The sequence below is a fragment of the Hordeum vulgare genome, chromosome 1H (genome assembly GCF_904849725.1).
Source record: "Hordeum vulgare subsp. vulgare chromosome 1H, MorexV3_pseudomolecules_assembly, whole genome shotgun sequence".
Lineage (NCBI taxonomy): Eukaryota > Viridiplantae > Streptophyta > Magnoliopsida > Poales > Poaceae > Hordeum > Hordeum vulgare.
In genome coordinates, this window is record NC_058518.1 from 189,387,987 (window position 1) to 189,460,075 (window position 72,089).

Consider the following 72,089-nt stretch of genomic DNA (forward strand, 5'->3'; position numbering starts at 1 on the left):
GGTGGTTTGAAAAGCCGCAGCCAGCTGGTGGCTGCGTGCCTTGAAGCGCTGGCAGCCATTGCACTTGTCGACTAGCTCCTTGGCGTCCTTTAACGCAGTCGACTAATAGAACCCATGGCGGAACGCCTTGGCCACCAGGGATCATGAGGCACCGTGTTGGCCACATTCTCCCTCGTGGTTGTCGCGGTGGACCTCGCAGCCTTCATCTGGTTCGATGCAACACTTGAAGACTCCGGACGCGTTGCGCTTGACAAGCTCGTTGTTGATGATGGTGTAGGAGGCGGAGCCCCTTTGGATCTGATGGGCCTCGACCTTGTTAGCAGGAAGGGTGCCACTTTCGAGGTACTCGAGGAACGATTTCCCCCAAGATGGGGTCGTGACCATGGCTAGCACGGCTGACCTGGGCTTGCTTGGGCGGGGCGGCAGGCGGCTGGCCGGCTGCCGCAGCCCCCGGGGTCGGGCGGGAGGGACCCCGGCGATGGATCGGCAGCCCCCGAGCCGGCTGGAACGGGTCACGAGTCTATTGGGGCAGACGACGGTCCGTCCGGCACAGGCGGCTGGCCGGCTGGAGCTTCCAGCTTCGGGTCGGCTGGGGTCCTAGTCGGCAGGGTGACAGCAGCCTCCGAGTCGGCACCAGCAGTCCCCGAGACTGGCGTTGAAGCCCCCGGGTTTGCTGGCACGAAGCTGGAATCTGACTCTGGGGAAGGCGTGATGGAGGGCTTGCGCAGGTGCTCTAGGGACACACCGGCTGGGATGGGCTGCCTGGTGGAACTGATCTTTTCCAGCGTGTCGGCGGCCTCATTGTCGGCTCGCAAGATCTGATGGAACTCACAACCTTCAAAACCGCGAGTCAGCTGGTGGACCAGGAAGCAGTAGCTAGCCATGTTTGCATCCCTGGCGTCCCATTCGCCAGTGACTTGTTGCACCACCAGGTCGGAGCCGCCAAAGCAGAGGATGTGTCAGACAGCAATCTCCTTGGCCAGCCGAAGGCTGTGCGTGAGTGCCTCGTACTCCACCACGTTGTTGGACGCGATGAAGTGTATGTGCAGGATGTACTGCAGCCGGTCTCCCTTTTTTTGGAGTATAAGACAGTAGGAAAGGCTCCTACTGCATGTATATATAAACAAGCTGACAATGTTACATGTACATGAGGGGGGGGGGGTGGGTGGGGGGTGGTGGAGGTTTTTACACCACTAGGGGGGATCAGCAAAGAAGCAACAATGTTGTCCACTAGATGTGCCTTGCTAGCTGACACCCTATGTCTATGGTTGGAGAAGTCCTTTACAAATCTATGTCTCCAAGAGTCTAGGGAAGGTGTCACATTCTCAAAGCATTTGTTGTGTCTTTCTTTCCACTGACTCCAAGCTGCTACCAGGAAGATCGCCATGAACATCTTCCGGGGGTGCGTCGTCTTCTGATGTTGCAACACCTCCATTCTATGATCAAAACCAGCCCATCTAACCCCTAACAGCTCCCAGCAACTTTTGATAAACACGCACCCAAAGAAGAGATGTTCAATCGTCTCCTCCACACGATGGCCACACAGCAGACAATCCAACGTGGAACCTATAGCATAGTGTCTTCTTTTGAGCATATTTCTTGTGTTAAGCCTATCCATCAGTAGGAACCAACCAAACACCTTGATCTTCGGCGTGTATTTTGATTTCCACAGCCAGTCATAGGTTGCATGGGCAACAACCCCTTTGAAGTAGAACCTACAATATTCCGATGTCTTGAAGTCATTGGCTCCCCACGTGCATGTCCATCCATCTGCATTAGGGTTGGGCACCCTCTCGCATATTTCTTCGTGCAACAGCTTGACTTCATCGTGAGCCTGCACCGAGAGCGGTAGCAGGAACATCTCTTGCAACGATTGCGAGCTCACGAAGTTTTGGACGGATACATCCTCAGAGCTAGCGAAAGAGAATGCCCTGGGGAATTTGTCTTCATATACAGCATTGTTCCAATCATCTTCCCAAAACAGGGCGGACCGGCCATTGTTAGCCTGGACTCTAGTCGCCCCCCTGAACAGAGGCATGAGTTTAATCAGCTCCCGCCACCAAAAGGATCCACACGGCCCCCACACATGCGGCACTTCATCCGCATAGTGTGTGTTCCAGATCAGTGAGACCCAGGGAACATCACGACGATTATAGAACTTGTGCAGCATCTTCAGAAGCATGGCATCATTTTGTAGTCTGAGGCTTAGAACCCCAAATCCACCATTATCTTTGGGTTTACACACTACCTCCTAGGCTGCAAGCGCATTGCTTTTAAAACCATCCTTCACCTTCTTCCTCCATAGACACCTCCTTTGTATCTTATCGATCTGTTCCACAATCGTCGGTGGGATCCGAAGCGTCCCCATGGGGTAATGAGTATCGATGTAATGACGGAGTTCATTAGGGCTAGCTTGCCCGCATATGACATCATCGACATGGTTGTCGTTATGTTCCTCTCTGCCTTACAAACTAGCGGAGTCATGTCCAAAACTGTGGGTTTGGATGTGCCCAGCGGTAGTCCCAGGTATGTGAATGTCATGGAGGCTCTCACGCATCCGAAATTCGTCACAATTTTGTTGCTTTCGTTGGGGGACAGGTTGATGGGGACCAGCGTTGACTTTTCATAGTTGATCTTCAGTTCGATGGTCGCAACATAGTCATCTAGAATGCCCTTCATCTTGGCGGCTTGGACAGGACAAGCTGGCATCACAATAATCGCGTCGTCAGCATATTGTATCACCGGGAAATCATCAGGTCCTCGAGAGTCGATGGGATGAGTAAGATACCCATCAACCATCGCTTTGTTGATCACAGTTTGGAGGAGATCTGCACCCAAAACGAATATTATAGGGGAGAGGGGATCTCCTTGTCTGACCCCACATCTGCATGGAAACTGTCGTCGAGGGACTCCATTCAACAGAACCGATGATTTCCCTGAGGAGAAAATGCACATCCATCTCGAGTTAAAACCCATATCTTTCATGATGTCAATCATCGCCGAGTGTTCAACTGTATCAAATGCTTTGGCGAAGTCAAGCTTAAGTAGCACTATCTTCTTCCGAGACACTTGGGATTGGTGAATATATTCGAAAGCCGCAAGATGATTACGGTGCACAATCCGCAAGATGATCTTCTGAAGCCGTTGGGTGAGGATCTTAGTAATCATCTTAAGGCAACAGTTAAGCAGTGTGACCAGCCTGTAATCATTTACTATTTCAGGCGAGGTCGACTTTGGGGTCAGTGTGATATATCCATAGTTGAGGGATTCTAGGTTAAGCGAGCCCTTGTGGAATTCTTCACAGAGTCCATAGAAATCGTTTTTGATGACTGACCAGCAAGCCTTCAGAAACGCTCCATTAAACCCATCTGGCCCTGGTGCTCGATCCGCTGGCATTTGTTTGACAACTTCATCAATCTCCGATCTCTCAAAAGGAACAGTGAGTGCATCAAAGTCGATCTCTGTTCTTAGAAGCGATGTGAGGTCAAAGCGTATGACGGGTGGTCTAGACGCACCCATTCTCTCTCTGTATGTTTCAAATAAGATAGTCTCTTTGTCCTTGTGATCTTAAACTACATTGCCATCCGTAGTTTTAAGGGTATTTACGCAATTGCGTCGATATCGTTCGGTCGCCATTGATTGGAAAAACTTGGTGTTCTCATCTCCGAATTTGATCCACCTAACCGTGCATCTTTTACTACAATATTCCTTCTGGTATTGTAGTAGCCTGATGATGTGTGATTTGAGTATAGACCTGAAGTTTTTCTCCGGGGTGGTGAGAGTTCTCTTGTCTTCGAGCGCATCAATCTATAGCAGGGCTTTGTTGGTGTTGTCAATGGCAATGGAGAGACGAGAGATGTTCTTGCTCCATCTTTTTAGAGCTACCCTTACTGCCTTCATTTTCTCACAGATGACCGAAGCTTCATTGCCATCTTTACCTTATCGGCTCGGTTTAGACCATGCGGAGGAGACCGTGTCCATGAACCCTGGGTGTGCTATCTACAAGGGTTCAAACCGAAAGCTTCTATTTTTAGGAATTTTCGTCTGTATCACAATGGAGCAAGGGATATGATCCGAGATAGGTCTTGCTAGAGGGCGCACCATAGTGTTGGGGAAAGATATGGACCAGTTCCGGGAGGTGAAAAACCAGTCTAGTTGTTCTAAAAGCGGATGTTGTTCCATATTAGACCAGGTATAGGTTCTACCTTTGATTGGAAGTTCCGTAAGCGCTTGCTCGCCGTTGAACTCATTGAACGTGAACATGTCATGTACATCTCCTCCCGGTCTATTACAGTTCACTGGGTCTCTGATATAGCTGAAGTCCCCAACCAACAACCAGTCTTCCGAGGTCACGATGTTTAGATCAAACAGCCATTCTGTAAATAAAGTTCTTCGTTCTCCCTAGCAGGGACCATAGATATTTAGAAGCCTCCATTGATGCGCTGAGTGATTTGATTTAAACTGCGTTCCAAGGTCAAAGTCTTTCTCGACAAACGTAGTGCCTGTGAAAACATTACTATTCCAGATCGTGACAATACCTCCAGAGGCTCCCCTAGATGGGATATAAGCAAATCGATCGAAACGTTTAGGGAACAGTGATTTTAGAGTAGCGGCATCAAACGTTTGCATCTTAGTTTCTTGCAAACAAATAACCGAGCATCCAGTGTCACGGATTGCATTCGAAAGAGCTAGATGTTTAACGGGCGAGTTAAGGCCACGGATGTTCCAACACAGCACATTCCGATGTTGCAAAAGAACCATAAGGAAATATTAAATGCTAAAGTTTATAACTAGTTCAGACATGGTCTGAATCAGCTTCCGATGCTTCCTTGAGAAGAATACTAGAAGTGAGCTCCTCTTCAGGTATGGCGCAGAGATGAGACCCGATGGCTTGCATGGTGGTGATGGCGGTAGGAGGGGACACATCCATCTCCGAGGCGCTGTTATCTTCCTGAATTGTGATGTGGGGCATCACTCTGGGCTTGACCTTCGACTTACTGATACGCCCATCAGCCATGGGAGGCACTTTGAAGCCATCATATTTGTTCGAGCGAGAGCTGCAACGCAGGTTGGAAGTGTCAACATGGACTGTCGTTTTTCCCTTCTCCCTTTGGGGAACCCTGGTATCTCTAAGTACCACCGAAGAGATCATATCTGATTGGACCTCCCCTTCGTCATTAGCAGAGTCTCCTGAAGTGATCAACCCAAAGTTGTTATGTGGAAGTGCTACTATTATCTGGTGCTGGGTGAGCTCTGTATCGACTGATAACATAGCATGTCTAGGGGAGGAATCCTCGAGCACAGCAGCAGAAGCAGGTCTAGATGCAGGAAGCATGAAGCCAGTGCTATTGAGGATCAGACCCTCTTTTCCAACAGTAATTGAGACTCCCATTTGCACACACTCATGTTTGAAACCATATCCATTGGACCAAGGCCCCATGGTAGCCATAAGAGGTTGCAGAGTTCTGAAGATAAAATCATAAAGCTGCTGCCTGGGAGCTGGGTCTGTCAACAACAATGTGAGAATGGATTCCCCCTGTTCAAAGAGTCCAAAGAAAATTCCACCATTATGTATGGCTATGGTGATCTGCAGAGAATCTACAATGGGTTGCTGCTGTGTTGTATGTGAGTGCATCACTGTCAGAGGTAGTGGTTCAATCGAAATAACAGTACCACCAGAGCTATCAGATGTTGTGAAAGTATCATTCCATGCTTGGGATGCACTGTCTATGATATTGTCCTTAGGCACAACACCATCTTGGACTTGAAGACCCTGTGCAGCAAGCCATGCCTAGAAGTTAAAGAGATATGGTGCTAGAGGAGGAGGTGCCTGAGGAGGTTGGATCGGCCAAACACCCCAACCTTCATTCTGAGCCTGTTGGTTGGGAACATCATGAGCAGGAGGAACTGCATTGGGAGGAGCAGCATTTTGAGCTAACCAGTTACGAACCTGCTGCTGGTACAACTACTCAGCAGTGACGTCAGGTCCAAATTGGGGGTGGGGGTTACCATCAGGAGGAGGTGGTTCTTCTCCAGCAGGTGGGACTTCTGGTAGCAAACTACCCCAGTCATTGCTTCGCAAAATGGTAACCTTCACAGTCCAACAATCCCTAGCCCCTCCCAGCTGCCAGACAACAAAACTCTTGGGTATGAGCCTCATATTAAGAACCCTAACTTTGAGCAGAATGAATCTTCTATCTTGACGTGGATTGTACCAAGAGATAAGAGAACCAAAGCCACCTAAAGACTTGTTGATATAATACTTTGTTTGCTAATCATAGGGAAAACCAAAATACATAATCCAAACTTCAGGTCCAAAGGTGGTACTGCGACGGTTCAGAGCTTCATTGTGTGGAACAAAAGTGATAAGGAGATCCTCATCTTCTAGTTCTAGTGGAGTAGCAATGGCAATATCCCCCATAAAAGCATCCGTAAAACCAAAAATCCCAATGCCCAGAGGATGATCAGAGGATTCAGTAGGAAAGATCCGGGCTTCATGTAACAGACCTTCAATCTGGGTGCGGATAGTCGGTCTCCCTTGCGAGAGGAGAGAACGATGTCAGCTGCGAGGCCTGTGTGTATCTTCGAGCCGTCGAAGTGCATGCGCCAATGAGTGGAGTCTGGGGGTGGCGGCAGGTACTCCGTCTCTGCCCAGTCGATGAGGAAATCTGGCAAGGCTTGTGACGTGACGGTAGTGCGTTACTCGTACTGTCATGGTCGGCCCTTTGGTGGGTCCACTTGGTGATGAGGCGAGCCGCATCCCGGTTGCCCATTATCTCCCCTAGGGGTGCGGTGCTCACCCCCGTGACTTGATGCTCTTGGAAGTAGGGCTTGAGCTTTCAGGCCACCAGGGATACGCCATAGCACATCTTCTGGTAGTGGGGGTTGTTCTGCTTTGACACGGACAATACCTCGCTCGGGTAGTAGACCGGCCGCTGGACCGGCTGGGCTTGGTCTGGCTCGAAGTGCTCGAGAGCCATGATGATGCTGATGACGTGGCTCTTCGCCACGATGTAGAGCAGCATCGGCTCTCTTTCTGTTGGCGCAGCCAGCATTGGCGCCGTTCTCACCGCAAGTTCGAGGCCGGCCAGGGCCTCATCGGCCTCATAGCCCCAGACGAAGTTGTCTACCTTCTTGAGAAGGCGGTAGAGCGGGAGGGCCTTCTCTCCCAGCCGGTTAATGAAGCGGCTGAGCGAAGCAAGGCATCCGGTGACCTTCTGGATGCCTGCCATGTCAGTCGGCTGGGACACCCACTCGATTGCCCAGATCTTCTCCGGATTGGCCTCGATCCCTCGTTCGTAAACGAGGAAGCCGAGGTGCTGTCCGACTGGCATGCTGAACAGGCACTTCTCCGGGTTCATTCGGATCTCGAACTCGCGCGGGCTCACAGACGTCTCTTTGAGATCGTCCAGGAGAGTGCGGCTTTCTTTGGTTTTGACCACAATGTTGTCCACATACACGTGTACATTGCGGTGGATCTGCTTGTAGAGGTATCACTATATGCAGCGCTCGAACGTGGCACCGGCATTTTTCAGCCCGAATGTCATCGTTATGTAGCAAAACACCCCGAAGGGTGTAATGAAAGCTATCTTTAGCTGATCAGCTGGATTCAGCTTGATCTCGTGGTAGCCTGAATAGGCGTCCAGGAAGGACAGCAGTTCACAGCTGGCCGTCGAGTCGATTACTTGATCGATACGGGGCAGAGCTAATAGATCCTTGGGGCATGCCTTGTTTAGGCTGGTGTAGTCGATACACATGCGCCAAGTCTTGTTCTTCTTCAGCACCAGGACAGGGTTCGACAACCAGTCCGGGTGGAAGACTTCCATGATGAAGCCGACTGCCAGCAGCTGGGCAAACTCTTCACCGATAGTTTTCCGCTTGGCCTTTGAGAAGCGGCACAAGGGTTGTCTGACCGGTTTAGCGTCTGGCCGGACGTGGAGAAAGTGCTTGCCAAACTTCCTCAAGACTCCCTGCATGTCCTTTGTGGACCACACAAAGATGTCCCGATTCTCAAGGAGGAAGTCGACGAGCTCGACTTCCTATTTGGCGCTGAGGTTGGTTCCTACCAGCACGTACTTGTCGCTGGGGTTGGCCGGGTCCAGAGGGACCCTCTTGCTGTCCTTGCCGGCAGCCGGCTAGAACTGGGCCTCCACAGTCGGCTGCTTTATCTTGGGCTCGGGCATGGCGGCTGGCTCGCGAGCAAGGGCCACGAGCCGGTTGATCTGTCGCCACTGCTCAGTGATGACGAGCGACTCGACCAGCTTGGAGCCGGCCAAAGCACCCTCGGATGACTTCTTGTAGTTGCTGGCTATAGTGATGATTCCGCGTGTGCCTGGCAGCTTAACTTTAGGTAGGCATAGTGAGGAACAACCATGAACTTGTCCAGAGCCGGACGACCTAAAATGGCCTTGTAGGAGGTGGTGAGCTTGATGACCTCGAACAAGATCGGCTCGTGGCGGAAGTTCGCCGGGGTGCCAAACAGCACGTCCTGCCAGACCCAGCCGATGGGAGAGTTGGAGTGGCCTGATACGATGCTGTGGAACACCGTCCGAGTCTACTGGAGCTAGGAATCGAGGATGCGGAGTTTCTCCATGAGGTCACGGTAGAGGATGTTGATGTTACTGCCGCCGTTGATGAGCACCCACGTGAAGCGGCACGTGCACCGACGGGAGACGAAGGTGGGATCCACCACCAGCGCATAGCCGCCTGGGGTTGGCATCAGAGCCGGGTGATCCTCGTGGCGCGAGGTGATGGTCTTGTCCGACCAGTACATGTACTTGGAGACCGGCGGAACGACGCCGTTGACCTCCATCACGCACCAATGCTGGTTGTGCTTGTCATCCGGCTCGCTGGTGAAGATGACGTAGATGGCATCCTGCTGGGGGAAGACGCCATCAGCCCTACCGGTTCCCGAAGCGGAAGGCGGTGGAGGCGGCAGGGGTGGCGCACGCGGTAGAACTTTGATACGTCCATTTTGCATCATGTTTTCATGTTGATATTTATCGCTTCTTGGGCTGTTATTTCACTTCACGGTTCAATTCTTATGCATTTTATCTCTTATTTTACAAGGTTCACATGAAGAGGGAGAATGTCGAAAGCTGGAATTCTGGCCTGAAAGTGGAGCAAAGTTGAGATACCTATTCTGCGCAACTCCAAACACCGTAAAGATCAACGAGGATTTTTTTTCCGGATTTATAAAAAATACTGGGCCGAAGAAGCGCCAGAGGGGCGCGTGCAGGTGGCCACAAGCCTGCTCGGCGCGGCCACCCCACCAGGCCGTGCCATCAGGGCTTGTGGGCAGCCTGCTGGCCCACTGGCCCCCCTCTTCTGCTATATGAAGGGTTTCATCTGGAAAAAAAACAGGGAGGAGCTTTTTCGTGGATTCGCCGCCTCCGCGAGGCGGAATTTGAGCAGAACCAATCTAGAGCTCCGGCAAGACGATCCTGCTGGGAAACTTCCCTCCCAGAGGGGGAAATCGTCGCCATCGTCATCACCAACACTCCTCTCATCGGAGGGGAGCCGTCACCATCAACATCTTCATCAGCACCATCTCATCTCCAAACCCTAGTTCATCACTTATAACCAATCTCCGTCTCGCGACTCCGATTGGTACTTGTAAGGTTGCTAGTAGTGTTGATTACTCTTTGTAGATTATGCTAGTTGGATTACTTGGTGGAAGAGTTTATGTTCAGATCCTTGATGCTACTCATTACCTCTCTGGTCATGACTATGACTATGCTTTGTGAGTAGTTACTTTTGTTCCTGAGGACATGGGATAAGTCATGCTAATAGTAGTCGTGCGAATTTGGTATTCGTTCGGTAATTTGATATGTTCTATGTTGTTTTCCTCTAGTGGTGTTATGTGAACGTCGACTACATAACACTTCACCATTATTTGGGCCTATAGGATGGCATTGGGAAGTAGTAAGTAGATGATGGGTTGCTAGAGTGACAGAAGCTTAAACCCTAGTTTATGTGTTGCTTCGTAAGGGGCTGATTTAGATCCACTAGTTTAATGCTATGGTTAGACTTTGTCTTAACTCTTCTTTCATAGTTGCGGATGCTTGCGAGAGGGGTTAATCATAAGTGGGATGCTTGTACAAGTAAGGGCAGTACCCAAACTATCAAAGTAATGAACGCGAATCATATGAACATGATGAAAACTAGCATGACAGAAATTCCCGTGTGTCCTCGGGAGCGCTTTTCCTCCTATAAGACTTTGTCCAGGCTTGTCCCTTGCTACAAAAGGGATTGGGCCACCTTGGTGCACCGTTGCTACTTTTTTTACTTGTTGCTTGCTACGAATCATCTCACCACACAATCACTTGTTACCGACAATTTCAGTGCCTGCAGATTTTACCTTGCTGAAAACCACTTGTCAGATCCTTCTGCTCCTCGTTGGGTTCGACACTCTTACTTATCGAAAGGACTACGATTGATCCCCTATACTTGTGGGCCATCAAGCTTCGCCACGCGCGATCTTGTTGAACCAGCTGCACTGCCGAGCGGTGTGCGTAGCCGGCTTGCCCCGCTGTGGAACTTGCAGGGCCTGTCGAGCATGGCCTCGAAGGTGTACTTGGCATGCCACGGCAGTTTGCCACCATTTGTGCGTTGGCGACGGCTAGAGCCTTGGTTGTGTGCCATGCGACCATCTTCGATGGTGGCGACCTACCGGCTTCCCTGGCGGGCGTCCGGCTTGTCGGCATTGCGTTTGCCTTGGTCCGGCTGGGGTCGGTTGGCTGCCGGGGGGCGGCTGGCTTGGGCATGGTTGGCTTGCGGCCGTGTCGACGAGCGCAGGGAGCTTCATAGAAGACTAGGCCATGACGTACTCGTCGACCACGTCCATGAGCGGTGCGAGTGTGAAAGTCTCGTGGCGCATGAGCTTGTGCTTGAGGAGGGTGCCGTCTCGGCAGTCGTCGATGAAGTACTGGATCGCTTGCACTTCATGGACGCCTTCGCAGGAGTGGGAGCTCAGTCCATCGCGTGAGGTAGTCGCGGAGCGGCTTGTCCAGGCCATATATGCATAGGGCGAGCTGCCGAGGACGATCAGGGCGCTTGTACGTGCCAGTGAAGTTTCGCACAAACACCTCGTGGAAGTCCAGCCAGCCGTTCACGCTGCCGACCAGCGGGCTGTTAAGCCAGGTCCGGGCCGAGCTGAACAACATGAGGGGTGCGTAGCGGACGGCCACGCGCTTCTTGCCGCCGGGGATGCCGACAGCGGTGGTGTAGTCGGTCAACCAATCCTCAGCTTGGTCAAGCTATTGTACTTGTGGGTGTCGCGGGCCACGGTGAAGCCCTTGGGGAATGCCTCCTTGAGGATGCGTGACCCGAAGCATGGCGGGCCGGCTGTGCAATCCTCCTCGACTGCACGGGACTAGGCGATACGGTCCAGGTGCATGCGCGCGTCATGATCCCCGAGCTGGTGCGCACCGATCCGTCTGCCTACCGGCCCGCGAGGCCTGGCCAACTACTCGCGCTCCTCGCGCTGGCTTCTTTGTCCCGACTAGCGATCGACCTGGCCAGTCGGTGCACGGGCTTGGCTATCGACTGCAGACGGGATACGGTCCCTCCGGCCGCTGCCATGGCGTTCATTGGTGTTGGCAGGCGAAGATGCCTCATGGTTCTCCCACCGGCCGGCTCCGAGCTTGCCGGCGTTGGTGCGGGTCCTCGAGCGGGAGTCCGTCGGCTCACGGGACGTTTGGTCTTACTGCACATTGGCGGCCTCGATGAGTACGCGGATGTGCTCCTGTTGCACCTCGCGAGCGGGACCGTCGAGGCCCTCGAGATCGTCGATGGCGGCATGTGCGGCCCATATGTTCTGTACGAGGGTGCCATAGACGGGGCGGTCGCCGACCAGGACCTAGCCGACTGCGCCTCTTCGGCGTTGCACGTGTTCCCGCTGGCTATGCCCGGTGGCCGCCAGCGTGAAACCATGGGCCGCGTTGAACTCGTGTCGGGCGTTTTCGAACTCATGCTGGGTAGCTTCCAGTGCTTCCGCCTCGCGGAGTAGATGAAATCGGTGGTCGTCAAGCTCTTGGGTGGCGACCGAGGGGTCGGCCACCGCAGGGACTGGAGTGCAGAGTGTGTCCATCGCCGTGCGGATTGGGGTTCGGTACCCAAATGCGCCGCAATGCGAGGTGATGGTGAACACCTCCACACGGTCGCACAGGTCGTCGATGTTGTGGGAGAGGTTGTTGTCGCCCGTCAGCGGTAGCTCGTCATATCCTAGCAATTCGGTGGGGTAGCCGCTGGTGACGACCGTGACGTAGACACGATGAGAGCCGAAGGCGATGATGGAGCAATCGGGCGCGCCGTAGCGCACAACCAGGACGTGTGCCACGCGCTTGCCAGAAGGGGTGAAGGGTCCCGCCCCGAACGTTACTCCTGTCGGCGTCGCTCCCGGCCACACGGTGGGCGCCAACTGTCAGGGTATTTCCGAGACAGATGCCATGGGGTGTCTTAACTCATAGGTTGGGGCCGATGGGCGCCGGCGGCATGTGGGAACGGGTATGGGTGCAACACGCATGACGCCGGTTTACCCAGGTTTAGGGCCCTCCGGTGAGGTAAAACCCCTAGTCCTGCTTAGGTGACTATATGGGAATCACAGTACAAAGGTTGCTCCTCGAGTTGTTCATGAGGAGGGAGACGATGCGATGGATGCTGGTCTCGCTGCCTCAGGTGGTGCTCTACGTGTGGTTGTGGGATCGCTATGTGTTTCAGCCTACCCTCTTATTGGGCAGAGACGTGGCTTTTATAGTCAAGCCAAGGGGTACCATTGTAACGTTAAGATTTGGGGTGGGGGCCGGCTGCCAGTATCTTAGGCCGGCTGCAGGCCCCAGCCGTGGTTGGATATTGTCGTGGGACCCGCCGGTCGTGTGCAGCAGCGCTTGGTGCGCCGAGCCGTCATGGTGGGTGAGACAAAGGGGGAACGTGGCTACAGGACCTCCCTGCCCGGTCAGGGCCAGGGTCTGTGTAGCCTCGCTGACCCTCTCATCATCACGCCACAGCATGAGGTACATGTCAGCACATAATGCTGCCCTCGTCTTGTCTTGTGTGCATACGGCGGTATGGGCGCCGGGACGGTAGTCGGCCGCCTGGCTGGCGGAGGTCTAGCCGGTCGATCGAGCCCCGCGAGGAGGCCAGGTACGCGTCGAAGAGGTGGCCTGGCACGGCCAGCCGGCCAGGTATGCCTGGGCCAGGAATGGGGCAGGCTACCTCCACCCGGCGGCATTCGTGGGCTGAGGGAGGGTCGGCTATCGCCAGCCGGCCGTACTCGTGGGTTGAGGGGGCCGGCTATCGCCAGCCAGCCGTACTTGGGTCGACCGAATCGGCCGGCTACCTCCAGCCGGCCTGGGGGGCCAGGCGGCCCGAAATGTCTTGGAGATGGTCAATCGCTGCTCTTCGTATACCCGGGGTGACATCCTCGTCACTATTTCAAAGTCAACGCAGATGTTTGGCAAGAAGGTCCATATCCCACTCCCAAGTTTGTTCCCCAAGAGGAGAAGTCCACTCCTTCCGAAGGAACAAGCTCACAAGATGACCTTCCACCACAAGACCACAAAGGCAAGGGCAAGCTTCAAGATTACATTGACCTATTGAAAGAAGGACCCCAAGCCAAGGTCAAGTGGGTTCCCAAGTATACTACTAGCTCTACCTCAACAAGTGCTACAACAACTCCAAGGATTCCCATCAATTTGATGTGGATTCCCAAGAGGAAAAATTAGAACTTCTAGAGGGGTGAATCTTCCAATTAAATTCACTCTTATTCATTTTGGCAAGAACTATATGCAATCAACCTCAACCTTATGCATTAGTTCAAGGAGTCACACATTCCCTCAAAGGTAAGTAATGAACTAGGTAATCAATGCATCTTTGGACATCATTCCATTTGTGCTTCACTCCATGTCCATAGATATACTTGCATATGTTCCTCTTTTGATTTGGGACTAACCCATGTAGGTGAGAAGAGTATTAAAACAACAAGGCTTGCTCCGAACTCAAGATGATCTTCATCAACTTTGAGCATCCACCACTACTTCAACTACTTGAAGTTTTCTATGACAAAACCCAAGGTTAGTTGATCCCTCTTTGTGGGGATATCGTATCAAGGGGGCGCTTTACTCTAATACTTGAGTATAAGCATCTCCTAAGGATATGAACACATTATTGCTTATGTAAAAGTGGTAAACCCACTTGTGGTTAACGATGAGTATGACCTATGATCAAGTATTCTTGCTTGGCTCCTATGTCAATATACTCATATATAGATGACCCTGTCATTGCCCAAGTGCTTGATAGCTGCTAGGATATTTGTGCATGGCCACCATGTTTGTATCATCATTCTTATTTTGTGAGCATGTTGGTCTGCATGAATTTAATCATTCGAGGACATCCAATTGTTGTTATATGTCTTTTGTTTTATCTTTTGCCAATTGGATGGATAAGAATGTCTAGGACCCTTCTCTAGATATCTATGCTATCTCATCTCATGTTCTATTCATGCTTCATCACAACACTAGAAAAAGCACTTGTCGATCCTTCTGTGTGAAGGTGCACTCGGAGTTCAGTATCATCAAAGGTTGCCTTCCAAAACCTCTTTGAAAAACTCGGTGTGACCAACTCCACAAACTCGGAGCCACTGATTTTCCAACGTTGATCGGGTTTTCTCATCTCGGTACCACCGGAATTGCCAACTCGGTTACACCGAGTTTCCCTGTCTGGTGACAGTTGAGGAACTCGGTGACACCAATTTTGCCATCTCGGTGACACCGAAAGTGCATGGGTATATATACATGTGGACGGACCTTTTGATTTCACTTCGTCAAAACAGTTCGTTCGCCAAACCCTCGATGTCCCAGAGACCCCAGGTCATCGCCTTGACTCCCCGAGTGCCACCGTTGATGGGATTTGCAGTCGTCGACGAAATCTGCTCCTTCATCGTCGCCGTAGCTGAACCACCACCGAGCTAGGGTACGGTTCCATCCCCTTTATGTTCCCCGTCTGCTTCTCACACATTGGATGTTTTAATTCTTCTTTCCACTTTGTCCAAACCTCATATCCACCATATAGGAAATTTCGGATCTGATCTGCCGCTGAATGCAACTCGGTGAGACTGAGTTTGTAAAATCGGTTCCACCAATTCCTGTTTTAGGGTTCACGAGAAGCAACTCGGTGAGACCGATCAGCTATTTTTGGTTCCACCGAAAATGACTGCCAAGTTTCTATTAAGCGAGTCTGTTTTCTCGGTGACTCCAAAAATGCCAACTCGTTGCCACCGATTTACATCCTGTAGAAGATCATACCCTAAGTTTCAGACATCAGATTTGAAAAAATATCTGAATTTTGTGATGCTCATCCATCCTGTCTTTCCTACATCCACTTTATAGGATCCGATGTTTGCTGCTGAGTGTGTTTGTTAGTATGTCAGGTTTAGATGACAGCCAGAATGATTTCAGAGAGCAGAGTGTCGAGATGGACTCAGGCACTAGTCCAGAGAGGACTACCTCAGGCCTAGTTCTCCCAGTTCCTATGGCTTGCCAAGAAGGGCAAAGCAATTGCCAAGGAAGCACCTGCAAAGAAGGCTAGTGTGAAGAGGCCCAGGAAGAGAACTATCCTTCTTGTTGGCAGAAAGACTTCTATGTCTGAAGACCCAGAAGAAGGTCAGGAAGAAGCACTTGAGGAGATCCCAGTTCCTCCCAAGAAGAAGAAACTGATGGGTGATGCAATGAAGTCTGCTCCAAAGCCTGCTGCTAAAGCAAATAAGGCTATAGCTTCCAGGAAGACCACTAAAGATATACGTGCAGCTGCTAAGAGCAAAGGCCCTACATCTAGTGCCCATGCTGTAGAAGAGGAAGAAGATGAGAATGCTCCAGTTCCCAGGAAGCTCAGACCATACGTACCACTCCACAATGATGCTCATCCTATAGAAGAAGACATGAAGAAGAGGAAGGATTCCAGATTAAGAAATGGAAGAGTTGCTGATCCATATGCTGTCAGAAGGAGAATTGATGTTGATCCAAGGTTTCACACCAAGGAACAACAAGATTTTTATGAGACTGTCTTGTATGACAAGAGTCCTGCTGTTAGTGATATGAGGTATGTTGACTGGGCATACATCAAGGAGAGTGAGAATTTCTTTCCACCTGTTCAAGAGAACTTTAGGCTAGTTTACATAGAAGATTTTGTTCGGAAAGAGATGACCCCATGGAATGACGAGATGATCATGCAATTCTATGCAACAGTTCATTTCTATGATGACTCTTCAGTTTGGATGATCGATGGACACACGTATGGCGCTACAATTGCTGAATCGGATGCTATCATTGGTGTTCCCAAGCAGGAAGAAGCATATGTAGAAGGGTATGCAGATGCTAAGCAGAATCACAACTCCATGGCCAACATGTAAAAGACCATTCCACATCAGTACTTGCCAAGTCACAAGTTTGGATCAGTATATTTTCTGCAAGTGTGGGGACCCTGACTTACAAGTCGAGATCGCCGAATGAACGTGTTTAGTGATCCTAGAGATCATTGCTAACCGAACACACATATACTGAATATTAATAGTCTTACATCCAAGTACCGAATTATTACATCACATGACCGAATGGTCAAGTTCACAAGGTAGGGCCTATAAGGCCAAATCACACTAATACAACTAGTAGCAGAAATCTTAGGGCTAAGCGGGTGCCCATGCCATCAGCCTACACCAACATGCATTCTCACTAGGAAGCGTCCTAGTTCGCACGGCCGTCTCTGAAGACGTACTCTTCTCCAAACTCAGGTCCTTCCATATCTGGTCAATAATATAACCAGTGGCAAGCCAATGAATACTTATGAATGTATTCGCAAACAGCCCATGATATGAACAATGCAATTCATAGGATAACATGTAATATGCATCTTTGGCGGATAACATCTGGGTTGTAAATAACCATGATCATGAATGTTGATTTGAAGAATAGGTTACAGATATCAACATATATGTCTAGGGTTGAACACTCCGGTTCACCCTATATGGCAAGTCACCAAACTTGGTCATATCAACTGTTTTATAATAACACCATTTACCACATACTCACACACACTTGGTTTATGCGGAAACGTTTAGACGTAGTTTAAGCAGGATTACCCAACTGTCCTTGAACGTGGACACGGCTATTCGAATAGTTTTACACTCTGCAGAGGTAGTACGCTGGACCCACGAGATCCGGGAAACTTCCGTGTCATCCACGACTCACGGTATATAACATAACCGAGGTAAGTACACGATCAATGCGTTTCCTCTGACGATACTAGACAAAGAGATCCACTCGATTGGTACCCAGCCCACATGTTGTATGTCTTACGAGCACCGACTCTGGACAGTAGCAACCATGCGGGGACCAACGGTGTGCCTGGATCACGTAAAAATGGCATAGTCGCCCTACCTGGCACGACCCATCACGAGAGTGACCACACATCACTCCCGCCACTAGTAATGTGGCTCTTCGCTAGCACCGACCACAGTAATCAATAAGGCCACGTCCCATAAAGGGGTAACGTGGTCGTACATGTAAGCTTGGGATGGTCGACACATCATAAATCTATTCCCATTTTCGAAACCATACACACTAAAAATACTCGGTGCACCACTTCACCAAAAGTGGTCACCTATCTCATCATCACCCTCAGGCATTAGTGGCACCCGACGGGGTTTTCATAAACCTTTGATTTATACCATCATCAAGCTCATGCTTCTACTATGCTTAGCTCTACTTGTCAACATGATATTAGCGTGACCCTCATATGTGGTAGGATCATGCTCAAAATTCAAGTGCTCCAGAGGAGCCATCGGTAACATCACTTCAATGATTTACCGATACTTATGATCATATGCAACAAAAATATTTGCTGCACTAGCATGCAATATAATATTTTCTCAGACATGGTCAAAGGGCTGCTTGCCTTGGTCAGCTAAGTATCTGGGGTCTTCTAGGTCTTCAAGTCCAAATCCTTTGTCACACGGGTTTTCTATCATCGTAATAAATAAAAGCAATAAGTAGCTCACTCCAAAACAGATCACAAAGTTACTTTAAAAATGTTGTTTAATTCAGATAAATCCATATTATTATTTTAAAAATATTCGTCTTTGGTTTTAGTGAAAGAATATTTTTAAAAACAATATAACCGAAGCAAAACTATTCCAAATTAACCCTTTTAATTATTATAAAACAGAATAGTTGTTACAAAAATTCATCCAAGGGTTTTGGTAAATACTACACATTTTTTGAAAAATAACAGTGAAAGAGTCATAATTTTTCACTGGTTAAATATTTTTATAAAAATCATTTAAAATGAAATTTTAAATAAAAAGAAAAGGGCAACAGCCCCGGCCTGGCTTGGCCTGGGACCGGGCCGGCCCAGTGGCCAACCAACCAGCCTGCTTAGGCGCGCGTGCCGTCAGGTTTGAACCTGACACGCGGGCCCCTGTAGTCAGTGGTTGTGGGCAGCGAGGGAGAGAGAGATGGGCCACCGACAGGTGAGGCACACCTGTTGGGGTCGTCTCCTACCTCTGGCCATAGAGGAGGAGGAGCACGCCCGCGTGGCTAGAGACGATGAGTCGGACCCATGGGGGTGCAAAGAGAGGCTGGGGTCAAAACCACGGTGTCAGGACGTGGTTTTGGACCTCCACGACTTAGTGCGAGAGAGAGGGAGAGAGGAGTGGCGCGCTATCGTGGTCGCGCTCCTCTGGCGCTTCTGGTGCGCGCGGGCATGCGTCGCACCGGTTATTAGCGCGGGAGAGGAGGGGCCTTAAGGGCTGCCTGATTCACAGAGGTTGTTGGGGGAGAGGAGAGACACCGCGGGGAGGCTGGAACTGGTCGAGGGAGTCGCCCCCACCTCGATTGCTCTCTGTAGCGCGCCCAGATCGTAGCTTTGGCATGCGAGGGCATGCTGGCGTGCTCTAGGGTGCCTTGGATGTGTCTAGCGTGTCGTGGGCACTGGCTTGGAGATTCCTAGCCATTGGAGTCCCGTGGGAGCCTCGGCTGGTCAAATGAAGAGAGGGAAACGGGTGTTGTGAGCCTTGGGCTGAAGCTCAAATTGAAGATTTTGGATTATCTACTTTGAACCAGAGAGGGGCCACTTGACAGGAGTTAGGCACTGATGTCAGCCACCTAATCTATGAGTTTGAGTGAAAGGGATTGGGTTTAGCTGTGGTTAGGAGCGGTTTTACCCAAGTGTTAGAAGGTGCTCGACAGTGGTTTGGGGTCGTTTCACCCCACCACTGGCTATGCAACATAACATGACTGGGTTTGGTGCAAAAACATGGGGCTACACCACGTTTGAGCTCCATTGGACAAGCTTAGCTTTGTCAACTTGAAAACATTCCTAAATTACCAGATCTGTTCCTTCCAAAGGGAGTGTGGGAAAATCAAGTCCCACAAATCCCATTTTTGGCATGGAGTTCTCATTTCAGGTATTAGGCACTCTTGCAAAGTTTCAGCTCCATTGGACAAACTTTGCAATGCAGAGTTGCTCTAACTTCATAGTGGACACAAGGGGTTTTGCAATTGTTTGGTGACCTTAACCACCTTGGATCAAGGTGAAACTTTATATGGGCACCAAATATGGCTTAGGGAGACCACTGGAATTTTGTAGGAATTTATGGAGAATATTTCCTTCGGAAATATTTCAAAAGGTCAAAACAGATAGAATAGGTTTTCTGAGTATTTATAATATAAATAGGGGTGGAAAACCTTATGTATGGAAAATATATGTCCTTCTGAGTATCTCCAAATTTCCTTAGATTTTTCTAAGGCAGAAAAGTATTTTTCCATATAGGAATATCATTTCTGGCCTCAGAAATGGACATGGTAATAAAATAGGAAAAAATTTCATAAAATAATTATTTTATGGTTTTGGTGAACTAAAATGGTGTTAGAACCAAATCACCAACTTTGGGTAAGAGCACTTCTTGCCATCAAGGACTTGTAGTGCAACCCAAAGCAGGGTTTTGAATTTAACCACAATTAAGAAAAAGGTTTTGAAAATAATTAGGTTTGGAGAAATATGGTTTTTGATATCACACAACCAAGCATACAAGCATACAATAACAACCACGACACTCACAACATTAGTTTTGAAAAAGTTTTAATAAACTCAGATTTTTGAATTACAAAAGAAGTGATAGTGAAATCAGGGTGTGACAGCAAGTTGGTGTTTCCACGACAAACACTATACTGCGATACACTCTCATGCCTAAGTCAGGAGTTGAGAAGATGATCAGAGGATATTAAATCAACCTACTGCACCTACTTGGTACCCATACCAGATTTATAGTGATGGACTTGATAGTTGAAACTATCCGAAGGACTGTTGTGGATCAGAAGAGATCATGTGGATATGCACCCTATATTCAGATGTTCATCAGTGCCAAGCTAGGCAAACATGCATATCAACTTGATCATCCCCATCTACCTCTTGACCCTGAATTTAAAGATAATGAGGTTGTGATGGATGACAATTATCCCAACTCAGCTACAGCAAGAATGGCAGCAGAGGTTGCAGAGGCTGAAGCTGCTATAAACAGGCCACCTCTAGTACCACAACTTAGAACTCAAGCCGAGCAAATGGGATTTCTAGTGAGCGGTGTCCAAGGCATGGAGATGAACATTCACGAGATTATGCAAAATCAGAAGAACCTTCAGAGAGTTGTGTAGACAAAATTACACAACATGGATATGAACGTAACTGAGTTGACCACCATTGTCACACTGCTTCAACATTGACTCTATGGAGATTACACGCTCAGAGGATTAAGATGAAGATGATGATGATGAGGATGAGTCTCCTCCTCCCACTACTACACAGTACAACACTAGGCCCCGTTCAGTTGTTGTTCCTACTACGGAGACAAGACAGACATCTTTAGCACAAGCTTCAGCACCTTCAACACAGCTCCAGCTCACGCTCCTTCAGTATCAACTCCTCCAGCTCCAGGGATATTGGCAGAAGTCTTCGTAGACGTCGTTCTATCGACTCCATCATCAGCTGCCCAGAGAGACGAGTAGGTCTGTACTTTTGAACTTTTGGTAACTTGTTGCCAAAGGGGGAGAAATGTATATATGATAGACTTCATGTGAGAGAGAGCTTTTGACTTTATTTGCTCCCGTTTGGTTTTAAAAACTTTGGTTGTTGCATGACTTTATCCTATTTTTGTGTGTGATCATACGCTTTATCCTGTGTGATGCTACTTTATCATCTTTTAGCTATCCATGTGATGATCATTCACTTATCTTGTTGGTGTCATGTGCATTGCTACTCTTTTTACACACCACCATGATGTATCTTACATGGAAGAGTAACCCGCCATCCTAATTGATTGTGCATTTACATTCAAACGCAAATTTTAAATTTACATTCTTGCTTTTCACATAATTCCAAAGTGTCGATGCTAATCATTGATTATATCTTTTGTCGAAGCTTTGATCTGTATGTTGTCAGCAATTACCAAAAAGGGGGAGATTGAAAGCACAATTTCTCCCGAGGGTGGTTTTGATAATTGATGACAACATATGCATCATTGGACTAATGTGTTTTCCAAGTATATTTCCGAAAAGTTCAAAATATGCTATGGCTTAAGGTTTATGTGGAGATGCCCGTGGTTGAAAGAAAGGAATAATATTGGCTCAAGCTTCAAGCTAGAAGACTCTTCGTTTTATATTTGTGAGAAATCACTTTCGAGTCCATAGGAAAGCCAATACTATTTAAAGGGGGTGAGGTAGTAAAATGAACTGATTTCTCAAATGCTCAAAGTTAGCCACGAAAACAATGAGTCATTTTTCCCTTATATCCTGTCTGTCAAGTTCCACATTCTCAAATTCGGTGTCACCAACATTTCCACATCGGACCCACTGAGTTTGAACCTAATACGAAACGCTAGCCATTCCCACCAAATCGGTGCAACTAAAACTGCATCGGTGCTACCGAGTTTAGTGTGACCAACATTCTGTTGCCAAGATACACAAAATCAGAATTTCCGAGTTTGAGTATCGGTGCCACCGAGCATGGCCATCTGACCGTTGGTCACCTTTTCGATGCCACCAAGTTCTATATATCGGTCTCACCAATATTCAGTAGTTCACCACTTTAGTGCTAATCGGTACCATCGAGTTTTCCACTTTGGTGTCACCGAGTTTGCTCTTTTGTGTGTAACGGTTGGATTTTGGTTGCTGCCTATATACACCGCTTCACCCACCTCTCATTCATGGGAGAAGCACTCAGACCACACACTTCATTTCCAGATCCATTTTCTGAGAGAGAACCACATATTCATGTGTTGAGACCAAGATATTCCAATCCAATCATTTGAACCTTGATCTCTAGCTTCCCCAAACTGCATTCGACCAAATCAAGCTCTCCTACCCATGCATATTCTGTGAGAGAGAGATTTGTGTTGAGGAGACTATCTTTAGAAGCACAAGAGCAAGGAGTTCATTTATCTACGCCATCTATTACCTTTTGGAGGGTGGTGCCTCTTAGATTGGTCAGGTTTCGCTTGGGAGCCTCCTACTTCATGTTGTGGGGTTGAACCAAGATGTTTGTAAGGGCAAGGAGATCGCCTACTTCGTGAAGATCTATCATGAGTAAGGATAGTCCTCCGTGGACGGAAGCCATGGTGGGATAGACAAGGCCGCTTCTTTGTGGACCCTCTGTGGACTCTCGCAGCCGTTACCCTCCATGTGTTTAAGTCTCCACTAACATGGACGTACGATAGCGTCACCTATCGGAACCATGCCAAAAATCGTCGTGTCAACCTCATGCGTTTTATATCCCTTCCTTGCTTCTCTATTTTCACTTGCATGTTTACTTTCTACTGCAATAATATTAGAACTGCATGTGTGGGGTGTATTAGACTTGTCATAACTGTCGTAGTTGCCTCTCAAGTAAAATTGGGTAAAGGCAAAAAAAAATATCCTGTCAAGTAGTCTAATCACCCCCCTCTAGACATACTTTCGATCCTACACATGACTATGGCTTAGTTTCTCCAAGCTCTTCGGGAGGAACGCCAAGCCAACACTACTGCTATCCAGTAGATGGCTTATGTTCTCATGAACAACTAGCAACAGGGCTGGAACGGCAAAAGTCGTTCCACTCTGTCGGAGTTCATGAGGTCTTCACCCCCGACCTTAAATGAGATAGCTGAACCTTTGGATGCTCATGACTCGATCCGCACCATCGAGGACCTCCTTGCATTGGTCAACTGCAATGAGGATCGTGAGCAGGTTCTCTATGCCTCTCACTGCCTCGAAGGTACCGCCAGAGCTTGGTGGTATGGATTCAAGGTCATGCAAGGCAAATGTGTAATCACGTGGGGTGATTTCAAGCAAGGATTTCATAATGCCTATATCCCTTCCGGGATTATGGCCATCAAGAAGCGGGAGTTTCGAGCGCCGAAGCAAGGAAGTGGCTCTGTCAAGGAGTACCTGCAGAAGTTTAATCTCTTGTGAAGGTATGCACGTGATGACGTCACCGCTTAGGCGGCCAAGAACGAATTCTTCATGAAAGGACTTCAGGAATTATTGCAGTATCAACTTGGTGTGTTTGACTTTCGAACCTTCTTCGAGCTGGTGAACAAGGCCCTCATGCTTGAAGATAAGCATCGTCTAACGGAAGACACACGCAAACGCAAGATGATCAACATCGGTAGTTCTAGCAACCAGAAGACTCGCCCCTGGCAATCATCCCCAGCTAAGCCAAACAATCAGCCTCGGCAATCCAGGACTCCTGCACCACGTTTGAGCTACGAGCCTCAGCAGTGTACCAACCCCAGGCCGGCATACAACACTTCCAACAACAACAATAGCGGCAAGACAAACAATTTCGGGCAGGTCACAAGCTTTGGGTGTGGTTTGCCTGGAAACATCTTGAGGTAGTGTCGCAATAAGAAGCCAGATGCATCGTGCCCCAATGTGCCAAACCAGGGACAAGGCCATGGAGCGCCACCCAGGAACCAAGCTCCACGCAACCTGCCCAACAATGGTGAAGGTCGTGTGAATCACGTCTCCGCTGAGGAAGCCCAGGAGGACCCGAATGTCATACTAGGTACATTCCTTGTCAACTCAACCCCAGCAACAGTTTTGTTTGATTGTTGTGCTTTGCATTCTTTTGTTACCAAAAATTTTGTGCTAGAGAGTGGCATGGAGCCTATGCCCTTGAGTAATCCCATGATGGTACGAACCCCGGTGCAGTAATGCGGACCAAGATAGGCTGTAGGGGATTTCGGATCGACAACGACATGGTAGACTTTTTAGCAGATCTCATCGTCCTAAAGTCGCAAGGCTTGGATGTGATCCTTGGCATGGGTTGGTTAACCAAGCACCAAGGCTTGTTGTACTGTGCCAAGAGGACTATTACGATGACCAATATCCTAGGAGTCAGAGTCTAGCACGTTCCCAACCCTGCCTCCAATTAAACCCCTCAGGTTATTGCCTTTCCGGAATTGAGATTGATCAAGTGCCAGTGGTATGTGAATATTCCCTCATGAGCTGCCCGGAATGCCACCTGATCGTGACATTGAGTTCATTATTGAGCTAATGCCTAGAGCAGGACCCATCTCTAAGAATCCCTAAAGAATGGGATATGAAGAGTTGGGTGAAGTGAAGAAGCAGCTAGTTGAGCAGCTCAGAAAAGGATTCATTCTTCCTAGGGCCTCTCCTTGGGGATCGCCTGTTCTATTTGTGTCAAAGAAGGACAAAACTATTAGGCCCTGTATTGACTATCGTTCTCTCAATGAATCACGATAAATAACAAGTATCCACTCCCTAAGATTGATGACCTGTTTGATTAGCTAAATGGTGCCAAGGTGTTTTCCAATATCGATCTCAGGTCTGGGTATTACCAGTTGAGGATCAAACCTGAGGTCTCCCGAAGATGGCGTTTGTGACCACATATGGCATGTATGAATACACGGTCATGTCATTTGGGTTAACCAATGCCCCAGTCTACTTCATGTACCTCATGAAAAAGTCTTCATGGCGTATCTAGACAAGTTTGTCCTTGTCTTCATCGATTTCATACTCGTCTTCTGCAAGTCTAAAGAATAACATGAGAAACACTTGAGGATGGTGCTGGAAAAACTTCGAGATTATCAGCTTTATGCCAAATTCAGCATGTGTGAATTCTCGCTGCATGAAGTTAGGGTTTTGGGCCATGTGTTGATAGCAGATGGATTGCCAATTGACCATGCCAAGATTGAATTCGTGACGGAGTGGCAATCGCCGACCAACGTGAAGGAAGTCAGAAGATTCTTTGGACTCGTGGGATACTAGTGTAGGTTTGTCGAAGGATTCTCAAGCATCACCCGACCTATGAATCGACTCTTGAAGAAGGGCAAGAAGTTCGAATGGACACCGAAGTGCTAGGAAAGTTTCCAGAAGCAAAAGAAAAGGCTGACAACGGCCCTAGTTCTAGCCACACGTGATATTTACAAGGATTTTGTGATATATTGTGATGCATCAAGGATCAGGCTTGGTGGTGTCCTAATGCAAGAAGGCAGAGTCTGGCATATCTGTCTAGACAGCTACGTCCTCACGAAGAGAACTACGCCACTCACGATCTTGAACTGTGATAAGCCACAAGTATAGGGGATCGCAACAGTTTTCGAGGGTAGAGTATTCAACCCAAATTTATTGATTCGACTCAACGGTGATAGCAGTAGTAGCAATAGTAACCAGTAGCAGCAAATTAACAATAGTAGCAACAGAGTAACAGTAGCAGCAGTGATAGCAGTAGCGGCAAAGTAACGTGGCAAGGACCAGTAGGAAAAACTCGTAGGCATTGGATCGGTGATGGATGATTATGCCGGATGTTATTCATCATGTAACAGTTATAACACAGAGAGATATTTAACTAGCTCCCGTTCGTCAATCTAATGTAGGCATGTATTCCCTATGTAGTCATACGTGCTTAGGGAAAATAACTTGCATGACATCTAGTATCTATCCCTCCTGTGGCAGCGGGGTCCTAATGGAAACTTCAGGATATTAAGGTTCTCCTTTTAATAAAGAACCATACCAACGCATTAACACTTGGTGAATACATGAACTCCTCATACTATGGTCATCTCCGGGAGTGGTTCTGGCTATTGTCACTCCGGGGTTGCCGGGTCATAACACATAGTAGGTGACTACAACTTGCAAGATAGGATCTAAAACAGACGTATATTGGCGACAACATAATAGGTTCAAATCTGAAATCATGACACTCGGGCCCTAGTGACAAGCATTAAGCATGGGAAAGTAGTAGCAACATCAATCTCAGAACATAGTGGATACTAGGGATCAATCCCCGTCAAAACTAACTCGATTACATGATAGATCTCATCCAACCCATGACCGTCCAGCAAGCCTACGATGAGATTACTCACGAACGGTGAAGAGCATCATGGAATTGGCGATGAAGGAAGGTTGATGATGACAACGGCGACGATTTCCCCTCTCCGGAGCCCAGAACGGACTCCAGATCTACCCTCCAGATGAAGAACAGGAGGTGGCGGCGCCTCCGTATCGTAAAACGCGATGAACTCTTCTCCTTGGATTTTTTCCGGGCGAGATGGACTAAATAGAGCTGTGATTGGAGGCGGTGGAGCATTGTGGGCCCAACAAGCCTGCCAGGCGCGACCAGGGGGGCCCGCGCCTGGTGGGCTTGTGGGCTCAGGGCTCCACTTCCTCCATTGATTCTTGTGCCAGTATTTTTCATAAATTCCAGAAAAATTCTCTGTAAATTTTCAGGTCATTCCGAGAACTTTTATTTCTGTGCAAAAACAATACCATGGCAATTCTGCTGAAAACAGCGTTAGTCCGGGTTAGTTCCATTCAAATCATGCAAATTAGAGTCCAAAACAAGGGAAAAAGAGTTGGGAAAAGTAGATACGACGGAGACGTATCAAGCTGGCATCAGTGGTTCATGCCTTGAAGACATGGCGACATTACCTTCTAGGGAAGCGATGTGAGATATACACAGACCACAAGAGTTTAAACTATATTTTCACTCAAAAGGAGTTGAACATGAGGCAACAAAGATGGTTGGATTTGATTAATGATTATGACCTCAGTGTTTAATACCACCTCGGAAAGGCCAATGTGGTAGCAGATGCCTTGAGCAGAAAGGCTTGTTCCATAAATGCTATGCTACGTGCCTTGTATGAGGAACTTGAAAGATTCATATTGGAGTTAGTTGCACCATGATTTCTAGCCAACCTCGAAGCGAAGCCTACATTGATGGATGATATCAAGGAAGCTCAGAAGGGACACTGTAGCATTGAAGGTATCAAGAAGAAGATCATGGATGGCAAGGCCCGAGGATTCTCAGTGGATGAGCAAGGAGTTGTATGGTTGGGGATCACATTTTCATACAAAACAAAGCTGAGCTCAAGAACCTGATCTTGCAAGAAGCACACGACACTCCATACTCCATCCATCCTAGAGGAACCAAGATCTACCAAGACGTCAAGGCAAGATTCTAGTGGCATGGCATGAAGAGAGAGATAGCCTCTTATGTCATAAAATGTGACGTGTGCGGGAGGGTCAAGGATGAGCATGAGCGACCCCCTGGACTTCTAAAACCTCTCGAAGTTCGTGAATAGAAGTGGGACATAGTCGGGATGGAATTCATCACCGGTCTGCCTAGATCAAGTAAGGGACATGATTCCATTTGGGTCATTGTTGATCACGTGAAAAAGGTGGCCCACTTCATTCCCGTCAAGATAACCTACACAAGGAACCAGTTGGCAAGTCTCTACATCACTCAGATTGTAGGCCATCCATGGAGTCCCTAAGGAGATCATGTCAGATCGAGGTACTCAGTCCACCTAGAGGTTCTGGAACAGATTCGAAGAGGCCTTGGGAACCAAGCTATCCTTCAGCACCGCTTTTCACGCTCAGATAGGAGCACAGACGGAACGAGTAAACCACATACTAGAGGACATGCTCTGTCCTGTGTCTTGGCATATGGAGCCATGTGGAAAGACTATTTGCCCTTTGCCGAGTTCTCCTACAACAATAGCTATCAGTCTAGTCTCCAGATGGCAGCATCTGAGGTGTTGTTTGGCTGCAAGTGTCGCACTCCCCTCAACTAGTCAGAAACTGGAGAAGGGTTGGTCTTCGGACCAGATGTCATCAGTCAAGCAGAAGAGTAAGTTCAACTCGTTAGGGAATGTCTAGAGGACGCCAAATCAAGGAAGAAGAGCTACACAGACTCCCATCACCGAGACGTGAGTTTTCGTATTGGGGACTATGTCTATCTTCGAGACACACCTCTAAAGGGAACAAATCGCTTCCACGTCAAGGCAAAGCTTGCACCAAGGTACATTCACAACATAAAAATCGCCGCAAGATGGGGACAAGTTGCCTACCAGTTGGAACTACCATCCAAACTTTCGGATGTGCACAATGTCTTCAAGTGTCGTAGCTCAAGAAATGCCTCCAAGTTCCCAAGCGCCCTCAGCTATACAAGGATATCGATCATCAATCCACATCCTGGATGAAGTCGAGTGTTGCACCAGAAGCCGCACCATCAATTACTTCAAAGACCAGTGGAGCAACCAAACTGAAGGACAAGCAACATGGGAGCGTGAAGACTAATTCAAATCAAAATTTCCCTATTTTTTAACAGCTAGCCTAGGAATCTCGGGGATGAGATTCTTGTAAGGGGGTAGGTCTGTCACACCCTGTGTTTGTAACACTTTTGCCACATGTTGTTTTTACAAAAATTGGAGCCAATTAAAACTTTTTGAATGTTTGTGATGGTTGATTTTGTTGCAACTTGCTTGTGTGACTCATTGAGTTTTGAATCAGTATAGTTGTTCTCCTCTCTAAAACGAACCCCATTTACCCCAAGCCCTTACCCAATGATCATGCCATGTGAATAGAACCAGAAAACCATTTCTGTAAATTATTATTTTAACAAAAGGCATTTATTTATTTTAATTTCTCCAAAACCCCTGACTCAGGATTTCCACTCCAAGTCCCCAATTTAAGAGAGATGCCTTACCCCCAAAGTTTTTATTTGGAACCTACTATCAAAAAGGTCTCCCAAAACCATAAAACAATAATTTTAAAAGTTATTTTACTATTTAATTTAAACACATTTTTTCTGGAACCAAAAATGGTATTACATAAGGAGAAACTGGTTTATCACTTCAAAAATATTTGAGAAAGTTTAGGGAAACTCGGTGTACATATATTTTCCATACATAAGAGTTTCAACACATGGTCATGTTCAAAATATTTGACAAAACCCATCAAAACCCTTCCTGCCTATTTCAAGCTTTTGAAATATTTCCATAAGAAATGTTCTCAATAAATTCCAGGAAAATTCTATAAAATCACACATGATAAATGTGGTGACACTGCAAAGTTTCATCTCAATCCAAGTTGATTCGATCCACTTAATAATCCCAAAACCTTTCTATCCAGAACCAAATTTGGGCAACTTTACATTGCCAAGTTTATCCAATTGATCCCAAACTTTACACGAGAGATCCAACCCCCAAATAAGGATGCTACACCAAGTTGTGCATTTGTGGGAGTTGATTTTATCACCTAGGCCCACAAAAATATGGTTCTGTCCATTTCTAGGGTTTTTCATGTTTACATTGTCAACTTTGCTCAAATGAGCTCAAACTTGGTGAATCCTAATGATTTTGCCCATCATATATTCCTGATAAATCACACTCCAAGTGGTGAGGTTTATCTTGCCCAAACCAGCATCAAACACCTTCTGGTGATTTGGTAAAATTGCTAGTTTCACCCCTTCTACCATTCTCCTTCACTCCAAATTCTTAACACATGCCCACAATGCTGGCCTTCATCGGCAGCAAAGAGATCCAGCTCTAGTTCAATGTTAGGGGTGGGTATGGACCCCAATTAACCCTCTCATTCACCCTGGCACAAGCTTTCTCCCCCCTCTTCCTTTAACCACTGCCTCTCCCCTCAGCTTCATGGCATCCAAGGAGCACATCCACTGCCCCCAGATGCTACTGGACAAGGTGGAATGCGCCAGAGCGCACCAGCATGTCGTGGCATGAAAAAAATGCGCTCTTGATGTACTAAAGTGCGCACCTGCAGTGATGGCGGCCAGCCCCGACCAGCTCGTGCCCCCTCCGGGTGTCTCCCGAGATGCCCTCGACGACCGAGGCCCTGCGCCACGTCGGCCCCTCCTCTTTCCCCTTCTCTTCCCCCTGCTCCTTCTCGTCCTGTTCCCGACGAGGAGCCTGCCCCCGCTCCTCCTCGTCCTCTTCCCGATGAGGAGCCAGCCCCCACTCCTCCTCGTCCTCTTCCCGACCCTAGAACATGTCCAGGAAGACCGTAGATAGGTTCCGAAAACCCCTCTGCACCTCGCAGTCGCCACAGTCTCACCGGCGCACAAGCTCTTGGCGGACCGTGCCCTGACTATAAAACGCCACCCCGGGCCTCCCTCTCCCCCTCTTAGACGTCCTCCTACTCCTAATCGAGCTCCTAAACCACCCACTCCTTGCCACAGGCTCCCGACCCCGAGTTCCAGCTCCGGATCCGCCGCATTGTAACTCCGGCAATCATCGGGTATGAGGCCGCTCTGGCCCTCCTTTCTCCTCCATTGGACCTACGACAACTGATGTTTCTCCTCTTTCCCCACGTCCTTTTTCTGCTGGATTCAACCCCGGTGACCACCCTCCTGAAGTGCCTCCACCACAGGACCTCGTCGCCGGTGACTCGCTGCACCTCCGCTCCTCCCTCCACCACCAACCGAACGACGGGGCGAAGCTGGTCTCATTCCCGTCATCGCCAATCTCAACCTTGCCCCATCTCATCACCGGTGAGCTTTCCCTCTCTCTTGTCGAGAGGTTGAAGACGACTCCGGCAGAGTCCTGCTTGTCATCCTCCCTCCCCCTCCCTCTTTCACTGACCGCTGGTGCCCATCGGCCAGGTTTGAACGCAGAGGCGTACATGTGCCGTGTCGGCTGAAAGCGTAAAGCACCTTTGCATCTTCGACGTGGTCGGTTGGCACAGGCTGGTTTCCCCTCTACTCCGGTTCTGCCGAGCTGGTCTAGCCCATGCGGAATAGTAGCCTTCTTTTTATTTCTTTTCGAGAATCTTTCAAAAATTCCCTAAGTTTCAATATTTGTCCAAATCCAAATATTCCTCCACCAAAAAACTTGTAATATTGTGTAGTATTTTATGGTGCCACTTGTGTAATCTTTACAACAGGTTGCATGCACTGTTTTATTTTAAAACCCTATTCAGAGCATTTTAACACTCTATTAAAATAATTTCTACAACTTTTTACATTCCAAAAATAAAACCAAATAATTTTTACAATACATGTACTCATCCTAGTATTTTTTTTAAATGGTGTGACCTTTTTGTGAGTAGATTATTTTCTCTGTTTTTGGTTGAGTGCTTATTTTTGCCGGTTGATATTGCTACAATAGATTGCATTACTAACGAGGGACTTGGACCAGAGGACTTTGAAGACCCCGAAGACTTGGTTGAGCAAGGGAAGCAGCCCCTTGACCATGTCTAAGAGAATACTTCCATGCATGTCATATTTAGCATTTTATTCTGATCCATAAGATCATGATGAATTGGTAACTACCTCGCTGGGTTGTTTCTAATAGTTCCTCGTTGACACTTGCACTTGGGCATGACCCTACCTACGTATGAGGGTTGTGCGGGTGGGGTGTAGTTTGGTTGCTAGTAGTGCTAAGCATGGGATTGAGTACATGCATGGTCACGGTAAAGGAAGATGATTTCAAAGATTTTACGAAAACCCCGTCGGGTGCCACTAATGACTGAGGCAGATGGTGTGAGCTAGGTAGCCATTTGAGAAAGAAGTGGTCTACCGAGGCTGGTGAGTGTGTGTGGTTTTCGAAATCGGATTGGTTTAAGTTGCGACCGTAACTCCAACCTTACATGCACGAAAACGATATCCATGTTGGGACGAGGCTTTGCTGATTACTATGGTTGGTGCTAGTAGAGGGCCCACATTACTAGTGGCGGGAGTGACGTGGTCATTCTAGAGATGAGGTCGTGCCAAGAAAAGGGTGACCATGGGCTGTTTCCACAGACGCTGGGTACACTGTTGCATGCCCTTGTGGATCATTCGTGTGATTTTACATCACGAGGAGTTGTCACCAATGTGTGGTCTCTTTGCTAGTACCGTCATGGGAAAGGTGATGTTCGGGTGCTTACCTCCGTTGTGAGAAACACCGCGGGTCGTGTATTGACAATAAAGTTTCCCGAGTCTTGTGGATAAAGTGTGCAATCTATGCAGAGTGTAAAACTATTCGAATAGCCGTGTCCACGGTAATGGACAGTTGGATGACCGCTCTTGGGCTGTGGACATGCCTACCAAACAGTGTGCATGTGTGAGAAAGGTGAGTAAGATGGTACCCGAGTTAAGTTGGATGACTTGGCATGATGGGTGGACATGGGTTGTTCAACCCTTAGTTGATATTGATATCTGCAACCTGTTCACATGGTTATCACTTATCTCATGATGCATGCTCGCACAAGAAGTTGATCATGTTATTGCATGAGGGAAAATCTTCTTGCCGTGAAATTTCCTACTAGTGTTTTACCATGCTTCATTATTGTCTTATTTCACATCATGGGTTGCTTACGAGTACATTCAAAATACTAACTGGCTTGCCACTAGTTATTTAATTGGCCAGGAATGGAAGAGCACTAATTTGGAGGAGAGTTCATCGCTCACTAACATGTGAACTAGGATGCTTCCCAGTCAAAATGCGTGTAGGTTAAGGCAGATGACATGGGTTCATGCTTTCGTTCAAGATTTCCGCAGCTAGTTATGTTTGGTGTGTTGGTCTTCGAGGCCCTATCCATGTAAGACTCTTGTTATGCAGCGTTTGTGTGTTCAGTGAGCGTTCATCTTTGGGATCACTGTACAAGTGCATTCGGTGATCACAACTTACAAGTCGGGTACCCTACATGTAGGTTCCCACTAGCCTGCTATAGTTATAGGTACTCCGAGAACCGCCGATGCTCGCCGACGTCGTGTTCTTCTGAAGGTAGCGACTCGGGTTGTATATCAAGTGTGCGCCCCCTCCTTAGTCAATACCCGAGCTGTAGCCCAGTGGTGGTGCCCCTATCTCTACTCGGGGAAACCCGGGTTCGATCCCAGCGGGCTCCATACTCCTCCCCCCATTTTTTCTGTTTACTTGAGAGCTGACGTGTGGACCCCTCATGTTATCTAGCAGAGGCCATTGGACCCCCTATGCAATTATTTTTATTTTTTCTTTTTATTTATTCCCTCTTTAGTATTCATACCATTTTGGGCAGGTTTCCAATCCTTGAAATGGCCAAATTGGGCATATGCCAAATCTGGCATATGGTTATACCTGGATGATTGATCAAGTCTGAAAACTGTTATCAACTAGCCATGTTTCCATGTGGTTTGCTAAGCCTCTATAGGTTCTTTGTGCTAGTGCACTGGTGTAGATGGTAGAGGATGTTGGCCTTTGTCAAATTGTGCCAATATTTTGCAATATAGGTTTTGCATCATCGCTATTCTTCCTGTCAAACTTGCCATACAGATGTAACTACTGTGAATTCATCTTGTGAAATTTGGCTAAGTCTTAGAGTGTGCTAAATTCACCATGCTATGTTGAGTGGATGCTATCAATGATTCTATGTAGTATTAGCTCATGGTTAGTTGGTGTTAATTGTAGCATTTGTTGCCCCCTATTACCCTACTATATTTCATGCCATGAAAGTTCGTGCAACATAGTGTTCAATTGCTACTAATATGTCTTCATGATAACATTGCTTGTGTAAAACTGATATTTTCACGAAGTCATAATTTGTGATGTTTTATGCCATCTTGTGAGCTTGATTGTCATTTATCCTTACAACTATCCATGTTGCTATTTGAAAGAATTGTTGTGCATCATGTTTAATTCATATCCATGTCTTGGTTGAGATTGTAAGCCTGTTGTAGGTGTTAGTTTTTGTGTGTGCAAAGTGACATGTTGCTATTTTTTGTATAGATTGCTCATAGAATTGTTTTGCCCCTTGTGAGAGTTGTACCCCTTGCATTTGCATGATCTTTAGGTCCATTCCACCTAGAATGTCGTACCCAATCCACTGGCATACTTGGAATGCCAAGGATATGCTGATAGCCTCTCTCAAATTTTGTTTATCATCGTAGCCTTCTGTACCTTGTAGCAAGAGTTCCGAGAGATCTGTAACTCGTTTTGCGACGTTCTTTACACGCATTTGTATTGTTTCCTGTGATGAATTCATTTATGGCATGTTCATGCATGCCTAAATAATTGATCTTGAGGTTCTGTAAAGAATGATAAAGACTAAAGAATTGCATGAGAAAGATGACTAGTGTAGCATTGCCATGCTTCATTCACATCATATTGATGCATCATATTGTTTGAGCATCATGACGTAGTTGTTTGTTGATTGGATGTTGTATTTTATTTTGGGTAGGGTCGATTGTCGTGTACAAGAACGAGGATCATGATAAGCATGTTCCAAATGAGCAAAAGTTTTATCCCCAAGCAGAAGCGCCACGCAAGATGATCGTTGACCTTGATATCGTTTCTCATTTTGTGATGCTTAGTTTTCTCATTTCTATCATTAAATATCGCTTCTTACCACCTGAATATCAAGCCTCACAAAATGCCATGAAAGCCTCTAACCCTCCACATCCTAGCAAACGTTGATTGGCTAAGTTAGCGCTTAATTAACCCTTCTTATAGCGTTCCTAGTTGCAGGTGCAGGATGATCCATGTCTTGACATGGATATTTGAAGTATCATCTTATTATTCCTATTTAACTTAAGGCACATATACACTTGGTAAAGGCGGAAGGCTTATACTTTTCTCGATGTTTTGTTCCGCTTTTGCCGCCCTAGTTTCCGGTTACCGATGTTATGTTCCATATTGAGCGCTCCTAACATGCTTGGGGTTGTTATGGGGACCCCTTAGTAATTCGTTTTGAGTTAAGACTTTTCTGGCAGGCCCAACATTGGTATTACATTTTCTACACAACTTAATAAAATACATAGGGAATAGCTACCCTGAGGATCTTAATCAATAACTATTGGAAATATGCCATAGAGGCAATAATAAAATGGTTATTATCATATTTCCTTGTTCATGATAATCGTCTATTGTTCATGCTATAATTGTATTAATAGGAAACAGTAATACATGTGTGAATAAATAGATCACAATGTGTCCCTAGCAAGCCTCTAGTTGGCTAGCTCGTTAGTCAATAGATGATCATTGTTTCCTGGTCATGGGCATTAGATGTCATTGATAACGGGATCACGTCATTGGGAGAATGATGTGATGGACAAGACCCAATCCTAAGCATAGTACTAGATAGTATTGTTCGTATGCTAAAGTTTTTCTAATGTCAAGTGTCTTTTCCTTCGACCGTGAGATTTTGCAACTCCTGGATACCGTAGGACTGCTTTGGGTGTATCAAACGTCACAACATAACTGGGTGACTATAAAGGTGCACTACGGGTATCTCTGAAAGTGTCTGTTGGGTTGGTACGAATTGAGATCGGGATTTGTCACTCCGTGTGACGGAGAGGTATCTCTGGGCCCACTCGGTAGAACATCATCATGAGCTCAATGTGACTAAGGAGTTAGTCACATGATGACGTACTATGAAACGAGTAAAGAGACTTACCGGTTAATGAGATTGAACAAGGTATAGGTATACCGACGATCGAATCTCGGGCAAGTTCTATACTGATAGACAAAGGGAATTGTATACGGGATTGATTGAATCCTTGACATCGTGGTTCATCCGATGAGATCATCGTGGAGCAACTGGGAGCCACCATGGGTATCCAGACCCCGCTGATGGTTATTGGCTGGAGAGGTGTCTCGGTCATGTCTGCCTGTCTCCCGAACCCGTAGGGTCTACACACTTAAGGTTTGATGACGCTAGGGTTATAGGGAATTGTTATACGAGGTGATCTAAAGTTGATCAGAGTCCCGGATGAGATCCCGTACGTCACGAGGACCTGAGGAATGGTCCGGAAGTAAAGATTGATATATAGGACGGATGGTTTCAGACACCGGAAGTGTTTCGGGCGTCACCGGTAACGTATCGGGACCACCGGGACCACCGGAGGTGGCCCCGGGGCCCACCGAAAGGGGTAACGACCCTGGGAGGTTAGATGGACCAAGTGGGGAAGAGAACCAGCCCCTACGTGGGCTGGTGCACCCCCCCACTCAGCCCATGGAGCTGGAAGAGGGGAGAGGGGGGGAACCCTAGCGCATGTCGGCCTAAGGCCCACCAGAGGGGTGCGCCACCCCTCCTCCCTGCCCTGGCCGCCGCCCCCTCTCCCATCTGGGCCTGCCGCACCGCCTACGGGGGAACCCTAGGGGTGGCACACACCCCTCCCCTCCTCCTATAAATAGTGGGGGTTTTGGGGTTGTTGGAGATAGACTTTTCCCTCTCCCTCGGCGCAGCCCTGCCCTTCTTCCTCCTCCTCTCTACCGGTGCTTGGAGAAGCCCTGCCGGGAGACCTCGTCTCTCCATCGACACCACGCCGTCATGCTGCTGGAGTTCTTCCCCAACCTCTCCCTCCTCCTTGCTGGATCAAGGTGCAGGAGACGTCACCGGGCTACACGTGTGTTGAACGCGGAGGTGTCGTAGTTCGGCACTAGATCGGAATCACACCGCGATCTGAATCGCCGCGAGTACGACTCCATCAACCGCGTTCGAGCAACGCTTCCGCTTAGCGATCTTCAAAGGTATGAAGATGCACTCACCCCTCTCTCGTTGCTGGTCTCTCCATGGGAAGATCTGAATATGCGTAGGAAAATTTTTGAATTTCTGCTACGTTACCCAACAGTGGTATCAGAGCCAGGTTTTCTATGCATAGATTATATGCACGAGTAGAACACAAAAGGTTGTGGGCGATGGTTTGTCAATTGCTTGCTGCTACTAGTCTTATTCTTTTCCAGCGGTATTGTGGGATGAAGCGGCCCGGACCGACTTTACACGTACGCTTACGTGAGACTGGTTCCACCGACAAACATGCACACCATGCATAAAGGTGGCTAGCGTGTGTCTGTCTCTCCTACTCTAGTCGGATTGGATTCGATGAAAAGGGTCCTTATGAAGGGTAAATAGCTTTGTCATATCATCGTTGTGGCTGTCACGTAGGTAAGAAAGCGTTCTTGGTAGAAACCCAAATCAGCCACGTAAAACTTGCAACAACAATTAGAGGACGTCTAACTTGTTTTTGCAGGGTTTGACATGTGATGTGATATGGCCAAAGTTGTGATGTTGCATGTATGATGTATGAGATGATCATGTTATTGTAATAGGTTTCACGACTTGCATGTCGATAGGTATGACAACCGGCAGGAGCCATAGGAGTTGTCTTAATTTATTGTATGAGATGCAACGCCTTGTGCTTACTACTTTTACTTCATTGCTAACAGTTAGCTATAGTAGTAGTGATAGTAGTAGTTGGCGTGACGACTTCACGGAGACACGGTGATGGAGATCATGATGATGGAGATCATGGTGTCACGTCGGTGACAATGATGAACATGCGATGCCTGAAGATGGAAATCGAAAGAGCAAAGGTGGTAATGGCCATCTCATGTCACTATATGATTGCATTGTGATGTTTATCATGTTTTTCATCTTATTGCTTAGAACGACGGTAGCATAATAAGATGATCCCTCTTAAAATTTCGAGAACGTATTCCCCTAATTGTGCACCGTCGTGAAGGATCGTTGTGTCGAAGCACCACGTGATGATCGGGTGTGATAGATTCTAACGTTCGCATACAACGGGTGTAAGCCAGATTTACACACGCGAAATACCTAGGTTGACTCGACGAACTTAGAATGTACAGACATGACCTCGAATAGAAGAGACCAAAAGGTCGAACATGAGTCGTATGGTTGAATACGATCAGCATGAAGTTGCTCACCATGGTGACTAGTCCGTCTCACATGATGATCGGACACGGGTTAGTCAACATGGATCTTGTATCACTTAGATGACTAGAGGGATGTCGATTTAAGTGGGAGTTCATACTTAATTTGATTAAGTGAACTTAATTGTCATGAACTTAGTCTAAAAGTTGTCTTTATAAATATTGTAGATGGCCAACGTCAACCTCAATTTCAACGCATTCCTAGAGAAAAACAAGATGAAAGATGATGGTAGCAACTATGCGGACTGGGTTCACAACTTGAAGCTCATCCTTGAAGCAGCTAAATAGGCTTATGTCCTTGATGTGCCGCTAGGTGACCCTCCCGCTCCCGCACCAGCACAGGACATTCTGAACGTCAGGCAAACATGGAGCAATGACTACTCTCTGGTTAGGTGTGGCTTGCTACATAGTTTAGAAACGGGGCTCCAAAGGCGTTTTGAGCAACACGGTGCATATGAGATGTTCCAAGAGCTGAAGCTAGTTTTTCAAGCTCATGCTCGTGTCGAGAGATATGAAGTCTCCGACAAGTTCTTTAGGTGTAAGATGGAGGAGAATAGTTCTATCAGTGAGCACATACTCAAAATGTCTGGGTTACACGGTCGTCTGACTTCACTTGGAGTCGAACTTCCGGATGATGCTATAATTGACAGAATCCTCCAGTCTCTCCCACCAAGCTACAAAGGCTTTGTGCTTAACTACAACATGCAAGGGCTGGAGAAGACCATTCCCGAGTTGTACTCGATGCTCAAGTCTGTAGAAGTAGAAATCAAGAAAGAGCATCAAGTGTTGATGATCAACAAGACCACTAGTTTTAAGAAGGGCACGGGTAAGAAGCACTTCAAGAAAGACGGCAAAGCTGTTGCCGCGCCCGATAAGCCAGATGCCGGGAAAAAGAAAAAGAATGGACCCAAGCCTGAGACTGAGTGCTTCTATTGCAAGGGAAAGGGTCACTGGAAGCGGAACTTCCCCAAATACTTAGCGGACAAGAAGGCCGGCAACGTTAAAGGTATAGGTGATATACATGTTATTGATGTGTACCTTACCAGCGCTCGTAGTAGCTCCGGGGTATTTGATACCGGTGTTGTTGCTCACATTTGCAACTCAAAGCAGGAACTGCAGAATAAGCGGAGACTGGCAAAGGACGAGGTGACGATGCGCGTCGGGAATAGCTCCAAGGTCGATGTGATCGCCGTCGGCACGTTACCTCTACATCTACCGTCGTGATTAGTTTTAAACCTTAATAATTGTTATTTAGTACCAGCTTTAAGCATGAACATTGAATCAGGGTCTTGCTTAATGCGAGACGACTACTCATTTAAGTCAGAGAATAATGGTTGTTCTATTTATATGAGTGATATGTTTTATGGTCATGCTCCGCTGGTGAATGGTTTATTCTTGATGAATCTTGATCGTGATGTTACGCATATTCATAGTGTGAGTACCAAAAGATGTAAAGTTGATAATGATAGTCCCACATACTTGTGGCGCTGCCGCCTTGGTCATATCGGCGTTAAGCGCATGAAGAAGCTCCATACTGATGGACCATTAGAGTCTCTTGACTTTGAATCATTTGACATATGCGAACCGTGCCTCATGGGCAAGATGACTAAGACTCCATTCTCAGGAATAAGGGAGAGGGCAACCGACTTATTGGAAATAATACATACTGATGTGTGTGGTCCAATGAATATTGAAGCTCACGGTGGCTATCATTATGTTCTCACTCTCACCGATGATTTGAGTAGGTATGGGTATATCTACTTGATGATGCACAAATCTGAGACATTTGAAAAGTTCAAGGAATTTTAGAGTGAGGTCGAGAATCAGCGTGACAGAAAAATTAAGTGTCTATGATCTGATCGTGGAGGAGAATATTTGAGTCACGAATTTGGCACACACCTAAGGAAGTGTGGAATCGTTTCACAACTAATGCTGCCTGGCAGACTGCAATGCAACAGAGTGTCTGAATGTCGTAATCGCACTTTATTAGATATGGTACGATCTATGATGTCTCCTACCGACTTACCGCTATCATTTTGGGGATACGCATTAGAAACTGCAGCATTCACTTTAAATAGGGCACCGTCTAAATCCGTTGAGACGACACCATATGAACTATGGTTTGGCAAGAAACCTAAGTTGTCGTTTCTTAAAGTTTGGGGCTGCGATGCTTATGTGAAGAAACTTCAACCAGAAAAGCTCGAACCCAAAGCGGAGAAATGGGTATTCATAGGATACCCTAAGGAAACTATTGGGTATACCTTCTATCTTAGATCCGAAGGTAAAACCTTTGTTGCCAAGAACGGATCCTTTCTAGAGAAAGAGTTTCTCTCGAAAGAAGTAAGTGGGAGGAAGGTAGAACTTGATGAGGTAATTACACCCCTCTCGAATAGGATAGTAGCGCAACACGGGAAGTTGTTCGTGTGGCACCTACACCAACTAAAAAGGAAGTTAATGATAATGATCATGAAGCTTCGGATCAAGTTACTACTGAACCACGATGGTCCACAAGGGCACGCTCCGCACCAGAGTGGTACGGCAACCCTGTGACAGAAATCATGTTGTTAGACAATGGTGAACCTTCGAACTATGAAGAAGCGATGGCGGGCCCGGATTCCAACAAATGGCTTGAAGCTATGAAATCCGAGATAGGATCCATGTATGAGAACAAAGTATGGACTTTGGTGGACTTGCCCGATGACCGACGAGCCATAGAAAATAAATGGATCTTCAAGAAGAAGACTGATGCAGACGGTAATGTAACCATTTATAAAGCTCGACTTGTCGCAAAGGGTTTTCGACAAATTCAAGGAGTTGACTACGAAGAGACCTTCTCTCCCATAGCGAAGCTGAAATCAGTCCGAATCATGTTAGCAATTGCCAGGTTTTATGATTATGAAATTTGGCAAATGGACGTCAAAACAGTGTTCCTTAACGGGAACCTTAAGGAAGAGTTGTATATGATGCAACAAGAAGGTTTTGTCGACCCTAAGGGTTCTAACAAAGTGTGCAAGCTCCAGCGCTCCATCTATGGGCCGGTGCAAGCATCTCGGAGTTGGAACATTCGCTTTAATGAGGTGATTAAAGCGTTTGGGTTCATACAGGTTTACGGAGAAGCCTGTCTGTACAAGAAAGTGAGTGGGAGCTATGTAGCTTTCCTCATACTGTATGTGGATGACATATTATTGCTGGGGAACAATACAGAAATGTTGGAGAGCATAAAGGCCTATTTGAACAAGAGTTTTTCAATGAAGGACCTTGGAGAAGCTGCATACATATTAGGCATCAAGATCTATAGAGATAGATCGAGACGCCTCATAGGTCTTTCGCAAAGTACATACCTTGACAAGATATTGAAGAAGTTCAACATGGAAAACTCAAAGAAAGGGTTCTTGCCAGTTTTGCAAGGTATGAGATTCAGTAAGACTCAGTCACCGACCACGGCAGCAGATAGAGAGAAGATGAGTTATGTCCCCTACGCTTCAGCCGTAGGCTCTCTAATGTATGCCATGCTGTGTACCAGACCTGATATAAACCTTGCCATAAGTTTGGTAGGGAGGTACCAAAGTGATCCCGGTATGGAACACTAGACAGCGGTCAAGAATATCCTTAAGTACCTGAAAAGGACTAAGGAAATGTTTCTCGTTTACGGAGGTGACGAAGAGCTCGTCGTAAAGGGTTACGCCAATGCCAGCTTCGACACAGATCCGGATGACTCTAAGTGACAGACCGGATACATATATGTTTTGAATGGTGGGGCAGTGAGTTGGTGGAGCAGCAAGCAAGAAGTCGTGGCAGCATCTACAAGTGAAGCGGAGTAGATAGCTGCTTCAGAAGCGGCTCATGAAGGAATTTGGATGATGGAGCTCATCACCGACCTTTGAGTGGTTCCAAGCGCGTGTGGACCAATGACACTCTTCTGTGATAACACTGGGGCCATTAGCATAGCCAAGGAGCCAGGTTTCACCGGAAGACAAAGCACATCAAACGCCGCTACAACTCCATCCAGAACCATGTCCAGAGTGGAGTAATAGATATTTTTAAAGTACAAACGGATCTGAATATTGTAGACCCGTTGACTAAACCTCTTCCACGAGCAAAACATGATCAACACCATAATGCTATGGGTGTTCGATACATCACAATGTAACTAGATTATTGATTCTAGTGCAAGTGGGAGACTGTTGGAAATATGCCCTAGAGGCAATAATAAAATGGTTATTATCATATTTCCTTGTTCATGATAATTGTCTATTGTTCATGCTATAATTGTATTAATAGAAAACGGTAATACATGTGTGAATAAATAGATCACAATGTGTCCCTAGCAAGCCTCTAGTTGGCTAGCTCGTTAGTCAATAGATGACCATGGTTTCCTGGTCATGGGCATTAGATGTCATTGATAACGGGATCACATCATTGGGAGAATGATGTGATGGACAAGACCCAATCCTAAGCATAGCACTAGATCGTATTGTTCGTATGCTAAAGCTTTTCTAATGTGCAGTGTATCAAACGTCACAACGTAACTGGGTGACTATAAAGGTGCACTACAGATATCTCCGAAAGTGTCTGTTCGGTTGGTACGAATCGAGATCGGGATTTGTCACTCCGTGTGACGGAGAGGTATCTCTTGGCCCACTCGGTAGAACATCATCATGAGCTCAATGTGACTAAGGAGTTAGTCACACGATGACGTACTAAGGAACGAGTAAACAGACTTACCGGTAACGAGATTGAACAAGGTATAGGTATACCGACGATCGAATCTCGGGCAAGTTCTATACTGACAGACAAAGGGAATTGTATACGGGATTGATTGAATCCTTGACATCGTGGTTCATCCGATGAGATCATCATGGAGCAAGTGGGAGCCACCATGGGTATCCATACCCCGCTGATAGTTATTGGCCGGAGAGGTGTCTCGGTCATGTCTGCCTGTCTCCCGAACCCGTAGGGTCTACATACTTAAGGTTCGATGACGCTAGGGTTATAGGGTATTGTTATACGAGGTTATCGAAAGTTGTTCGGGGTCCCGGATGATATCCCGGACGTCGCGAGGAGCTCCGGAATGGTCCATAGGTAAAGATTGATATATAGGACGGATGGTTTCGGACACCGGAAGTGTTTCGGGCGTCACCGGTAACGTACCGGTACTAACGGGACCACCGGAGGTGGCCCCGGGGACCCACCGAAAGGGGGCAACGACCCCGGGAGGCCAGATGGGCCAAGTGGGGAAGGGAACCAGCCCCTAGGTGGGCTGGTGCGCCCCCCACTCAGCCCATGGCGCAGGAAGAGGGGAGAGGGGGGAACCCTAGCACAGGTGGGCCTAGGGCCCACGAGAGGGGTGCACCACCCCTCCTCCCTTCCCTGGCCGCCGCCCCCTCTCCATCTCGGGCTGCCGCACCACCTAGGGGGGAACCCAAGGGGTGGCGCACCCCCTCCCCTCCTCCTATAAATAGTGGGGATTTTGGGGCTCTTGGAGATAGACTTTTCCGTCTCCCTCGGCGCAACCCTGCCCTTCTTCCTCCTCCTCTCTATCGGTGCTTGGCGAAGCCGTGCCGGGAGACCTCGTCTCTCCATCGACACCACGCCGTTGTGCTGCTGGAGTTCTTCCCCAACCTCTCCCTCCTCCTTGCTGGATCAAGGTGCGGGAGACGTCACCAGGCTGCACGTGTGTTGAACACGGTGGTGCCGTAGTTCGGCACTAGGTCGGAATCACACCGCAATCTGAATCGCCGTGAGTACGACTCCATCAACCACGTTCTAGCAACGCTTCCGCTTAGCGATCTTCAAAGGTATGTAGATGCACTCACCCCCTCTCTCGTTGCTGGTCTCTCCATAGGAAGATCTAAATATGCGTAGGAAATTTTTTGAATTTATACTACATTACCCAACAATAACCAGGGCTAGTGCTCCTCGTGAGTGTTTGTCCAAACCGAGCGATGCCCGGTGCCCCCTGGTCACACGGGGTTTCAGCCAACCTGGCGTCTAGCCCATCTGATAGTTCCGTGATAAAGAGATACGCGCGGCTCCTATTCGGATCTGGCCTGCCGGTTGGTCTTTGGCTGGATTTGTTTTACTCTTAGTGAATGTCTTGTGCACTGGGATATCGAGGATACCTCGGTCTATCTCGAGGTTGAGTTTTTCTATCCAGGGCAGCTTGTGATAGTTAGTGATGGACTAGTTGGAGCACCTGTGCAGGGTTAAATCTTTTGGAAAGTCGTGCCCGCAGTTATGTGGCAACTTGCAAATTTGTTTAACATATGGTTATAGAAAACTTGAAGTAAACTCAATTAAAATATGCCAACTGCGTGCGTAACCGTGACTGTCTCTGCTCGTGAGTTTCTACTCCGAGAGAGGACATGATGGAGTTATGATTGACGTAAATAGGTGTTCAGGGTCACTTCTTGATCATAACTAGTTCATGACCGTTTTGCGTAGACCACCCAAGTTATTCCTTAATGAACGTAAGCTAGCCACAAAATAATTCTTAGCGCTGATGCAACCTCACCACCTTACCATACCTCATCCATTGACTTAATTAGACCCGATATCTTGGTCACGAGATTGTTGAGTCCCCATGGCTCACAGATTACTACAACACCACATGTTTAGGTATCGTATATCCTGAGATACATGATGCTCCACACCTCCAGTGGGAGTACGATGAGGAGAGCAGGCCAATGTACATGATGTACCCCGACGAGTCAAGGGTCCTTGGTCATCTTGTGGGATAGCGAGATAGACTCATTGCTTTTACCGTTTGTTTTCGTCTCTTGCCGCACCCTATCTTCTCGATGTTTAAATAAATGTTGTACGACCCGTAATTTAGCAATTCGCTAGTGTAAGCAAATCCATATAGTCAGCTCTTCTTTAAATGTTATTGCAATGATTTATGTACTTGCGAAACACCGAGATGCGTCTCTATCCATATTAAGGCCTCGTCGCCAAATACAGATTGTTTCGCATTTTGGACATTACAATGAATGAGTAGCACTTCCCTCGAGCACCTTCTTCTAAGGGGAACATGAGGGAAGACGACCCTTCATCGCCCCAAGGGACAGTCATGTGCCGCTGCGATGACCGCCCAACTTCGTCTACACCATGCCCTGCACATGACATGCGCCATAAAGGGAAGAGTGGTAGACGAGACCGTTCGCTGGCGGAGGCCATGCCTCCTCGTTTTACGATCCCGCGTCTTCCCAATAAACACTTTGTAGATGCCGCCTCGCTCCACCACTGCCACGACCCACAGTAAATGTGCGTCATGGGAAAGTAGTAAGAATCATCATAACCATAGGGAATTGCAGCCATGTGTGCATGTGCACTGTTTTTGGGCCTAACCCCACAAACCTCATGGATGCATGTGTGGCCTACGCCCGGGGGCTACTATCGATGTACTAAACTATGGCGGCTTTAGTAGCTAGACCTGTACACAAGTACTCGCGGCCTCCGAGCCGGCAAGACCCTTCCGACCAATGCAAACCATGAAACAACCACAAGAGAAGAACAAAAACAAGGCCCCGGCAAACCACCTTGTCGGGAGGTGGAAACTTGACAGCAACCATGCCCAGCAGGATGCCTCTAGATCTCCGCCCCTCCACCTCATCAGGCTAATTGTAAGTGTTAGTGAGGTGTCGAGCGGGCAGGAAGTTAGGTGTGTCTAGTCAGGGGCATGGAAACACTTTAATGACACCTATGATGCAGTGTGTCAAGCAAATAGAAGGTAGTTGGGCGAACAACACAGAAGGATAGGTGATTATTGTCGGGAAACATTGCCAGCACACCACCTCACAACACATTTAATACGTATGTCTTTGCCCGTCAGAGTTACGTATTTCCCACTATTGCTTCTGTCAGTAGTTTTGGCAATTAACTTGTGGACTATTCTCCCACGAAAAGACTAATTTAGCCACAGTGGTAACCACTTGAACTATAAAAGGAGGTGCATGGCTACCTTTAGAAGGGTCGACACTCTTTTCATTCCACATGCGTAGCTGCTATGCTTGAGCATCCTTGCGAGGTGAGCGCACCTATACTGTGATCATCCACGTAATCCACTAGAACACGTGACATAGGGTTTTATGCTACCAAGCGGCCCAAACCTGTCTGAACCCCCGTGCACGAAGTTGTCGTGATTCTCTTTGTGTGCCTGTAGTCCCCGTAGAACCGTAGCAAAAGGGGCCTATGGGACGTGTCGGGGTACGATGATCTATGGGACACTATAGCCAATAAAACGTCGGATGTTTTGGTATTTGAAAACTTGTTGTCGGGCTGCCATTGTCACTCTCTTCTCATGCCTAGCCTGTTGACATACTGCACAGAATCATTGCATGTGCCCGATAACTTCCACAAACCCGCATCTCCTATCCGGGTTCGATGGGTCTGGATCAACCCTGAAATACCCCAAACATTTTCAATTTCTCCACTGGAATCCCTTAACCTATGATTTTTAACCGTACGATCTCAAGCGGACGGTCCAAATTTAGTCCACTTTTCCCTCTTTATGCACTACCACTAATCCTTTTCAAATGAATCCCAGCTCTGTCCAATCCATTAAATCCATCTGCACCGCCCTTGCGTTCGCTAGGCACAATTAGGGCAAGGCAGAGCAATGATAGTCGTGAATTGCATGCATGATTTGCATCGGCGTGCGAAGTTACCGAGACATCATAGGGAAGTGGGGGCGTCCCATGTTCCATCGTGTGGCAAGTGGCGTGCTCGGCCCGCATGCGCTTGGGGCCCACGCCATTTCGTCCCGACCACCAGCGAGATTGTGCACACCATGGGCCGGGAATACTATCGGGTCCGTTAGACCGGGGGTATCCAGACCTGTGTACCTATAGGCCAATGCGAAACTCATGTCGGGGAGCAAACATCATTCGTCTTTATACCTCATCACCAAGGCCCTCGTGAGGGCCCCCACCTCGTGAGGTGGACCCTGCGAACAATGCTGGGCGCCGCGTCAAGCCACGCCTTCCAAGCAGGCCTCCCGGGGTTACCCTCGAGGCCCCCGCGGGGCAGACCAGTCAAGGGTGGCCCCATAGATCGGGCGTCCATATGGTTTCATGTGGGTGACACACGCCGCGCCAGGTGGTGCCAGGAAGTGTACACGCAGGCGCGGATGAGCACGCTTTCCCATTTTGTGCTAAGGGAGCAGGGCCACCGCCGGTTCCCAAGTTAACCCTTAAATTTTTTCCTCTATGCTGCAAGAAGACCAGGACGGGAGGATTGTGTAATGTGCAAGATGCGGCACTTTCCTTATTTGAGGGCGAGGCCTCAAAAGCGGAAAGGGGCGCATCTAAGCGTTTCGCATGAACGGTAAAAATTGCATTACATACAAGAAGGGATGTGTATATGAGTTGGCTTACACTCGCCACATAACAAGTTACAAATCCACTCAACATTTATTCAAGCATTCATAAGGCAAGGTCTGACTACACACAAGATAAACAACAAAATCAATGTTCCCACCTCGCTAGGCCCGGATCACGACCAAGGACCTCTAGTCGTCGTGGTACGTCACGTACATACGGACACTGTCCTCGTCAAACTCCCACTTCAACTGAGTAGCCTCGAAAGCATTTGTATCTGCTACACCTGTACATGTGGGGTGGTTGTAGTAATCTTTGAGCCACGAGGACTCAGCAATCTCATGACCATGGTATCGAATATAACTAAGTTGTTAGGTGAGGATGGGGTAGGTGTTTGAGTTTGCATCAGCACTAAGCATTTATGGTGGCTAACCGACGAAGAACAAGATGTATTTAGAGAAGGAACTCTGAAGGAAACAATCACGGTTACACACATAGTTGGCAGGTTTTAATTTAAGTTATTTCAAGCTATCTAGAACTGGATGTTAACAAAGTTTCCACGTTTGCGACATAACCGCGGGCATGGCTTTCCGAAAGATTTAAGCATGCACGGGTGCTCCAACTAATCCATCACAAATTACCATAGGCCCATAGAAATCCTCGATCATGAAACTCGTGATCTCATCGAATTCCTTAGTGCAAAACCTCAACTCTGAGATAACCCAAAGTCTCACCAGAATGTCAATGCACAAGATATATCATTAAGGTAAGAACAAGTCCATCAAGACCACCCAACGTGTCGACAACCCCGATAAGAGTCGCGTATCTTAGTCTCACGACACGACGGATAAGCACAGCGTACGGTGGCTTGATGGAAATCTCCCGGGTTGCCCCGGGTTGGCCCCGCAAAAGGCTCTAGGTTGGACCAACACTCATGAGGAGCATTGCCCTGGGGGTAGATTAAGTATCCTGGGGGTACCTATTCCCTATGCTTTAATTATTAAGTTATTAGCAAATATAACACCAAAGTAGAGTCTTGCAACACAAGCCTTAACACTAAACAATTCACCAAGGGGGTCCACATAACAACCCCAAATGTGTTAGGAGCGCTCAGTTATGGAATAAAACATCAGTAGCCGAAACTAAGGAGGCAAAAGCAAAACAAATCACCTAGAAAAAGGCTAGGCCTTTCTCCTTTTACCAAGTATATATGTGCATTAGTTAAATAGAATTAAATAAGATGATAATCAAATTGCCCATGTTATCACATGGACCGGTTTGCACGTGCAACAAATAATACTATAAGCTGGTTGAGCAGGCACTAACTTAGCTAATCAATGTTTGTTAGGAGGTGAAGGGTTAGAGGTTTTCATGGAAATTTTTGGAGGCTTAATTATCAGGTAAGTAACGATGGAAACAATTCAACTAGGCATAACAAAGCTAGAAACGGTGTCAAGGTCACGATCATCTTGCGTGTGAGATCATCAGATTGGAACTGCTCTTGATCTTCCTGAATGTACTCAACGGAATCCTCGAACTCGTTCATAGCACCTGTTGCTACCCATAAGAAATAAGAGTCCAATAAACACCATCAAGTAACATGCTGCAAACAATATGATGCATATGTGGCATGAAAGGAAGCATGCTATTGCTATACTAGTCATCTTTGCACGCATTATTTAAGTTATTAACATTCTGGAAAGAACCTCAAGGTAACTTCTCTGAACATGGCATAAATGGATGCAACATGAGAAAATGGTTCAAAAACATATAAAGCACCTCGTGAACCGAGTTACAGAACTCCCGGAAACTACAAAACAAGATACGGAAGATTATGGAGACAAAACAGCAATATACCGGAGGCTATGGGCATCCACTTGGAATTCCAAGGTTGCCACTGTACCATTCACAAAATTCCAGGTGGGATAGAGCTAAAGATCATGCAAATCTATCAAGCGCAACTCACACAAATCCCAAAATCAAATAACAAACAATTTGTCCAACAGCAGCATACCACTTTTCTCAAAAGATATATAGCAGGTACAACCATCTAATGGCTTCAACGAAGACATGGAATCAAAGCTATCAAACAGGACTACAACACCCAACCAAAATCTAATTAACTAGTCACAAGAATCATTGGCTACCAAGCTCTAAACATGGCAAAAATCATAACAGTTCATGACTTGGTCAAAATCAGAGATTTTCACTGGCAGTTTATAACCTGAAGCATATTGACAGCAACAAAATAGTATCCTAGAGCCAACCTAATTGCATGAAACTTAGGAAGGTGATATAGGAAAACATACACAACAAAACACTAGTACTGATCGTGGGCTAAATCCCCACAAAATTCTTGCTAGCATCAATTCAAGAGGGCATGAAAATGATAACATCATCTCACACTTAAGTCAAAATCACATATTTTGACTAGCTGCAATTTTTAGCAACATAGCTACTTTGACAGCGAATAAAACTATGATGCAAGGTCCTATTGACGAACTTGTGGCACCAAGTTGCAGAGGAGTTCAAACACTACAAATCATGCAATTGGAGCAAACTCTTACGATCGACATAGTCATGGGAACCATCAACACAAGAGGGGAAGAAAATAACAGTCTCAACACTATTTCACTTATCTACTTAACATAGCATGTGATTCTACAACAATTATTAGCTACTTAACAACAAGGTATTCACTTATCTACAAGACTATCATGACAAACAAAATTACCAGGGCCTACTACCCACAAAATGCTAACAATTTCATGTTGACAAAAACTCCAAAGCATGCACAGAATAAATACTATAAAATTCACAACATGCCACCTCATAACAAAATAGCATTTCCGCAAACTTTCTCAAAGGTGAAATCCAATGCCACCATTGGATTCCTCGGGTTTTTCTACCTCAAAACCATATATCACACTCATAGCTTTCTATGGGGAAAACTACCACAAAACTGAAAACAAAAATCACCTACAATCCTACAACACTTATAAGTCACAGCAACCCCAATTTGGAATCTGCCAAATATGGCAATGTACATATTTGGACATTTCCAGAAAGGGAAAAATAATCGAAACTATTACACACAACAATTAACATCACAAAAAAATTAAATGGACAAGGTCCACTAGCAATGACACCAACTCCTTGTGAGGATAACAAGTGAGCCCTTGGCCCACTCTCATAGGCAAAGGAGAAATGCAAAAGATTTTTTTTAGTATATAGCGCGCGGGGGATTCGAACTCGTGGCTGCGGGTGGTGCTGTGGTTCTGTTGCCACTAGTCTACGGCTCTGGTTCTTGACAGGGAGGGGGTCGATCTCCCTTATACTAACTACATGTGTGTATCTCCTTCTCCGACGATAGAGGAGAAGACAACAACGGCGATCACAAGCGCACGTGAGCACCACCGGGAGCTGTCGAGCTATGGGGTTTCCATTCCCACCATCGGTCACGGCGGCACACGAGAGAAGGTGGCGCTCGAGAACGAGCAGAGGCGCGCTCGGGACTATGGTGCGGCGGCGGCACTACGGGTAGTCCAACACGGAGCAAGAGGGGGAGAAGGGTCGGCGATGCTTACAGCGGGCTAACGTGCAACGCGACGCGTCCAAGGCATCGAGGGCGAGGGAGAAGGCTGACCGTGCTTACAGCGGGCTGACGTGCAATGCGATGCGTCCGAGGAGTCGAGGGCGAGGGAGAAGGGCTGGCGATGGCTGGCGACGGTGATGCCTCTGTCTGTGTCGACGTCGACGACGGGGCGGCGATGGAGGGACGGTCCGGCCTCCCTAGCGCCGGGAACCGAACGCGGTCATAGAAGTTGTGATAGAAGTGCCTTATTTTGCGAAATAAAAAATGTTGGATCTTCCGCTAATATTCTGTTAGGGTTTTTAAATGTGTCACTTAGTTAAATGTGGTCATTTTTTTGGTGGCCTTTTTGCAAAAACAGTGCCTTATAGCGATTATGTGTGTTCTTTCGGTTTGCTCTAAAATCCTAAATCCATTTTATAAAACAGAGGTCAATTTTGAGAGTCCAAAAGCATTTTTCTTTTTCTTTCCCTCTCTCAAATCAGTGATGTTTTTATTCCCTCTAGCAGCTTTTTAAAATAAAAGAAATCCTTTTATTTGAAACTGAGGGAGAAATAGGCAGCACCCAGTTGGGCCTTTCTCCTCTCAGCTAGCACTAGCAGCACCAGCTAGTGGCCGAGCAGCCGGCCCAGCAGCGTAGTAGCCTCGACCCAGCACCCGCGAGCCCATCACGCGCGATCTCTATTTCCAGCATGGCACCTGTGCTGCCCCACGTGTCGATGACCGCATCCCGTCGTCGTGCTCATCCCCTTTACACCTTCCTCTCACAAAGAGTCTGCGCAGGGCCCCCGCCATGGCCACAGTGGCGAGCTGCATCGCGCCTCCCAGGCCAATAAAGCCCCTCGATGTCCATGCCCTAGCCTATGGTTTCCCCCTTCTCGCTCGCGCCGCCGCCATCTCCCTATTCCCTCATTTCTCTCCCTCCGCGATGGTAAGCTTCAGAGCGGAGAGATTCAGAGTTCAGAGAGTGCGGGTAATCGTCGTCGGTCGTTCGTGCTCCGGTGGCCTTCCTTCTCTCCCTCTAGAATGCCCAGAAGGACTGTGGTGCTCTCCGCGTTCGGTTCCCAACGCTAGGGAGGCCGGACCATCCCTGCGTCGCCGCCGAGTTGTCGGCCTCGACACGAACAAAGTCGCCGCCGTCGCCAGCCATTGCTTGCCCTTCTCCCTCGGCCTCGACGCCTCAGACGCGTTGTGTTGCACGTCAGCCCGCAGTAAGCATCGCCAGCCCTTCTCCCTCGCTTTCGATTTCTTGGATGCGTCGTGTTGCACGTCAGCCTGCTATAAGCATCGTCGTCCCTTCTCGCCCTCTTCCTGTGCGTTAGATTGCTCGTAGCTCCGCCTCCGTTACACAGTCTCGAGCGCGCCTCTGCTCGTTCTCGAGCGCCACCTTATCTCGCGTGCCGCCATGACCGATGGTGGGAATGGAAACCCGTAGCACCGCAGCCCCCGCCGATGGTCGCCTGCGCCGGTGATCGCCATTGCTGTCGTTAGTGTCATGGTCTTCTCCTCTATCTCTGGAGAAGGAGATACGCGCATGTAGTTAGTATAAGGGAGATCAACCCCCCTCCCTGTCAAGAACCACATCTGTAGCCCAGTGGCAACAAACCCACTACACCACTCGCAGCCCCGGGTTCGAATCCCCCATGTGCTATATACTAAAAAAAACTTTTGCATTTTTCTTGTGCATATGACAGTGGGCCAAGGGCCCACCTGTCATCCTTACAGGGAGCTGGTGTCACTACCAGTGGACCTTGTCCATTTAATTATGTTTTTTTGTGATGTTAATTGCTGTGTAATAGTTTAGATTATTGTTCCCTTTATGAAAATGTCCAAATATGGACGTTGCCATATTTGGCAGATTCCAAATTGGGGCTCATGTCACTTATAAGTGTGGTAGGATTGTAGGTGATTTTTCTTTTTAGTTTTGTGGTAGTTTTCCCCATAGAAATCAATGAGTGTGATATCTGATTTTGGGGTAGAAAACCCAAGGAATCCAATGGTGGCATTGGATTTCACTTTTGAGAAAGTTTGCAAAAATGCCATTTTCTGATGAGGTGGCATTTTGTGATTTTCGTAGTATTTGTTCCGTGCATGCTTTGGAGTTTGTGTCAACATGAAATTCCTAGCATTTTGTGGGTACTAGACCCGGGTAATTTTGTTTGCCATGATAGTCTTGTAGATAAGTGGATACCTTGTTGTTAAGTAGCTAAGAATTATTAAAGAATCACATGTTAGAATTTTACGAAGTGTTCAGACTATTATTTTCTTCCCCAGTTGTGTTGATGGTTCCCATGGCTATGTTGATCCTAAGAGTTTGTTCCAGTTGCATGATTTGTAGAGTTTGAACTCCTCTACAACTTCGTGCTACAAGTTTGTCAATAGGAACTTACATCATAGTTCTATTCTATGTCACAGTAGCTATTTTCTTAAAAATTGCAGCTAGTCAAAATCTGTGATTTTGACTAAGTCTAAGATGTTGCTATCATTTTCATGCCCTGTTAAATTGATGCTAGCAAATATTTTGTGGGGATTTAGCCCAAGATCAGTGCTAGTGTTTTGTAGTGTATGTTGTCTTATATCACCTTGCTAAGTTTCATGCCATGAGGTTGGATGTAGCATAGTATTTTGTTGCTGTCAATATGCTCCAGATTATAAACTGCCAGTGAAAATCTTTGATTTTCACCAAGTCATGAACTGTTATGATATTTGCCATGTTTAGAACTTGGTAGCCACTCATTCTTGCTTCTACTGAATTAGCTTTTGGTTGGGTGTTGTAGTACTGGTTGATAGCTTTGATAACATGTCTTGGTTGAACTCATTAGATGGTTGTACCTACTATATTTCTTTTGAGCAAAGTGGTATGTTGTTGTTAATGGGCAGATTGTTTGTTATTTTGTTTTTGGCTTTGTGTGGGTTGAGCTTGATGGATTTGCATGATATTTATCTCTATTACACCTGGAATTTTGTGCTTGGACCATTGGCAACCTTGGAATTCCAAGTGGATGCTCATAGTGTGTGGTATATTGATGTTTTTTCTCCGTAGTCTTCTGTATCTTGTTTTAGTTTTCGGGAGTTACATAACTCGTTTCACTATGTTCTTTATATGTTTTTGCACCGTTTTCTCGTGTTGCATCCATTTCTGCCATGTTCATGCATGTTCAAAGAAGTTAACTTGTGGTTCTGTCCAGAATATTAATAACTTAAATAATGCATGCAAAGATGACTAGTATAGCAATACCATGCTTCCTTTCATGCCACACATGCATCATATTGTTTGTAGCATGTTACTTGCTGGTATTTATTGGGTGCTTATTTATTTTGGGTAGCAGCGGGTGCTGAGAACGAGTTCGAGGATTCCGTTGAGTATGTTAAGGAAGATCAAGAGCAGTTCTTGTTTGAAGATGTCACAAGAAAGATGATCGTGACCTTGACACCGTTTATAGCTTTGATATGCCTAGTTGAATCGTTTCCATCGTTACTTAATGTTTCCTACCACATGATAATTAAGCCTCCAAACATTACCATGAAAACCTCTAACCCTTCACCTCCTATTAAACATTGATTGGCTAAGTTAGTGCTTCCTCAACCATCTTATAGTATTGCTAGTTGCAGGTGCAAGCTAGTCCTTGTGATAACATGGGCAATTTGACTATCATCTTATTTAATTCAATTTAATTAATGCACCCACATACTTGGTGAAAGGTGGAAGGCCTAACATTTTGCTAGGTAATTTGTTCGGCTTTTGCCGCCTTAGTTTTGGCTACCGGTGTTCTATTACATAAAAAGGCGCTCCTAACACATTCGGGGTTGTTATGGGGAACCCATGGTAAATCGTGTAGTGTTAAGGCTTGTCTGATAGGACCCAACTTTGGTGTTACATTTGCTAATAAATTAATAACTAAATCATAGGGAATAGCTACCCTGAGGAAACTTAATCAACCCTCAGACCAGTGCTCCTCATGAGTATTGGTCCAACCTAGAGCCGTTTGTGGGGCCAACCCGGGGCAACACGGGAGATTTCTATTAGGCCACCGTATGCTGTGCTTATCCGTCGTGTCCTGAGACTGAGATACACGGCTCTTATCGGGTTCGTCGACATGTCGGGTGCTCTTGCTGGACTTGTTCTTATCTTAACGAGATATCTTGTGCATCGGGATTCCGGTGAGACTTTGGGTTATCTGAGAGTTGAGGTTTTCCACTAAGGAATCCGACGAGATCATGAGTTTCATGATCGAGGACTTCTATGCGGCATGTGGTAATTTGTGATGGATTAGTTGGAGCACCCCTGCAAAGTTAAATCTTTTGAAAAGTCGTGCCCATGGTTATGTGGCAACATGGAAACTTTGTTAACACCCGATTCTAGATAACATGAAATAACTTTAATTAAAACCTGCCAACTATGTGTGTAACCGTGATTGTTTCCTTTAGATTCCTTCTCTGAAAAAGAACACGGTGGGGTTATGACTGAGGTAAGTAGGCGATGAGGATCACTTAGTGATTATTCTTACTCATGAACGCCAGGCGCAGACCACTAAATTACTTCTTATTCTTCGTAAGTTAGCCACCATAAATGCTTAGTGCTGCTGCAAACTCAAGCACCTACCCCATCCTCACCTAACAACTTAGTTGGATTCGATACGATGGTCATGAGATTGCTGAGTCGTTGTGGCTCACAAATTACTACAACCATCCCACAGGTACAGGTGTAGCACATACGGATGCTTTCGAGGCAACTCAGTTGAAGTGGGAGTTTGACGTGGACAGCGGTCGTATGTACGTACCCTGACGACTAGAGGTCCTTGGTCGTGATACAGGCCTAGCGAGGCGGGAACATTGCTTTTGTTGTTTATCTTGTCCATAGTTGGACCCTTCCTTATGAATGCTTGAAAAAATGTTGAGTGGATTTGTAAGTTTTTATGTGGCGAGTGTAAGCCAACTCATATACTCATCCCTTCTTATATGTACTGCAATGTTTACTGTTCTTTTAAAACACTTAGATGCGCCTGTTTCCCCTTTTGAGGCCTCGCCCCCAACTAAGGGAACTGTCATATCTTGGACGTTACATATTTCCACAGCAAGAGTTCATCCCAGATCCCACCAACGTGTCATGGAGGAAGCTTTTAGAGGCGACAACTGCTTTTGCCAGGATAGGGTGTGATCATGTCCCCCTTCAAACTGGCTGTTGTGGCAAGACTTCCCGTCGGTTCTTTTTTGTGGGGAAGAGGACCAAGGACAATATAAGGGAGGACAAACCACCACCGTAGGGGAGGCAGATTGTTGTAATCTCCTTGGCACCCACCTATCAAGAAAGCAGGAGTAGGGTCTTACACCAAGAGGTGGCCCAAACCTGGGTAATCGATGGCGTCCAATGTCCCTTTTCCCTAGATCAAACACGTCGGAGTGTTGCTGGGAGGCAGCGCTGTAGGGTAGGGCCGAAGAGCTTGCGCACCCAGAGTTCAAACCTCCTTGGGTCCCTGAAGGCTCAAGTCTGATAAAAACATATTTACTCAATATATTCACATGAGACAGTATATGAGATTGTTTGTGTACATCAAATTTGATGGCAAGAAAAGGTATAGGGTGATATCATATAGGAGATCATCGGTGTACATGAATTTCACCATGGTACTGCCATGGGCCTACATGGCGAACTGGAAGATGAACTCCTTGTTGAAGTCCAAATTTGGGCTTACCCTCAGATCGCCATTGGCGTCTCTTCTAATGCATAGTTTATGTGGCGGATCTTTTATTGTGAGGATTGGGGCAGGGAGGAAGATCAAGACAATGGCGAGGTATATAGAGCGTGGGGATCCTTATGTAAACAGGGGGTCGGTGTGTAATGGGGGTAGTGCTGGTGACAACAACAATTATTTTTTCCACTCTTGGGGAACTGCAATGGCTAATGAACATACTGGGCAGGTGGCAGTTGTAGTTTTGTGTTTTCCATCTTGGGGAACTCGATTGTAAATGTACGTGGTGGGTTTGCGGCATGAGCTAAGTTTTACCACTACTACATTCATGTGGGTACATTAGTCCTTATCTTATTTTGGGCAAAAGTATGATTACATATTTTACTAGCAATATGTTAAGGCATGTCATGTGTAATTGTATTGTCGGATTAATATTTGAATTTTCTTTCCAATGAAATTATTTCAGATATGTATAACCTATACTTCGTCATTTGTTTTCTTGTGAACTGCAACCGCGAGTACTAGTATGGGATCTTTAATTCAATTTTGTTCTTAACATGCAAATAATTAGCTCATTATACCAGTGTAAATAGATCAACATCCAAAACAATTAGCATTATTCTCGAGACACATATGATCAACTCATTTGCTGTAGTTTCACATGAACCATACAAAGTTTGAACAAGTTGTTAGGGTTGTTATCCCCTCCATTATCATGTAGTGTTTCACAGCTTCACAACCAACTCATATGATTCCCATAATAAGTAAAAGAAAGATCCTGATGCACTTAAATGATTCATAGATTAGGGTTAATACATTTAGTTTACATGCAAAATAAAGTTTTGAGAATATGTACAAATAAATAAACATCGAACGATGCTTTTGTCAGCAAAGGATAATCCATGGAAAAGTGCCAATATATCCAACAATCCATAAACCTAATTTCGTAAGAACTTTGTTTCAAGGATTTGCTGCAACACTGAAACCAGTCCCATTTAAGGGCACACATGTCAAACATTGCCAAATGAACATGTTTTTGATCGGTCGTGGTACTACCACTTTCAATATTTGCATAAGCGGGTCGCCCCCACCTTCTGGAATGCTTTTGCCATTCGAACATTTGTGTTGTTCCAAGCCACATTTTTGGTCGTTGGTCGCACTCACACAAATAATATATGCAAATGTGATGACTGATACTTTTACACCCACTTTCCCATTGTTTAAACCAAGTTATTTCGTTAAACTGAGATATTCGCTCCGATATTGGTACTAATGCCTATTGAATGCAAAGGGTTCCAAATATTCTCTCTTTGATGTGTTTCCACATGAAATAGGCTAAATAGGATCAAATCACGTAGGAACATTGAAAAGGACTAAAAGTGGAGATAGGGGAAATCAAGAGGAGGCACGCCAGAAGAAACAACACAAAAGTCGGTGTTCCATACGACCATGACCACTCGCATGAGTTGTCATATGGCGTGGATTCTGAGGCTCCTCGTCCACTTGAACAACTTTAATAAAGGGGAACATCCACAAGCAAAGCGAGAACATGACCATCTTCATCCCCTTCCATCAGACCTTGCCGCTGCCAGCTCCGTCTCCATAGCCGACATCACCACCATACTCTGTGTTCCCCTAGTTCATAATTGTAATCACGCATCACACAAGAAACCACTTTAAGACATATTATCAATCAGTCGATCTTTAATATGTGTTCTTCAATGTTTTATTCATGTGATATAATATCCATGTTTGAGTAGTATGGTAAGGTATGGGTTGAGGCATAGACCTTGCAACCCTCTATATTTGTTGTGGGGACCAACAGAAGAGCTTTTAATTAACGTTTCGTATGTGTGAAATGAAATTGTTTCATAGATGTCTTTTCTCTTGTCCGTGTTCTTCATCCCTCTACGTACATAGTACCATGGAGAGTGAGTCATGACGAGGCTAAGGGAAGGGAGAACGTGAAGTGTTATTCTAAACATGAGTGACAGAAAGGTTCACTAGGGCAACACGGATCCAATCCACCAGGATTCGTCAGGTATAGTCATTATAAACCGAAATCTCGTGTCTAGTTACTATAATGTTAATTATCGAGGCAAGCCCCCGCGATGGATATGGTCTTTAGTAGGACCATTAATTCTTGATGTAGGACGCATGCCGGTAAATATATTGTTTGGATACATCCCCCTCGGTGCATCCCTACCAGTGCACAAATTAAGATTTTATCTCGGCCCAACACAAATACATACATGGTTGTAAGCAATAAAGGACCTTATACCCGTACCTGGTATTATAAGCTTTTCATCACCATTAACTTGATTTATCTGGTCAAGGCTGGAATTATTCCTTTAATAATTGCTTGTTAGAGACCATGTCTTCAAGGGAACCTTCCTCTGGCAGGTTCGATAACCCACGGCCACTTCTTGGGGAAATAGGTGTGGCATACTTTCTCTCTCGTTACCGGATCACATAAAAAGGAAGTATCAAACCCTTTTTCTGGCGCCGTTGTCGGGGAGGAATTGAGTGTTCCTAGTCTTTTTGTCTAGAGTTTTTGTTAAAGTTTAGTTTCAATTTTTGGTTAATATTTTTTCTTTAGTTTAATTTTAATTTTTTTGAAAGTTTTATGTGTTGAAAATACCAAAAGGATTATCATGCTCATAATCTTGGAAGTTCTACTACTCCCAACAAAAACTTCATGTGTGAACGCATAGCACAACCTGAGGTTGCAGCTGCCGAGTATGTGATCAAATCGAACTTAGTTTCCAAGATTCAGTGGGACCAACTTGGAGGCCCTACATCTCAAGATTCTCATATGCACTTGCATAATTTTACTAAATTATGCAACATGACACACATTAGAGATTATGACCCAGATGCTTTCAAGTTGCGTTTATTTCCTTTCTCTTTGAGAGGACAAGCAAATGAATGGCTTCTAGGCTTGCATAACGGCAATATAACTTCTTTGAACAATTTTTGTAGCAAATATTTATATAAGTTTTGTACACATGCAAAAAATATACAAGTTCGTTCTCAGATTGCAGGTATCAAGCAGGAGGAACGTGAGCTACTAGCGCTTTCATGGGAAAGAATGAAGGAAGCTATGAAAAACTAACCTAACCATGGAATGGAAGAATGGTGAATCCTTTATATGTTTTATAACAATTTAAATCATATGTCAAAAACTATGCTTGATACCGCTGTAGGAGGAATAATCATGGGAAATCCTATAGATGATGTCAAGAAACTACTTGATGACATGCAAGAGAACCATGCCTAGTGGCATGTTGAAAGAACCACCACCGAGAGGGTGAATGCAATTGAAGAAACTAACACAATGTTTACAGCTAAGCTTGATGAACTCATATTCGGTATGAAAGGAAAAGAAGAGGTAAACGATAATGCCATCACTAATGAAGAGGATAGTGATGTAAATTTTACTTCTTGCAATAACTATAATCCCAAATGGAAAAATAATGGATATGCTCCTAGACTTCCTTATCCTAATAATAATGGAGCACCATATAATTTTAATGTAGCTAATATTAGCATTAGAAATACTCTTGAGGATACTATGATTTTTTTGTTGCTAGTCAAACTTACCATAATGAAAACTTCAATAGTATTTTGAAGAATCGTGATAACATACTTGGTCAGATTACGAGTAAGCTTTTTAGACTAGCAAATGATGTGTGGATGCTAGATGGAAGATCCTGTAATACGGAAGACAAGTGGCTAAAATTGCAGTGAGCCAAACATTGATCGTAGCCGAGTTTGCACGTAAAGCCAAACCTAATCCGGTTGAAGATGTTAAGATGGTAAGAAGTAACACAACGAAGACTGAAGAACTAGACACAAGCCATGTGCTAGAATATAATTATACCATTGCAGAGTTTGTAAAGATGATATCAGTGAAGTACCCACTACCTAAGGTTTCTAATAAGAAAGCATGTAACGTTTTTGTTGACAAAGTTGCAGCCAACATATGTGACTTAGATGATGAAAGAAACAAGGTTTACAGTAAGTTACTTACCAAGCAAGAAGATGCTTTTTAGCCTACTATAGAGATTTTGATTGGTTTAAATAAGTTTAATTCTTTGTGTGATCTACGAGCTAGTGTTTCTACTATGCATAAGCCTATTTATGATAGTCTTGGTCTAGGTCTGTATGCTACTACCATGGTTATAGTGAATATGGACAATTATACTTTTACTCGGGCAGTAGGACTTAAGCATGGAGTTATAGTTCAAATTAATGATTCTTAGGTCATTATTGGTCTTGAGATAGTTGACATGCATGAAGATCCTATTGCTCCTATAATTCTCGGTAGACCTTTTCAAATGACTATCAAAGCTGTGATAAATGTGTTTAAGGGAAATTTTGGATTGACTTACCCGCTAAAATCCTTTTATGAGACCATTCCCCAGGAAAAGGAAATGAAGACCTATAGAGAAGATGACATCATTTTGAAAGCCAGAAGCTATGGTCTCGATGTCCTTGGAGAAACTTGATCACCACTATGATTGAGCAAACCAACCGAAAACAAGTGTTTAATGGAAGGCAACCCATGCAAATAAAGTAGACAAGTAAGTTTTTATTCTTGTTTAAATAAAGAGTGATTGCAGTTCTAGATAAAGAAGTTGCGTTCGGAAGAGTCGTTCTAATGAAGACTTTTCTTTGTGCTGATTAAATTATATGGTGTATCAATGCTCGAATACCTGGAAATATTCCTATTTATTATTTTGGAACTAACCCCACATAAAAATGAAGAAAAAGTGAACTTTCAGAAAATCAAATAACGGCCTTCTAGGTGACCGTTGTTGTCGCTTGGGCGGTTGTGTGAACTACTGACGGTTCCAGCAAAAAATAGCCAAAGGGAATAGTTTGAATGATGATGTTTCATACGGGCACTTGCACTCGCATGCGTGCTTGTTTTATAGCTTTGTAAAAACAACCAAAAAGTCTAGATCTGTCGGGAGTGCGAGGTCGACACCTATGGGAATTCATGTGAAAACCTTGTGATTGTAGGGCACAGAGAGGTGACGTCAAGAGTAGAGGTAACGATCAGCACCCGGCAAGCCTTTTTACCCAGGTTCGGGCCGCTTACGCGTAAAACCCTACGTCCTGCTTGTCTAGTTGTATTAAGCGTTTTGTTGTTGATTGTTACATTAACTTTTGATAACCTTCTTGTGGTCCAATGTCCAAAGAGTCTAACCCCTAATGAATGAGATAAGGGCCTCCTTTTATAGGCAAAGGGGTCACCTACAATACTCGGCGGTAAGTTCACGAGAAGTTACAGTGAACCTAGGGTGGTGCTTATCCATGTACTGCTGTTAGGTCCATTAAATGCACGTCTTGTCCTTGTCAGCTATGTGTTGGTGAAGACACGTATCTAGGTGTTTCGACACCTGGGCGCTGTGCTGGCGCATGTGGAATGCGCTGGAACTTGGGAGGCGGTGGCACTGTGGCAAGGGTGGTCGCCCTCTAGTGCCTAGCCCTGTCATCCCATCAAGGGAGCTTGCCAGGGCCTTGGGTCCTCGTCTTGGCAAGGGAGCTTGCTGGGGGCTTCGTTCGTCATCCTGGCAAGGGAGGCTTGCCGAGGTCTTGGACTTGGTGAGTTCATCACGCCCACCATATGGGCGTGGCCTTGGTTATCTTCCCGTCAAGGCGGGCTTGCCGATGCCTTGGTAATCTTGGGGGTTGTATCTTGTCTCGGTCCTGCCATGCCCTGTCGAAAGGGGCTCTTTGCGCCCGTGCACATGTCTGGGGCACTAGGGACCCAAGTCTTTAGTGCACCGACAGGAGCCCTCGGGCCTGGGCCACACACGCATGCGAAGCGTTGTTGGGACAGGCCCAAAGAGGTGCACGGGCCTTCATGCCTGGATCTTGCCGGCGGCTGCTTTTCCCCACGTTGCTCATCGGATGCGCGAAGTGGGAGGTTGTGCGCGGAGTGGCCTTTCCACCTCCTGAAACGCCTCTGCCACGCGCGTGGCACGCGCAGTTATGGATGGACAGGTGGCAGACGTGGCCTTAAAAGGCGCAGTAGTGGCTGGGCCCGCCCGTGCATGCATTGGTGCAGCAGGGCGGTTCTCTATTCGCCCGTGAGCTCGAGCTATTGGGCGAGAGGGGTGGTGTTTTCCGGAGCAAGGGAGGCTAGCCCCCGCGCCCCATCCTCTAAATTGGGAGGGTTTGCGAGGGGTTTTTCTCACCCAACTCCTCCTAAATCCGCCAACTCCTCAGACTTGGTCTTCAGAATCTTCTTCTGTCTGTTGGTGGCGCTCGCCCCTAACAATGGTTAGGGGACGGGGTCGGCCATCGTCGGCACCCAGGGAGGCGAGAGGAACCCGTTCGGATCATGCCACAGCTTCTAGGGGCACCGCGGCAGAAGACGGCCCGAGCGCGTGTGGCGGAGGAAGGGCGATGGGCCACGGTCGTTGTGGAGGTCGAGGCCGGGGGAGGCGGACGCTACTCCAGCGCCTCCTCCTTCTCCAAGGCTTGCCCTGGTGGCGGTCCTCCATGTTGCTTTAGGGGCGCCCACGTGTGCTTCTCGGCTGCTGCGAAGGTGGCTCGAGTGGCATTGAGCACTCCGCTTCGAGCGACGGCGACGAGCGGGACGGCGGCGGCGATCGTGCCGGGCCTAGTCTCATGCCTGGGGGAATTTAATCGGATGGCGATTCCCTCGGCTAGGACTGAGTGCTTCCTGCACTTAGGCGACCCGGTCACGCCTCTCCCTGGCCTCACAGGGGGGATCTCAACCGGATTCGTTGCCCCCTTCTCACGGCTTAATGAGGCCGAACCCGCTTCCGTCGGTACAATGCTGGGGAAGCCAGCGTGGATGCACCGCGGGCCTTGCCGCGCCTTGTCTTTATGAACTCCAATTCCTCCGCGTAGGTTGATCCTCGTCAAAAGACACGGACTTGAGGTTAGGATAACAACGCTTTGTAAGTGGAGTCAAATGTATCCATCCAAATGAATGAAAAGACTGTTTTCCCTTTTCTTGATTCCGTTCTCTGTATGATTCGTCTTTGCATAATCTGGGAGCTTGTCGGCAACTACTGGCAAGCCTCCTTGCCGCGCTCAGTGCAACCATAGAAATCGCCAAGCGCATCTTGAGACAAAATCGGGTGCTACATAGCCGCTTGCTCTGTTGATTGGGTTCACAACTGTTTGAAGGCGTTGTGTGGCCGTTGAGGTCGTTTGAATGAGTTCGAAACAAAGACAAGGTGCACTGACCTTTGTAAAGGTCCTAGTATGCGTAAACTCCACACACAAAGATTGGAACTTTCAAAGGGAAAAACATAGAATCTATCTATTTCGGATCTGAATCTCAAACTTCAAAACTTATCTCCTCACGCCGTGGTTGCATGGCGCTTGAATCTTTTGTCGGGGCTTCGGAGTCCCTGGCAAGCAGGAAATCACCGCTCCCGGTGGCTTTTTCTCCGGCAAAGACTTCTTGCCGATAGTCCGCGACCGTCGTTTGGAGAAAAAGTCGGACAGGGTGTAACCCCTTTTCTTCTCTCTTGCTAGGCTGTGCTGGCGGAGCCCCCGAGCGCATCTTGGGCAACGATGCGACGCTCTCGGGGCACAACACTCATGCTGGAGTGCACGCCGGGGCTTCGGGACCGTGTGGCGCATCCTCAACGACTTTGCATCACTCTGCAGAGGTGCGTCCGCCGGAGTATGCACCAGGCCTCTTTGAAGCGCCCAGGCACGCCCTCAACAGCCGCGTGTTGGCCCCGAGCAATGCATTGGCCTAACGGTGCCGACTTTGGAGCCTCCACCTCCATGTCCCGCGCTCACGTAGCAACGCACTCGCGCAGGCCTTGGGAAGCCATAGCAGAATAGAGCGTCTGCCGCGGTACCCCGTTTCCGAGGGAACCGTGGCGCAGCGCCCAAACTTCGAAGAATCTGGTGCTGAGTTTGCTCTGATTCACGCCCAAACTTCGAAGAATCTGGCGCACCAAAGATGTCGGCGGTGCGATGTCGACACCTATGTGAATCCACGTGAAACCCATGTGATTGTAAGGCGGGGAGAGGTGACGTCAAGAGTAGAGCTAACGATCAGCACCCGGCAAGCCCATTTTCCCAGGTTCGGGCCGCTTAGGCGTAAAACCCTACGTCATGCTTGTCTGGTTGTATTAACAGTTTTGTTGTTGATTGTTATAGTGAATGTTGATAACCTTATTCTGGGCCAATGTCCAAAGAGTCTAACCCCTTATGAATGAGCTAAGGGCCTCCTTTTATAGGCAAAGGGGTCACCTACAGTGCTCGGTGGTAGGTTCACAAGAAGTTACAGTGAACCTAGGGCGGTGCTTATCCATCTATCGCTGTCAGGTGCATTGAATGCACATCTTGTCCTTGTCAGCGATGTGCTAGTGAAGACACGTATCCAAGTGTTTCGACACCTGGACGGTGCGTTGGCGCATGCGGAATGCTTTGTAACTTTGGGGGTGGTGGCACTCTGGCAAGGGTGGTCACCCTTTAGTGCCTAGCCCCGTCGTCCCGGCAAGGGAGCTTGCCGGGGCATTGGGTCCTCTTCCCGACAAGGGAGCTTGCCGGGGGCTTCGGTCGTCATCCTGGCAAGGGAGGCTTGCCGAGGTCTTGTACTTGGTGAGTTCATCACGCCCACCAAATGGGTGTAGCCTTGGTTATCTTCCCGGCAAGGCGGGCTTGCCGGGTCCTTGGTAATCTTGGGGTTGTATCTTGTCTGGGTACTGTCACGCCCTGCCGGCAGGGGCTCTTTGCGCCCGCGCACAATTCTGGGGCACTAGGGACCCCAGTCTTTAGTGCACCGACAAGATCATTCGACGATGTTCCATATGGGCACCCACGCCCATACAAGTAGTCGTATTACATCCTCGACTAGAAGAACAACAAGTCTAGAGCATTCGACACTATTCCACATGGGCGCTTCCATCCGTTTCAACTGTCACATGAGGTACACACAAGGACATGTAAGCTATCAGGGTTAGCGACGACCTTTCATACATGTGTTTGCACTCGGATGGGCGGTAGTATAGCGACCTAGTAGGCACAAAGAGCCCGAGGAAGGAGGTAAATTTCCCCATCTCTTTATTTTCTCTAATTCTTCCTCCAAACTCTCAAAACCCTAGCAAGAAAATCTGGATCTCCCTACTATTTATTGGTCAGTTCAAATCCTTCGGTGTGATCAATCTATAGTATGTTTCTCCTCCAATCACCGACTTATTTTACGAGAATCCATGTTCTACATGCCTAGCATTGCCATGATTAGGAGATCCATATTTTTATCCAAATTTGAGTTTGCCTTGGATATGTTGATGGTTTTAGAGGAGTATGGCGTTGTAACTACCGTATGATTAATATATTTGATTATATTGGACAGAAAAATTATTGTGTAGACCTTTATGAGAAGGTCCACTCGTGCACGTGGTTCTTCAAGTTCTTCAACGACACGACAACAACAAGTTTTCACTCATGGCATCATCTTCACCGATCGTAAAGCCAAGAAGAAGTTTGGAAACTTAGTAAAAGGAAGATCAAAGCAACCAAGTGGGCTTGCGAATCAACACTTGCTAAGCTACGTATTACTAATGATTTAAATTTTCTTTGTGATAATGTTGGGTTGCATCATTTTGTCTATCAGGGATGTTAGACCTGAGAACACATGATGCTTAAGTTTCTAAGCACTCTCTCGCATAATGTTGGGATCTAGATAAATGCCTAACAGGAGGAGCGGATCACTTTTTGTATCTTGCACCAAGACTTCAACGTCACTGTCGATGAGTGATGTAACCACTTTGGTTTCCTCAACAATGATGATGATCTTTGATAACTTTATGATTTCACTAACACACACCCGAGGAATACTTCTACTAGATGAGTGTCCATGACTCTAGGCAAAGAGAGAGTTGCACTAAAAGTCCTCCTATATGTTATTTCTATTATGTTATCACTAACTCTTGCATGCACGCAGAGCAATTTCTATGGTGAATGATGAAAATATGCTTGTTCTCGAGAAAGAACTAAACCTCGACGTCGGTTACTTGCCCAACTTGGGGGGCAATACTTCTGCTACACCACACACATCAAGCAAATGATGCACTGGGATATATAATGTGTGGAGGAGTGATCACCATGTTGGCCAACTCCCTTGGTCTCAACTACAATGACCTTCATCCCATTGGTGGTAATGCCCTTGTTAATATTCGTGTTCTTACTAGCATTAGAATGGTAGTAGTTAGCCATTGTTGTCATTGCATGAAAATTTCTGGAGTGCAAACTTGTTGCCTACTCCTATGCCTAACAGTTTCTCTATAGAACATGGAAAATTGGACTATGAGCAACATGATGGAGATGCAAATTTTGACCAAGAAGAACTCATCTTGATGAAGAAGAGGAGCAACCCCAATACTAGCCACAACAAGAAGACTACACCAACTACGCAGACATCTACACTCTCCAAGGCTCCATCAATGGTATGAGAAACCTTGCCGAGTCCCTTCGAGACATGTCCAGCGACATGAATTTGAGATTATCCAACTTGAGCCAAGGATGGGCTCCTTACCAGCCGACACAATGATCCCGCCAATTTTGGCTTGCCAAGGTCACTACCACAACTCCACCAAGATATGGCCGTATTTGAATAAATTTTAATGAGGTTGTACTTATGCTCAAGGAGCTTCAAAACATGTGTGTTGGTTCGTTCCAACACTATGCTTTTATTTTCTTTCATTTTTTTATTTTTGCCTTTGCGATTTTTTTGTTTGCGAGTTAGTTTTCAAAAACATAAACACAAAAAAAGTAGAATAGGCTTTGCTTTGTTCTTATCCTTTTTGCCCCTTGGAGTCTGTGTGCGTTTGATTTTCACATGAGTTGATCTAAGCCAGACAACGAGGAATGCAAAAATAAGTGCAACTCTAGAAGACCCCTTACAAGTGGTCAAACCCGTAAAATGGCGTTTTGAGTTCCGCGGTGTCAAAAAACACCCCGAATAGACCACCTTAATAATGGTCAGACCCGTAAACATTTTACACGCCCCTCAGAATCCACCTCCATGACCCTTTTATCTACCGTTTTTGTGGGATCGATAGAAGATGTGTATAGAGCGGGGTGAATAGACTATTTGTCAAGATAAAATTCCTAGCCTAACCCAATTTCATGGAAGGCGGAAATTCAGCAGTTCTAACAAGTCTAGTACACCCTACACATGCTAGTCAACATATATGGCAACACAAAAGTAAAGATTGTGCACATGTAAAGGAGTAGAGTTTAGGAGATCAAACGCAAAGAGGTTGACATAGCAATTTTTGGCCTGGTTCCGGTAGGTGGCGCTATCGTATTTCCATGTCAGTGGAGACTTCAAACCGCGGAGGGTAACGGCTGCGAGAGTCCATGGAGAGCTCCACGCACAAGGGGTCCACGAAGAAGCGCCTTGTCTATTCCACCACGGCTTCCGTCCACACAGGACTAGCCTTACTCACGGTACATCTTCATAGAGTAGGCGATCTCCTTGCCCTTACAAACATCTTGGTTCAACTCCACAACACGAAGTAGGAGGCTCCCAAGCGACACCTAACCAATCCAGGAGGAACCACCATCCAAAAGGTAATAGATGTGGTAGATCAATGCACTCCTTTCTCTTATGCTTCTAAAGTTAGTCTCCTCAACACAAAATCACTCTCTCACAGAATAGGCATGGGTAGGAGACACTGATTTTGCGGGAAGCTATTTGGGGAGGCTAGAGATCAAGTTTAAAATGATTGGATTGGAATATCTTGGTCTCAACACATGAGTAGGTAGTTCTCTCTCAGAAAATGGATTTGGTAGTGAAGTGTGTGTTCTAAGTGCTTCTCCCACGAGTGAGAGGTGGGTGAAGGGGTATATATAGGCAGCACACAAAATCCAACCGTTACACCTATAGTGGCAAAATCGGTGACACCAACGTCATAAACTCGGTGGCACCGATTCACACAAAGGCAGTAACCTTTGAATCTCGGGGGGACTCAGTGGCACCGAAAAAGTGGCTAACAGTCACATGGCCAAACTCGGTGGCACCGATACTCAAACTTGGAAATTCCGATTTTGTGTACCGAGTCAACATAAAGTTGGTCACCCTGAACTCGGTAGCACCAATATGGATTCGGTTCCACCGATTTGGTGGGAATGGCTAGGGATTCCGTGTGAGGTCAAACTCGGTGGGTCCGAAATATGAAAGTTGGTGACACCAAATTTGAGTATGTGGAATTGGACATAATGGTTATGTGGGAAAAATGACTGAGTATTTTGGTGGCTAACTTTGAGCACTTGAGCAATTTTTTCATTTTACTACCTCACTCCCTTTTAATAGTATTGGCTTTCCTATGGACTCAAAAGTGATTTATCACAGATATAAAATGGAGAGTCTTCTAGCTTGAAGCTTGAGCCAATCCTATTCCTTTCTTGCATCAAGGGGCATCTGCACATAAACCTTTAGCCAAAGCTCTCCATGGACTAATCATGAAATATCTAGCTAAAAGTGTTAGTCCAAGAGACAATGTATGTTGTCATGAATGATCAAAACCACCAAGAGAGCATATTGTGCTTTCAATCTCCCCCTTTTTGGTAATTGATGACAACATACAATCAAAGCTTCAAATAAGGATAAGCATTAAAATATGACAGCTTTGAAGGATAGTTTCTTTGGAATGCATGGGCACACACAAGGTAGAAGGACCAGGCAAGTCATAGATATCCTGGCTATATGCATCAAACATATTTGAATGAAGGACTTCCATGTTCAAGACTCCCTCTTGCAAACAATATGTGCAAGAAACAAGAGGTCATCATGAACAAGGATATGATGCATATACTTACCTTGAGGATCTTGAGCGTCTAAACATTGGAGTACACTTGGGAAACTAATGTTAGATAGCACAAGAGTACTCAAAGATGCAAAGAGCTTCAAAAGTACAAAGGTATTGAAGAGAAGATTTGATGAAAGGATATCTCTCCAAGAGAAATAAGAATGTTTCTTCCCTAGGGATGAATATATGATAATTACATCTCCCCGTGAATCATAGCATTGAAGATATTGGGAGTACGTACAGTAAGATAAGTTGAAACCACTAAAACAATTTTATCTCTCCCCCCCATAATATGTAAGGTTTGATACATCTCCCCTTAGGTAGACCTTCCTTTAGGAACAAATATCCCCCCAATTGAAATTTCTCCCCCTTTTGTGTAAGCTTCTAGGTGATATTTCTCCCCTATAAATAGGTTCATTGGATGGAAGCTTTGATATTTTTTGATATTTCTCACCCTTTGGCATTAATTTCCAAAAGGACAAAGGGTAAGGGCTCAGTGAGAGAAAAGGGATCCTGAATTCTTCTCTCCTTTATAAGGGTTCCTTGGATTTGTCTTATCTCCTCCTTAGATAGTCTCTAGGGTTCACTGAATGTTCTCCCCCTTTTATATGGATAATAGTTCCGTGAACTATCCCCCTATGTTAGGGATCCTACATGATTCTCCCTCTTATATTGTATGGGATCACTCAGAATTTTCTCCCACAAGAGAAGTTTTCTCCCCTAGAAAAATAATGCTAAAATGGATTTTGTCTCACAATTTTTTCAATAATATGTTAGGAGGCAATGAATCATGGAACCATTGATAATATTTCTCCCCCTAAGGCTAAAATTCACAAGAAAATATTAGAGAAACTAAGGTGGTTACAATATCAAAGTCACCGAGGCAAATTGGTTCTGTAGAACCGAGAATAGGAATCAGGCTACTCGGAGAAATCGGTTGGCGTGAGTTCTCCACATCGGTGAGACCGAGTTGCAATGAAATTCAACTCCTTAACTGAACATAGGTAAAAAAGAATCGAAAGAATTGTTTCAAGATGCCAATTTTGAAAGAATACAAAAGTGAAAGAGAAACAAAAGTAAAAGAGAAACATAAGGTAGCAAAAAATAGTTTTTTTCTTTTTATATTTGAAAAAATATATACATACATTTAGATGAGAGTTCAATGTTTCCAAAAGAATATAAATGTCAAATGTGAACCAATAATCTCCATCTAGATGTGGGGCGGTGACTAGGTCACCTATATTAGAGTATTTGACTTGAGTAGCCATGCAAGGTTGCTTAATCATAGGTCATACTCATCGTTAAGCGCGAAATGGGTTTACCATTTTTTGATTAAGCATTTCAATATCTTCATATCACTTGAGTTGCTTTACCTCATGAATTGTTGTTAAGCTTTATCAAGGATATGAGTACATACCTTCGAATCATGTTGATGACATGGCATGTAGGTGAACTTGTTGTGGATGCTCAAAGTTGATGAACATGATCTTGAGTTGGGAGCTATGCATGTCGTTTTGGGTTCACTTTTCACCTACAATGGTTAGTCACGCAGGGAAGAACATAATATATCCCAATGACATGAGTGAAATTCAATATCATAGAATTGTCAAGGATATGATTTTGTTGTCTTCTTCCTCCATCTCCGAAGAAAAAAGGTTTGTAGATACTTGGCCATGTCAAAATTGCTTTTGATCTTAGTTGATTGCTATATTATGGAGTGTATTTATTCCTAGTACCTACAAAAGGTTAGATGCAATACAAGGGGGCATAGTTTCCAAGGTATAGGATAGTCATATCAATGGCATCATGGAATGGGATATCAAGTTTATGCCCTTGCATGCATCCGAGTGACTCTAGCTTAGGATTGAAGCATCAATGATGTTAAACTCACTGATGTCGAATTTCGGGCTCCGCAAAACCCTACAGATTCGAACACAGGGGCGCGTGCGGAGGCCACTCGACAGCCTTGGTTCGCCGGACTCGCTACTCGCTAGGGATGGCAGAGAACTCACTTGATGGTGAGGAAGACACAAAACACGGCAGTTTACCCAGGTTCGGGCCGCTGAGAACCATAATACCCTACTCCTGCTTTGGTGGAAGTCCTCTCGTGGAGGTTGGTGGATGAACTAGTAGAGTGTTCGAGGGCCTCCAGAGGCTGGATGGCTCTTGTGTGGTGCCAATGGGCGAATGAATGGATCTCCCCCTCTACGAAGTAACCTATCCTCTATATATAGCAGTGGCCCGGGTCCTCTTCCCTTATCGCCGGGGCGGGAAGGGATCCCACAATGGCCAATTTTAAAGGGGGACAGAGGAACGTGCTCCCCCTATCCAAAGGTGGTATTCGCCTGCAAAGTGGTTGTCAGCGTAGTAGGGACGGGTCCAGGGATGACGTCTGTCCTACTGGCGGGCGGTGGTGGCCTCGTTGCCCCAGAATGGAAACCTTTGGGAGATGCCTTGGGAACCCGCGTACGTCCTGCCCTCCTTTGCTCGAAACGGAAAACTGCACCATCCTGCGATCCACTACTCGTCTGTCCTTTCTCCGCATCATCCTTGCCTCCTGAGGCCGGGTCTTGCCTCGGAATCTCCGCCGCTCTGGGGGGTCCTGAGGAGGCCCCTGCGGATCTTGAAGCTGCTCCTCCTCGCGAGGTTTGGCCCCTCGCGAGGGCCTTTCTTGATGGTGCCGAGCCCGTTGGT